The sequence below is a fragment of the Hylobates moloch genome, unplaced genomic scaffold (genome assembly GCF_009828535.3).
Source record: "Hylobates moloch isolate HMO894 unplaced genomic scaffold, HMol_V3 SCAFFOLD_16, whole genome shotgun sequence".
Classification (NCBI taxonomy): domain Eukaryota; kingdom Metazoa; phylum Chordata; class Mammalia; order Primates; family Hylobatidae; genus Hylobates; species Hylobates moloch.
Window position 1 is genome coordinate 58,847,065 of NW_026652291.1, and position 72,089 is coordinate 58,919,153.

A 72,089-nucleotide genomic window follows, 5' to 3' on the forward strand; every position below is an offset into this window, starting at 1 on the left:
TTTCCCAACCACCTGCTGAGTGTCTGACATTGTACTAGGTATGGGAATACAGCAGTGAAAAAAAGCTTAAGTCTCTGTCATCTCAAATAATCTACTAATGATTAAACATGTGCTACTGACATTCCTCTGGTTTTATCCTAAAAACGTTCTTATACGATATTTTAGTGGATCATGGGTTGGGCAAAGATGGCTAAATAAGAAGAGGTAAAATGAATTATTCTCAGAAATGCCATGGTATGAAAAGAACTTGCAAGTCAGACAGTGTGCTGTTAAAAAAAAATAGAGTTATAAAAAAGACCAACTATTCTTTAGATATACAAAGAACTATCAGACAGCTAATAGGTGTCTTAGAAAAAAAAAAAAAAAAAAAGCCAGAAGTGAAGATACAGGATTGACTTTTGAAAGAACAGTCAACAATCCTTTGAGTTTAGGATCTTGCCCACAAGGGGGTGCATCTTTCTAACACGTTCACATTTCCTGCTCACACTCATTTCTTCAGTGTAACCTTAACCTTTCCTACACTAAGAAGACAAGACCCAAGGACGCCAGAGGGTCTAAAAATGAACTCTTCTCCAGGACCAGCGATTGCACTATTCTTAATGTTTGGTAAGTAAAATGGCACTTAAAACTTAGAATCTTTTGTTCTATTATGTTGATGTAATCTGTAACCACAGTTTTCTCTAAGGGGTACAACTCAGATCATGTCTAAGGTAACTTGGTATAATTTACTTATTTTTTTTCAGGGGGAATCAATGGAGATTCAGTGGTCCAGACAGAAGGCCAAGTGCTCCTCTCTGAAGGGGATTCCCTGATTGTGAACTGCTCCTATGAAACCACACAGTATCCTTCCCTTTTCTGGTATGTCCAATACCCTGGAGAAGGTCCACAGCTCCTCCTGAAAGCCATGAAGGACAATGACAAGGGAAGGAACAAAGGTTTTGAAGCCACATACCGTAAAGAAACCACTTCTTTCCACTTGGAGAAAGACTCAGTTCAAGAGTCAGACTCCGCTGTGTACTTCTGTGCTCTGAGTGACACAGTGACAGGGACTGCAGGGGGAGCTGAGCGCAAACTCTGAGCAGCACGAGGGGCCTGGCTGCTGAGTGTAAGCCACTGTGATCCACTCTGGTTAGGGACCAGGAACTACTCTACTATTGTTGCCCACCACTCACCCCAGGCACTCTTAGTGTGAAAGCCATCCAAATAAACTCTAAAACACTATAGAATAACTAAAAGTAAAAATGCCTCACACCAGATGCTTTAACAATGAGAGTGAAAACAGAATGTCACCATAGTTCCTCAACTTTGTTCGAAATTTGTGATTTTAAAAGTATAAAACTTTGAGATAAATGAAATGGTCTAGCCTTTCATCCCTGTATAAAATGTAGCCTCCTGACCTTGTCTCAGGCCATCCAAGGAAATAGTATGCTTACAGACACAACTGTGACAGATGAGGTTGCAAATGCTTAATGTATACCTGAATGGGGTATACATTCAGCTGGGGCAAGATGGGGTGATTTCTTAGGAAAGCTTCTGCCCAAGAAATAACAGGTTCTTAAAGAAAAAAGAAATTATAAATGGAAGAAGTCAAATTTTCCTTGTTTGCAGATGATATGATTTTATACTTGGAAAAACATAAAGACTCCACAAAAAAAAACTTAGAACTAAAAATTCAGTAAAGTGCAAGATACAGAATCAACATACAAAAATCAGTAGCATTTCTATATGTCAACAGTAAACAATCTGAAAAAGAAATAAAAAGTAATCCCATTTATGATAGCCATGAATGAAATTAAATAACTAGGTATTAACTTAACCGAAGAAGTGAAGATCTCTATAATGAAAAGTATAAAACATGATGAAAAAAATTGAAGAGGACACCAAAAAAAAATACTCTGTGTTCATGAACTGTAAGAATTAATATTGATAAAATATCTATACTACCCCAAACAGTCTGCGGATTCAGTACAATCCCTACCAAAATACCAATGACATTCTTCACAGAAATAGAAAAAAAAATCCTAAAATTTATATGGAACCACAAAAGACCCAGAATAGCCAAAGTTATTCTGAACAAAAAGAACAAAACTGGAAGAATAACATTACCTGACTTTAAATTGTACTACAGAGCTATGGTAACCAAAACAGCATGGTACTGGCATAAAATCAGATACATAGACCAATGGAACAGAATAGAGAACCCAGAAACAAATCCACACATCTACAGTGAACTCATTTTTGACAAAGGTGCCAAGAACATAAACTGGGGAAATGACAGTCTCTTCCATAAATGGTGCTGGGAAAACTGGATATCCAAGTGCAGAAAGATGAAACTAGACCCCTGTCTTTCACCATATGCAAAAATAAAATCAAAATGGATTAAAGACTTAAATTTAAGATCGCAAACTCTAGAACTGCTACAAGAAAACACTGGGGGAAATCTCCAGGACATTGGTCTGGGCAAACATTTCTTGAGCAATATCCCACAAGCACAGGCAACCAAAGTAAAAAGGGGCAAATGTGATCACATCAAGTTAAAATACTCTACACAGCAAAAGATACAATCAACAAAGTGAAAAGACAATACACAGAGTGGTGAAAAATATTTGCAAACTACCCATCTGACAAGGGATTAATAACCAGAATATTTGAGGAGCTCAAACAACTCTATAGGAAAAGATGAAATAATCTGATTAAAAAAAAGCAAAAGATTTGCATAGACATTTCTCAAAAGTAGATGTACAAATTGTAAATGGGCATATAAAAAGGTTTTTGACATCATTGACCATTAGAGAAATGCAAATCAAAACTAAAACGAGATAGCATCTCATCCCAGTTAAAATGTCTTATACGCAAAAGACAGTCAATAACAAATGCTGGCAAGGATGTGAGGAAAAGGGAACCCTCATACACTGTTGACTGGAATATAAAATAGTACAATCACTATGGCGAACAGTTTTAGTTTCCTCAAAAAACTAAAAATAGAGCTACTATGTGATCCAGCTGGGTATATACCCAAAGAAAGGAAATTAGTATATCAAGGAGATACCTGTACTCCCATGTTTGTTGCAGCACTGTTCACAACAGCTAAGATTTGGAAGCAACCTAAGTGTTCATCAACAGATTAATGGATAAAGAAAATGTGGTACATATATGCAATAGTACAATTTTAGCCATAAAAAACAACGAGATTCTGTCATTTGCAACTACATGGATGAAACTGGAGATCATTATGCTAAGTGAAATAAGCCAGGCACAGAAAGACAAACATCACATGTTCTTACTTATTTGTGGGATCTAAAAATAAAAACAATTGAAATCAGGAACATAGAGAGTAGGGGGATGGTCTGAGGCTGCAAAGGTAGTGGGGTGGGAGGGGGAGATGGGGATGGTTAATGGGTATCATAAATTAGAAAGAATAAGACCCACCATTTGATAGCAGAACAGGGTGACTATAGTCAATAATAATTGTACATTTAAAAATAACTAAAAGAGTGTAATTGAATTGTTTGTAACACAAAGGATAAATGCTTGAGGAGAAGGACACCCTATTCTCCACGATGTGACTAGTTCACATTGCGTGCCTGTAAAAAAAATCTCAGGTACTCCATGATACATACACCTAGCATGCACCTATAAAGAGTAAAAATAAAAATAAGTAAAAATTTAAAAATTATTAATATTTTAAAAAAGAAATATAAGAAATAATGGAGGAGGAAGAGTAGAACATGTGACCATATACATGGAAAAAGAAGAAGGAACATTTCTTAGTTTCTATTTTGGAAAATTACATGACATGCACAGACTGGTTTTGCCCAAAAGATGAGACTAATCCCTAAAAAATATGACTTATGGCCAGGCATGGTGGCTCACACCTATAATCCCAGCATTTTGGCAGGCCGAGGCAGGTGGATTACCTGAGGTCAGGAGTTTGAGACCAGGCTGATAAACCCCATCTCGACTACAAATACAAAAATTAGCTAGGCATGGTGGTGGTTGTCTTGGGAGGCTGAGGCAAGAGAATCACTTGAACTTGGGAGACAGAGGTTGCAGTGAGCCAAGACTGCCACTGCCCTCCAGCCTGGGCAATACAGTGATACTCTGTCTCAAAAAAAAAAAAAAATGACTCATGCCTAAGAGATACCTTGCTGAGATATTATGACGGTAGAGACTTTTAGTTTCCATAATATCTCAGCAGGATGGCTTTCTGTCACTAAGACATTACTTAAGATAAATAGGTAGTGTTCAGGGTCTGGAAGATGAAAACTATTGAAATGAAACTTTTTCTATGTAGATTGGTGTGAGAAAGGAATTTTATAGCTTCCCCATTGTCTTTCAAGCCATTTCTTCTACAGAAGGGGAGCAACAGATGGAATGGTAGATGGTGGCCAGGGCTATGAGAAGATAAAGAATGGCAAAAAGAAGAATTTTTGGTTTAATTGCAGATATCTTGGCATCTTTGCTAATATTGGGGATTTTCTTTTGCTTGTCTATTGAAGGTGCTTAACACATATCAGTCAGTTTATTAACCCATAAGGAGTGCATTTTTGCTCATTATAAGGGTCCTTAAGCATAAAAAGTGAGAGTAAGAGGATGGTATGCAAGATCCCCTGTTTCACAGGCTGCAAAGGAATGGAACTATTCAGATTACTGATATAATAATTGACACTGAAGATACTTTGACTTTGACTCTTTCATTTTTCATGATCACCCTGCTTTAGTTTCTCTCTTACCTTTTAATTTTATTCCAGAGGCCTCAATTTAGATCTTATTATTTAGCTGAACTAATAACTACTTATACAAAATAAATAATTTATGTACATGGGAAAAATAACTTTAGATGGTTCAAATGACTATGCAAAATATCTCTGACTTTTGGCTACCACATGGCCAGGCTGCAAATTTTCCAAACTTTTATGCTCTGCTTTCCTTTTACATATAAGTTCCAATTTCAGGTCCTTTCTTTGCTCACACGTATAAGCATAGGCTGTTACAAGCAGCCAGGCCACATATTAAACACTTTGCTGCTTAGAAATTTCTTCTGCCAGATACCCTAAATCATCACTCTCAAGTTCAAAGTTCCACATATCCCTAGGGCAGAGACACAATGTGGCCAAGCTCTTTGCTAAAGCATAACAAAAGTGACCTTTGTTCCAGTTCTCAATAAGTTCTTCATTTCCATCTGACATCTCATCAGTCTGGACTTTGCAGTCCATGTCACTATCAGCATTTTGGTCACAACCATTAGACAAGTATCGCAGAAGTTCCAAACTTTCTCCCATCTTCCTGTCTTCTTCTGAGCCCTCCAAACTGTCCCAAACTCCACCTGTTACACAGTTCCAAAGTCGCTTCCACATTTTTGGTTATCTTTTCAGCAGCACCCCACTCCTGGTACCAATTTACTGTATTAGTCTGTTTTCATGCTGCTGATAAAGACATACCCAAGACTGGGAAATTTACAGAAGAAAGAGGTTTAATTGGACTTACAGTTCCATGTGGCTGGAAGAGCCTCACAATCATGGCAGAAGGCAAGGAAGAGCAAGTTATGTCTTACATAGATGGCAGCAGGCAAAGAAATCTTGTGCAGGAAAACTTCCCCTTATAATAACCATCAGATCTTGTGAGACTTACTCTCATGAGAACAGCATGGGAAAGACCTGCCCCCATAATTCAATTACTTTCCACTGGGCCCCTCCCACAACATGTGGAGATTCAAGATGAGATTTGGGTGGGGGCAAAACCAAACCATATCAACTTCTTTACTTACTAATATGCATTTAAGGTTTCTAAGTGTTTTTCATGTCTGATATCTCATTTCTTTTCAGTAGTGAATAATATTCCATTCTCTGGATATACCACATTTTATTTATCCATTTACCTCCTGAAGGGCTTCTTGGTTGCTTCCAAGTTTTGGCAATTGTGAATATAGCTGGTATAAATATCTCTTTGCAAGTTTTGGTGTAGATGTAAGTTTTAACTACTTTGGGTAATTACCAAGGAGCACAACTGTTGGACTGTAAGGCAATAGTATGTTTAGTTTTGTAAGAAGCTGCCAAACTGTCTGTTAAAGTGGCTGTACCATTTTGCATTCTCACCAGGAATAAATGAGATTTCCTGTTGTTCCACATGCTCATCAGCATTTGGTGTTGTCAGAGGTCTGGAACTTGGGCGTTGGAATAGATGTGTCAGGGTATCTCATTGTTTTAATTTATGTTTTCCCAATGGCATATGATAAAAGCATCTTTTCATATGTTCACTTGTCATTTGTGTATCTTCCTTGGTGAAGTGTCTGTCAAGGTCTTTGGCCCATTTTTTAATCAGGTGGTTTGTTTTCTTATTATTGAATTTTAAGTCTTCTTGTATACTTTAGATAACAATCCTTTTTTTTTTTTTGCAAAGATTTTCTCCCACTCTCTTGTTTTTCTTCTCATTTTCTTGGCATTGTTTTTTACAGAGTAGAAATTTAAACTTTTATGAAGCTCAGTTTATTGCTGATTTCTTTCATGGATCATGCATATGGTGTTGCATTTAATGACTCATTCCCATGCTGAAAGTCATCTAGGTTTTCTTCTGTATTATCTTTTGGAGTTTTACAGTTTTGCATTTTACATTTAGGTTTATAATACATTTTGAGTTAATTTTTGAAGAGTGTAATGTCTGTGTCTATATTCATTTTCATATGTATATGTATTTTTTGCCTATGGATATCCAGTTGTTCCTGCATCATTTGTTAAAAAGATTATCTTTGCCCCACTGTATTCCCTTTGTTTCTTTATCAAAAATCAGTTGACTTTGTGTATGCAGGTATATTTATAGGTTCTCTATTCTGTTCCATTGATCTATTTGTCTCTTCTTTCATAAATGACACACTTTCTTAATTAATGTAACTTTATATTAGGTTTTGAAATTAGGTAATGTCAGTCCTTTTATTTGTTCATGTCTTTCAGAATTGTGTTTGTTATTCTGGTTTTTTGCCTTTCCATATAAGCTGTAAAAAGAGTTCATCAGTGTCCCTCCAAATATCTTGCTGGACTTTTGATTGTTATTACACTGAACCTGTAGATCAAGCTGGGAAGGATAAACATTTTGACAATATTGAGTCTTCTTATTTATGAACATGGAATTCTTCATTTCTGTAGTTGTCCTTTGATTTCTTTCATCAGAGTTTTGTAGTTTTCTTTATGTAGATCTTGTACATATTTTGCTAGATTTATACCTACATATTTTACCTTTCGGGTGCCAATATAATTGTTTTATGCTTTTAGCTCAAATTCTACTTGTTTATTTCTGGTATATAAGAAAATGAATATGTATATAATAATAAATAACTACATATATACAATATATCATATTTTGTATGTTAACCTTGCATCCTGCAACCTTGCTACTATTGCTTATTAGTTCCGGAAGTTTTCTTTTTGTCAATTCTTTTGGATTTTTTTATATAGATGATCATGTTATCTGGGAAGAAAGTTTTATTTTTTCCTGCCCAATCTGTATAGCTTTTCTTTTCTTGTCTTGTCTTATTGCAGTAGCTAGGACTCCTAGCACAATGCTGAAAAGCAGTGGAGAGAAGGGACATCCCTGCTTTGTTACTGATCTTAGTGAGAAAACTTCAGTTTTCTCGTTACCAGGTATGATGTTAGCTGTAGGTTTTGGTAGACACTGTTTACTGTATTGAGAAAGTTCTTCTCTATTCTTGTTTTACTGAGTTTTTTTTTGTTATGATTAGGTGTTGAATTTTCCTAAATACTTTTTCTGCATCATTGATAAGATCATGTGATTTTTCCTCTTTAGCCTGTTAATGTGATGAATTACATTAAATGACTTTCAAATCTGAACCAGCCTTGCTATTTGTTGCCCTTGTTCTTTGTTCTTATTTTTGTCTTCCACTCTTTATTTATTTTTTTTAATAATTCCTTCTCTGGTTTCTTTAAGGATTTTTTTTTAAATCTATGATTTTCATTTTTCTTTTATTTTGGTGGTGGTGGAGGTGGGGGCACAGTCTCACATGTGCCCAGGCTGGAGTATAGTGATGTGATCTTGGCTCACTACAGCCTTAAGCTCTTGGGCTCAAGTGATCCTCCTGCCTCAGCCTCCAGAGTAGCTGGGACCACGGGCATGTGCCACCACATCCGGCTAATTTTTGTATTTTTTTTTTTGTATAGATGGGGTTTTGCCATGTTGCCCAGGCTGGTCTCCAAATTCTGAGCTCAAGTGATTCACCCACCCCTGCCTCCTGAAGTGCTGGAATTACAGGCATTAACCACTGTGCCCAGCCTATCTATGATTTTCTAGAATTTAAAAAGGAAATATTTAGGTATTTTGTTTTGTTTTGTTTTGGTATATATCCTGCTGTGTGTTCTCTGAGCTTCCTGGATCTGTGGTTTGGTGTCTGACATTATTTGGGGGGTAATTCTCAGTCATTGTTTAAAAAAAACCTTTTTTGGCTAATTTCTCTCTTTCTTCTCTATCTGATATTTCCCTTATGTATATGTTATACTTTTTGCAGCTAACCCACAGTTTTTAGATTTTTTTCCATTTTTTCTTTTGTCTTTGTTTTCTTTGCTTTTCAGTTTTAGATGTTTCTACCGATCTATCCTTAATCTCAGAAATTCTTTCCTTGGCTCTGTCCAGTCTACTAATAAGCTGATCAATGATATTCTTCATTTCTGTGACAGTATTTTGATCTCTAGAAATTTTTTGTTCTTTCTTAGGATTTCCATCTCTGTTACATTGCCCATCTGTTCTGGCGTGCTGTCTACTTTATTATTAGAGCTCTTAGCATATTTGTTTTAAATTCCTGGTCTAAGAATTCCAGCACCCCGATGTGTTTCTCTGATGCTTGCTCTGTCTCTTCAGATTGTTTTTGCCTTTTAATATGCCCTGTAATTTTTTCTTGATAGCCAGACACGATGTACTGGGTTAAAGGAACTGCTGTAAATATGCTGTTAGTGCTCTGGAGGTAAGGTGTGTGGGGAGGTGAAGTGTTCTATAGGGCTACATTTAGTTCTCAGTCTTTTAGTGAGCCGGTTCCTCTGGGCTGCAAACTTCTCCAGTGTTTCTTAGTCACCCTCACTCTTCATACACCCTTTAGCTGGGAAAGAATGGAAGGGTGGACTGAAGTTGGGTATTTCTCTTCCACCAGGTCAGTTAACCTCTGATAAAACCCCAACAGGTTAGGCTTTGGTTAACTGGTTTCTCCTGAGGGCAGAACTTTGATAAGGACAGAGTGCTGTAGTGTATTTCAGAATTATTCCTTTTCCCCTATCCATGCTGGAAGCACAAGGGAATTTTTCTGTGATATTTACTGTGGAAGCCTGGTCAAGTTGCTAAAGATAAAACTTATAAAAGTGTGGCCCCAGCCTCCCCACCCCATGACTCAGCCTTCCTGGAGTTTTTGACTCTCAGACTTGTCCTTTCTGAACCTAAAACAGTTTTTAAAATACAGTTGAGGTTTTCCTACCTCAGCAATGGCTCCCATAAATGCTCCTGCTTCTGAGTCATTGTTCCAGTAAGCCATGACTCCCTGCATTCACCTAATTGTCCAATCCTGGGGGCAGTGGTATGCCCGACGTCCTCACATTTATTATGGATCCAAGACGAATTGTTGAATTTTCAGTCTGTTCAGCTTTTTACTTATTAGGAGTGAGTGGCAACTTTGAAGATCCTTACTTGCATAACAAGGAGCTAGAAATCATCTGCTATTGTCTTTTGAATATAAATTTTGAAGAACAGTCTCTATATTAAGAAAACTTGTCATATAACCATCATATATATGTATACATATATCTTCTTAAAAAGTGTATTATCATTTTGACTTTACTTATGATCTTGTTTGTCATGCAGAATTTAAAAAATACTATATAGTCAAATTTATCAAAACTTTTTTCATGGACTGTGAGTTATAAGCCCTGCTTAAAAATCTATATACCACTCCAAAATGGTAAAATTTTATATTGTATTTTCTTTAGTTTTTCAGACTTTTTTGTATTTAAATTTTTAATAGGAGTGTGTGTGTAAAAACTGAGGTTGATGTCCAGGGATTTTTATTTTTCTTATTTTTTTGGTTCATTTTGAGGCTGCCACTCATGCTCAACATCCTTTTCTGAATAACTCATTTTTCTTCATTGATTTAAAATGTTATATTTGTCCATTTTCCATGTTTCTTATTTTTCACTACTAAGGTTTTCAACTTAAGCATTTAAAAAAAATCCAAAATGTATTGTTTATTGTTAATGGTGCATAATACCAATAGCTTACTGAATATGAGAGTAATATGCAGCCAGTCATCACTGAGCTCATGCTAGAAATAAGTATGGGAATATGATGTGAATAGAAGGAATGTTACTAGAGAAGGAGAAAGAGATAAACTATGAGAGTGTGTAGTGAAGTGTCATCTAAGGCAATGTAAACTATGTGCCTGTAATCTCAAATTTGTCACTTGTTTTCAGTTGAGAGGACTCAGACAAAGCAGTAGACAATCATGCTTATAAATTGTTCACTGAGTAAGAAGTAGACAACCAGCTTTGGAAAACAATGACAACTTGGTATCTTCTTTGTTCTTCTTGAAGAGGAGAAATTAAATAGTCAACACTTGGTTTTAGAGTTCTAATAAGTTCCAAGTAGTTGAAATGCCTTGAAATTTGCAGCTACTTCAAGTTTGGGATGCTGTCATTGTTCTGGAAGAAGATTTTTGAATTTTTTCTGTTACCACATATGCTCCTTGATGATGTTTAGTTATATCCACTGCAGAAACTATCATAGCTCTCTGAAAATGTTGTTGAAAATTGATTATATTTCAAATATAGTGCCCCCAATTTAAGCAGAATGAGTATGGATAGGTCTTTCTTGCTGAGATTTCTTCTTCCTGCCTCTCCCTCTCCTTCACCCTCTTCTTCCTCTCTCTGTCCTCTGTCCTCTTTTCTTTCTCTTCCTTGACTTTGCTGGACTGATTCCATGATCCTTTCCTGAAGTAAGCATCTCTGGGGGATCAACCCTTACTTTGGATTACAATGCCATTGCCATCAATATTTAAAAGTAATCTCATCATAAGATACCATCTCACACCAGGTAGAATGGTGATTATTAAGAAGTTAGGAAACAACAGATGCCATTGAGGATGTGGACAAATAGGAATGCTTTTACACTGTTGGTGGGAGTGTAAATTAGTTCAATCATTGTGGAAGATGGTGTGGCGATTCCTCAAACATCTAGAACCAGAAATACCATTTGACCCAGTAATCCCATTACTGGATATATACTCAAAGGATTAGAAATCATTCTACTATAAAGACACATGCAAACATATGTTTATTGCAGCACTATTTACAATCACAAAGACTGGGAACCAACCCAAATGCCCACCAATGATAGACTGGATAAAGAAAATGTGGCACATATACACCATGGAATACTATGCAGCTATAAAAAAGAATGAGTTCATGTCCTTTGCAGGGACATGGATGAAGCTGGAAGCTATCATTTTCGGCAAACTAACATAGGAAGAGAAAAATCAAAAACCAGCCGGTAGCAGCGGCTCATGCCTATAATCCCAGCACTTTGGGAGGCCGAGGCGGGTGGATCACCTGAGGTCAGGAGTTCAAGACCAGCCTGGCCAACATGGTGAAACCCCGTCTCTACTAAAAATACAAAAAATTAGCTAGGCATGGTGGCGGGCACCTGTAATCCTGGTTACTTGGGAGGCTGAGGCAGGAGAATCGCTTGAACCTGGGAAGTGGAGGTTGCAGTGAGCTGAGGTCATGCCATTGCACTTCAGCCTGGGCAACAAGAGCAAAACTTTGTTTAAAAAAAAAAGAAAGAAAGAAAAAAAAGAAAAGAAAACTGAACACCGCATTTTCTTATCCACAACTGGGAGGTGAAAAATGAGAACACACGAACACAGAGAGGGAACATCACACACCGGAGCCAGTCGGGGGGTAGAGGGCAAGCAGAGGGAGAGCATTAGGACAAATACCTAATGCATGTGGGGCTTAAAACCTAGATGATGGGTTGATAGGTACAGCAAACCACCACAGCACATGTATACCTATGTAACAAACCTGCACGTTCTGCACATGTATCCCAGAACTTAAAGTTAAAAAAAAAAAAAGTAATCTCATTATAAAGGAAAGCAGCTGTTCACATGAGCATATAAAACAAATGGTGGATCTATATCATTTAGGTTCACGCAGATTTAAGACTGTGATGTCTATATGCAACTCTCTGTATATATCTATCTGTATTGATATAGATATGTATATATCTATATCTGTGTCTATCTATCTATATAGAGAGATTTATTTTAAGGAATTGTTTCATGCAATTTTAGGGGCTGGGAAGTCCACCTTCTGCAGGGCAGGTTGTCAGCCTGGACAACCTGGGAATAATTGATTTTGCAGTTTGAGTTTGAAGACAAGTCTGGAGGCATAATTTCTTCTTCTTTGGAGAACCTAAGTGTTTTTCCCTTAAGAATTTCAACTGATTGAATGAGGTCCATTCACATTATGCAGAAAATCTGCATTACTCAAAGTCTACTGATTCAAATATTAAACTCATCTAAAAATACCTTCACAGTGACATCTAGACTGATGTTGGACCAAATATCTGGGTACTGGGGCCTATCCCAGTGGATGCATAAAATTAGCCATCACACGGTCTTTACCTCCCGCAAATCTTTTCCAAAAGCCTACTTTGCTTATCCAAGTATAATATACCAACTTTCTTTTTATTGTTTCTGGTATATCTATTTCCATTCTTTCAACTTCTCTGTGCTTTAAATCTCAAACTTAAAATAAATCCTCATATATCTACACTCTCAACTGTACATAAGCTTTTTATTTCACTGAGAAAATAGAAACAATCAGAAAAGAATTTTCAAAAGCTTCAACACTTACCGGTCACTTGCATCTATGTTCAAATGCTCTGTCTTTCCTCTCATTAGAATGTCGTCCCATGTGTGCAGAGACTTTGCTTATTCTCAGCACTTATCATCATACCTGAAAATGTAGGCATTTAAAAAATAATTGTTGAATTAAAAATGAGTAATAAAAATACCTCTGTCATTACCAGAACAAAACTATCATTTATTCATTCCCTCAATAAAAATTCATTTTATGCCCATTTATTGACAGGCCATATTCTAGCAACTGACAATGTAGCAGAGAATAGAACAGATAAAAGTCCCTATCCTAAGGGAGCTTATATCTCAGTTGAAGTCTAAGTTCATGTTAGCCACTACAATAGGCCTTTACATGAATCATCTCTTTTCAGTTTTTCAAAAATTGTTAGGTAAGTGTTATCATACTTATTTTCAGATTAGAAAGCTAAGGCTCAACTCTCCTATTTAATATCACATACAGCCAGAATGCAGAGTTTCAAATATATGTCTAAATTACTAATCTATTGTGCTGATATAGACATGAAGGGGTTTATCATCTACATCATGTTGCAAATAGTGAGGAGGAAAAAAGCTTAATCAAAAGTTCTAAGCAATTGTAGCTCTGACCCCAAGAGGGCAGTATTTGCATTCGCCCTGCCTGCAGGTCTGCATGTGTAGTATGTGTAAGACAGCGAAGCTTGGTCTCTGATTGGCTAGGAATACTCTCTGAGGAACCCTTTGGTTAGTGTTAAAAAAAGAGAAGATGTTGACTACAAGAGTCAACTTCTGGGAGCAGATTTCTGCAGAATAATGAAGAAGCACCTGAGGACCTGCTTGGTGATTTTGTGGCTTTATTTTTATAGTAAGTTAGTGGAGAGTTTTAGCAAAGTTAACATAGTAAGTCAAGGGAATATTTTCTTAGGATTTGGAGTGAAGGTGTAGTCCACTCGGATAGGAGGAAGGGAGAAAATGGGACCATTTTCTGTTTCACTTGGGATTCATTGTGAGGGGTAAGGAAGGGATGCAAATTAGACAGTATTAATACTGGATGATGGATCTCTTGAATATCACTTTGCTTTCTGAATAGGGGGGAGTTGCAAAAACCAAGTGGAGCAGAGTCCTCAGTCCCTGATCATCCTGGAGGGAAAGAACTGCACTCTTCAATGCAATTATACAGTGAGCCCCTTCAACAACTTAAGGTGGTATAAGCAAGATGCTGGGAAAGGTCCTGTTTCCCTGACAATCATGACTTTGAGTGAGAACACAAAGTTGAATGGAAGGTACACAGCAACTCTGGATGCAGACACCAAGCAAAGCTCTCTGCACATCACAGCCTCCCAGCTCAGCGATTCAGCCTCCTACATCTGTGTGGTGAGCGCACTGTGCTCCACAGGCACTTGAAGCCAGTATGCAAACCTGCACCTGGAGGTTATCAAGGAGGCACAGGAGTTAGAGTAGACTGTTATTTTTTATGCAGAATATAATTTCACAGTGAGTGAATATTTATCTATCAGACATGATTTGATTTGAGCTTGAGCCTAAAGTTCTACATAGTCTCAAGTAGGATACATGTCCTCAAGTGAGGATAAAGACATTCTAACTCAACACACAAAGTTAACTGCTACATCTGGGTGTTCCTAAGGGCAAGACAGTCTGTCATGCTGTGTTTCTGCTGCTGAAGTAGATGACAGTGTTGGTTGGAAGGGAGAGACTAGCTTGGTTTGTGATCTGGACACCTACCAGCAGAATGTCGACTAGGTGAAAGAGCAACAAGTTTATGTGGCTGATGGAAATATATATATATTTTTCTTGAGATGGAGTCTCGCTCAGTCGCCCAGGCTGGAGTGCAGTGGCATGATCTCGGCTCACTGCAAGCTCTACCTCCCTGGTTCACGCCATTCTCCTGCCTCAGCCTCCTGAGTAGCTGGGACTACAGGTGCCCACCACTAAGCCTGGCTAATTTTTTTTGTATTTTTAGTAGAGACAGGGTTTCACCGTGTTAGCCAGGATGGTCTCGATCTCCTGACCTCATGATCCACCCGTCTCGGCCTCCCAAAGTGCTGGGATTACAGGTGTGAGCCACCGCTCCTGGCCGGAAATATCTTGAGAAGTTTCCTTCCCCCGAAAGACATTCAGTTGTCATTTCATGGCTATTGAAGTTCTCAGAAATCATCCTGTGAGAATAAATCTGCTCTTCCCATTTAGCTATGTTCCAGATCAAGGCATTTGTGCAGGTGCTGCACCAACTCTTTATTACCTTCCATCACTGCTCCTTTAGAGGACACTGGAAGGCCAGGGGATCCTGGCAGGCACAGTCACTCTCAGGCAGCAGAACAACTGTGCCAGGCTTTTCAACCATCAGTGTTTCAGAAAAGAGACTTAGGGACAGAATGCCTACCTGCAATTGTGAACTCTGGTTTGCACAACTTAGCTGTGAAGTTCTTTTGGGGACAATTAGAGAAATGTATATATAACTTGAGAATTAGACAAGAAAAGTACTTATTTAAAAGGCAGATATCAACTGTAAAAAAACGGGAAGAATATATACTAAGATATTAAAATGGTAATCCTTGTATGATGGGAATATAATGTTTATACTTTTTATCTTTCCTTGCCTTCTGTACTTTTAATTTTCTACAGTTCTCGGATTTTTCTTCTGTCAAAATAAAGATTATTAAAAAATAACAAATGTCTTAAAAAATTTAAAGGAATGCATCTCATCTGTCACTGTCAACTCACAGGAATTGATGTTTAAAGATGATCACACATTTCAGGATATTGTTGAATAAGATTGATTTGTTATCTTTATGAGCCCAGCAAGTAAGTTCATTTCCAAGCTTAGTGAATTGATAATTTGTGAATAAATGAAGCCAGGACCTGGACTGTTCTTTGTAACTAGTCTGGAGATAGCTCCAGTGTCAAGACATCAAAATGCCTTGAATTCTGGAGCAAAAATAAACCTAGATATATTCAGTAATCAGATATTTTTTTCCTGTCCTGTATCTCCTTTCAAGTCTATAGAGTGAAGACATTAAAGTTCAGATTGCTGCCACAGCAGACTTGTGTAAGTAATTATAAATTAATTGAGGAAAAAGATAAAATACATGAAAATGGAATTAATAGGTAAAATTCCAAGTATGTGGACAAATAAGTTTTAAAGGTATTCTCAGGAGGAGATTACTGTGGGACAGAAAAGATAGGAGAAAGTATCATGGGGAATAGCAAATTTAGTTAGGTCTTGAAGGAGAGACACACATTGAATTTGTTCATTACACAATTATTTGTTAAACAAATAATAAGGCCAGGTGCAGTGGCTCACGCTTGTAATCCCAGCACTTTGGGAGGCCAAGGCAGGCGAATCACTTGAAGTCAGGCATTCAAGACCAGCCTGGCCAACATGAAGAAACCCTGTCTCTACTAAAAATACAAAAATTAGCCAGGCATGGTGGCATGCACCTGTAATCCCAGCTCCTAGGGAGGCTGAGGCAGGAGAATAGCTTGAACCGGGGAGGCGGAGGTTGCAATGAGCTGTGATTGCGCAACTGCACTCCAGCCTGGGCGATGGAATGAGAGTCCACCTCAAACAAAACAAAACGAAACAAAAAACAAATAATAAGTGACAGGTGTTTTTGTAAGTGGAAGGAGTAGGGTAATAAAATAGATAAATGCAGGCACAAAAGACCTTCCATTACGAGGCTTGAGTCTATGTTTGTCTATAGTGTTCACTTTCTTTTACAGGAATATCTTGGGAAGTTTGCATTGCAATATAGGCATTTCCTTGCTTGCTTTAGTTTAGTTTAGTTTGCAGGTTTCATATGGTGATTAAAAGGCACAAGCATTGAAATACTGTATCACTTACTAAATTGCACTAGTCTGGACAAAATTACATAACCTCAGAGCACCTACACATCATCAATGGTAATTACACATACATCATATGGTCATAAGGATTGAATTAAATTAAGTGAATTTAATTAAATGATTGAATTGCATTGGTAGAAAATAATTTTTCAACTAATGGTAGTTATTCTTGGACATAAATGATACAATAAAAGTAATTTAAAATAAGACAATAAGAAATTTTAAGTATAGATTAAGGTTTACTTTTCCACTCTCCTTCTGTTGATTATATTCTTTTACTATGGTTATGGCCGAGAGTCACCCTTTATTTCACATTGGCCTTATTCCACCCAATTATTTGAACTGAAGTATTGGCTTTCTTGTTTGTTTGTTTGTTTTCATCTCACAGGTTTTCTGCACAGAAAATGAAGCTTTCTTGCTTCTGGTGTAATTTAGTGTCAATTCTATGATGAATCCACATGAGCTTTATGGAGCAGGCCTCCGATATAACACCATTATACTGACCTACAGTGCCAATAACCAGATCCATACCCAGGAGCTCATTTAACAGAGCTCTGCATTGGAAAGGAGAGAAAATAACCTTTCTAGGTTTGGGGGAGGACTCCTTTTTAGTTATTCAATTTATAACTTGTACATACACGGTAGATGCCCAGGAAGTATTATAGAAGAAAAAAGGAAAGAGGAACCTCTAGGGGACAAACGCTAGGTACAGCTGACCGAGAATCAGCACCTGGTCAAGCCAGGGTCCTTTCCTGTGTTACTTCTTCAGAGATCAGGAGGAGCTGTGTGATCTGTGCACGGGGGAGTAAATCTTGTTTCTGGCTGGATGGGGAGACTCTCAGCTTCCTGCAACAAAGAACCATGAATATTCACTCAGAGAAACCAGAGATTTGGCTTGATAGTGTTTGAGGGCTCCCAGACCCCAGCCAGAGTCCTCTGTGAGTCTGAGGGATAAAAACAGAGAAGCCCTTGGGAGTTTCATTCTTGATTTCCTCCTGGCAGCTGTGCTGTGAGTTGCTGGACCCTGGAAATATCATAAAAAAGAGCAGACTGTAGTTTCTTCTTTATAAGTCTGGAAGTTATAGAAGGGTGGTTAGGGTCTCAGTGCTCACCTGTGGGGGCTGTGAAAAGAGAGTATATCTTCCAAATGAATGAATTTCTGTGAATGAATGTCCTCTATCTGTGGTTCTCTGTTTAAACAGGGGTGAATAGACTACATACAGTGGAGCAGAGTCCTTCATTCCTGAATATTCAGGAGGGAATGCATGCCATTCTTAATTGTACTTATCAGGAGAGAACACTCTTCAATTTCCACTGGTTCCGGCAGGATCCGGGGAGAGGACTTGTGTCTTTGACCTTAATTCAATCAAGCCAGAAGGAGCAGAGAGACAAACATTTTAAAGAGCTGCTTGGAAAAGAAAAGTTTTACAGTGTTTGGAATATCCCAGCCTCTCATCCTGGAGATTCAGCCACCTAATTCTGTGCTTTGTAGCAGTGTCTCCCCAGCACCTGAAGCCTGTACCACAACCTGCAGCCAGGACCCTTGACATAGGCCTAGCTTTGCAGGTGGGAGTGAAGGTGGTTTTTTTTTTTTAATGTATAGAAGGAACTTTCTTTATGACCTCTGTCTCCAAAACAGAAGTGAAGGATAATGCATCTTTCTTATGTAATGAATCTGAACTTATATTAAATTAAATTTCCTTTTATTATTGAAATTTCATTCCTTGATGTAGATTGTACAGATTCTGAGCCTGTTTGCCCCCAGATTCCTTCCACTGCTTTACTCTTTAGGAGGGCAGACACCTTTGTGGTGCGGGCTCTGAGTCCATGAAGCAAGTTTTCTCCAGGCTGTACCCTCATCAGGAACATTTTACCCATTTGATCATATCTTCATGATGTTTTTGGAATCTATGTACCATCTATACCATTATTTACTTAATTTAATATTAAATTGATGTTTATGTTAAATAGACTTTAAAAGTAACTATGTAAAATTGTCTTCATTTTACCAGATACCATCTGTGAAACCATGTATATGATATAAATAATATATTTAAAGTGCTGCTTATATTTTTCCCAATATAAATTAAAATAGCATCATATATGTAACAATTGAAAGGTTGTCTGTATACTGCCTAATAGGACCTCTTGTATCAATCACACTTTCAGAAATACTGATCCAGCCCATACCCCTCATTTTATAAATGAAAGAATTAGGATCCACAAGTATGACATCATTTACTAAAGCATGACTTACAGTAAAATGAAAGCTAAAAGTAGAGTCTAGGCTTTATGATCCCTTGTCCCTTGCTTCTTCCACCAACGATGCAAAGCAGGATCTAGAATTTGAAGAAAAGAGTTGTGTGTTTTACATTTAAATTAAATTAAAATTTTTATTTAATTGTGTGTGTTCAACATAGATAAATTAGAAGATATGACTACCTATCAAAATAGAGCATTCTCATAATTTCATCGCCTAGAAATAACAAGTATTTCTATTTTTCAAATTTTATTGTATACATATACAACTACATTTCTCTATGAATGGGGCTCATAATGTCCCCAGTATTTATTAACGTGCTTGCTTCTCTCAACATTATATTATAGATATTTCCATGCCAGGGATCATATATTGAGGATATAATTTTAAATGACTGTCTAGTTTTCATTATATAGATATTTTTTAAAAAGTGAATCACCTTTTGATAATATTTCTAATTATACAGTATTATAGACAACGTTTTTATTAACATCATTAAAGTCGCAGCTTTAACAGAATGGAGTTGGGTGAATAAGGGAAAACACATAACACTGCAAATCTAATTTCCAGGAGGAAATTTTTCACCAAATTGTGATTTCAACAATAGCATATAATGCTTTTTGTTTTCCATCATTTCTTTATGTGTTATGAACATTATTACTTTAAAGAAGTTTCCACTTTGCCAAGTAAAATTTTTAAATGTTTTAACTCTTTTACTCTATGAAGTTATACATTTGTTATTAAAAATAAATGAAACAGGATTAGAAAACATACAGAGTAAGAATATTTCACACAACGTAAGTATCTTTTCATACAATAAGATATGTTAAAGAAGAACTTTGAAAAACACTGTCATGGTCCCATTTACCTTCTAATGTTCTCTTTTCTTTCAAGGCTATCTATTCTCCACGTTGTTCCTACTGTAAGTGTGGACCAGCACTATCTGAACTTGTGCGGAATCTCAGGCTGACTGAATTTGAATCTGCATTTTAACAGAACAACCATGTGATTCTATCCTTAAAAGTTTGAGAAGCACCCATTTGATCGGGTGCCAGAATGATTTTTTACAATGTAAAGTAAAAGCTGTCTCTACTAGCCCAAAAATGCTTCAGGGGCTTTCTATTGCTTCTAGAATAAAATGCAAATTTCAGGCTGTGATACACAAAGATATGTAACATGTGAACCTCCTTTTCAATCTGCCCTTTTAACTCTCTTAGCTCTCTGTGTAGCAATAACACTATTCTCCTTTCAGTATTCTGAACTTGCTATGTTCTTTTCCACATTTAGTCGAACTCGTCCATTTGAAACGCTGTTCCTCCAAATATGGGCAAGCCCAATTCATTTTCACACTTCAGGTCTCAGCTCAAGTACACTACTATATAGATAAAGCCTTCTGACTTCTGTTGATCTTCGTGACTAATGTAGCCATCCATGGCTCTCCCCATAGCTCTATCACAAAACCCTGGTTATTTCCCTTATGGTAATAATCATAGCATCTAGTTATAATGTTGATTTACATGCCAATGTGTTAATTGCCTAAACTTCCAATTAGGATACAACTTCTATGAGATCAGGGATATTGTTTGTTTAATCACACCTTTAACTTTAGTGCCTACCTTTAGTGACTGACCCATAGTAGTCAGTGAAAAAATATCTTCTGCATGTAGCTGGGTGTGGTGGCTCATGTTTGTAATTCCAGTACTTTGGGAGGCTGAGGTGGAAGGATCAGTTGAGGTCAGGAGTTAAGGACCAGCCTGGGCAATGTAGTGAGACCCTCATCTCTACAAAAAACAAAAATAAAATATTAGATGAGTGTGATGGCATGCGCCTGAAGTCCTAGCTACTCAAGAGGTTCAGACAGAAGGATTTCTTAAGCCCAAGAGTTGGAGGCTGCAGTGAGCTATGATGGTGCCACTGCACTTCAGCTCTGGGTGCCAAAGCAAGACCTCATCTCTTAAAAAATAAAACAAAATAAAATAAAAAAGAAATATATACAGAATGAATAAATGAATGTTGCTTGGCTTTTTTCCTTTTCCTTTCTTTTCATTCCCATCCTAGCAAATCTGAATTTCGTGTATGTGCTCCCTGCTCAGATATCTGGTAGAGTTCTTTAATGCTGGCACTTACCCCTTGTCTCAGGACCAGGCCTTCCTATGCTCAGTGAACTCTGTCAAAAAACTAGATCAACTCAGGGTCTCAGCCTGTCCTCACCCAATTGACGTCAGGTGTAATCTGAATGAACCGAGTAAACTCTAAACATAATCCCACAGTAAAATATCTGAAAGAAAAAAAGATATACTTAAAAGATATTGGAAAGTATGAAAACAACTTCCCAAATCAAATAATGATAAACATATGTCAAAGTTTAATCTCAAATTATTGCAAGAGAAAAATTGCATCAGGAAACACATTCAAATAATTGGACTAAGTAGAGACATTTTATAGAAGGCTAGGTTTTTTTTTAAAGTCAGGTTAAAGATAATTATTATGGTCAAATTATTATTGGTTCATAATGACCGTACTCTGTGTAGTGGTTGTTAGGCTCATCGTGAGATTAATAGTCATCTGAGATTATAACACTAATATCTCAGAATGAGTCTTTATTTTATTAAAGAATATCAGAAAATTGATCAAATATTTGATCAGATGTGATAGTTAATTCCCATATGGGGCTATACATTTTATCCTTCAAAAAAGGTTCATTCAAGACCAGTTTTGGGAAACTTATTGTCGTCAAAAGTAATTCAAACCAAGGGTGGTGATGTGTGCCTGCAGTCCCAGGAACTCAGGAAGCTGAGGTGGGAGGATCCCTTGAGCCCGGGAGTTCAAGTCCAGCCTGGGCGATATAGTGAAACCTCTTCTGTCTTAAAAAAAAGAAAAGGTAATTCAAGTTTTAGTCTTTACTATGATGGAGAGGAGGGATTTGTCAGGCTTTGGATGTTTTCCCTTCCTACAAGTTACTAATCTTGTTTGATTGAGGCTACAGTAAATACATGAAACTACTTAGAGACAAAAGATTTTGTTACTCATGACACAGCAAACAGCATAAACATTGTTGTATTCACTTCAGTTGTTCTTTCCCTTAAATCTAAAAAAGATGATACGTATGCTGATGAATGCTTTGTTTGAAGTGGTACTGGGTCATAACTGAGGAACTTCGAGCTCGGAGAATTCACTGCTTTTATAGTAAGGAGTAAACCAACTTGCTCTTTGTCTCAGAGGGAAACGGTACCTCACCCCTCAAGGTTTCTTGCTGCAAGCATAACTCTGGAAATTGGTCAGGTAGAGTGGTCATGGTCTTAAACCACTGGCATACCTAGCAAGACATTGATGAGTATAAGAGATTAAGGATGGTCTGGTTTTCAACAATATCCACTCCATATTCTTACACCGTGTTATTTTCTAGAAATTTTTCTCATGAGTATGCCACTCCAGAAGCCATTCTGATCAATCTGACGGACAGAGATTCTGAGACTAAATACGTTGAATTTGCCTCAAACAATGTTTAAATAAGGCTACTATCAGCAGACCAGTCTGCAACACTAACTTCACCCATTTAGTCAGCTGTGACAAAGTCCCAAAGTATAGATAACTAGGATGTAATTTCTTATCCATTATACATGGAAGTTTAGATTGACATGCTAATCTTTGTTTTAATTGTCAAAAAGAGTCCAAAAATCAGCCACCATTCCTAATGGAAAGATGTTCTGTCCCACCTATTCCTAGACATAAGCATAACCCAACAGGTTAATCCAGTTTGGAATTTATTGTTAAACTTGATTTGGATCAGCATTACATCACTTTTGTCATAGCATCCTTGGGGTGTTGCTTTTCTGACCAGAAACCTCTGTGGTTGGTGGTGCCTTGACTCAAGTTTTGCATGGGCCCACTGGGCTCATTCCACTTACTTGGCCTGGAAGACTACGCTCAGCTCATGCTACCGGCCTGGATCTTATGCCTGCCAAGGGTGAGTAAGGCATGGAGCAGTGAGGGATGTGTGAGGAAGTGTGGGGTCTTGCCACCGCACAGTCAGACATGCTGGCTGCTGCAGTGAGGTGCTGCAGTGTTGGCATGGGTGCCAGCTCTCCACAACGCTGAGGTTGGACCAGTTGCACTGCAAGCAGCATTGACTGCTGGCACTGGGGAACAAGGTGGCACCCAAAAGCTTGGAGATGCCAGGAACCATAGGGTCCCAAAGAGGGGGGTCATAGCCCTGACTTGGGGAGCTCTCAGGTCTGGGCTTCCCAAAGGGCCATAGCACTTCTCTTCTTTTTACCCACAATGTCATGAACAAGGGACATGTTTCAGCCCTGTTTGTGGAACAGCTCTTTTAGCCCCACCATTTGATGGGTTCCAAGTTTTGTCCTGCAACCAGGAAAAATGAGGTACACAGACAAGTGGAGGGTTAGCAAGATGAAGTGGAGCTTTATTAAGTGATAGAACAGCTCAGAGGAGACCCGCGTTGGGTAGCTTCTTTCCACAGCTAGGGTGTTCCAATGAGTGTTCAGCTCGTAGCAGAGGGAAACTCTTCTCTGCAGGCAGGCTGTCCTGTTGTCTTTGTAGCTCTCAGCAGAGAGGCGGCCCTGGAGTGGGTAGCTCCTCTCTGCAGCTGGTTGTCCCAGTGTGTGCAGCTCTCAATAGAGAGGAAGCCTTGTAGTGGTTAGCTCCTCTCTGCTGCTGGTCATCCTGATGTCTGCTCAGCTCTGGCTGAGCCTGGGGCTTTTACGGGCCCCAGAAGGGAGGAAGTACATGCCCAGTTGATCCATGGGCAGCCATAGGCAGGCCCAGAAAAGGCACCACAAGTTCCCATACCAGTCTGTGGGACTGGCAGCCTGACACCCAGCCTTCAGGCCCTCCTTGGCCTGAAGGTGTGGCCTCACTGGGGACCCACCCCTTCCACCCAGACACCTGTCTGCCTCCTACTGTTGTTCATGGTGCCCAGACAGTAGGTGCCAAGGAGTGCCTTCAGCCAGTGCCCCCTTGGCTTCCCTCTCATGCTCGTCAGTGCCCAAAATCTGGAGGGGGTCAAGGTGGCAGAGGGCTGGTGTGTGAACACTTCCCCTAGTGTGTGCACACTCTGCTGTGCTGCAACAGTGCCTGGGCTTGGCCCCCACTTTGCTCTGAGATCAGAGTGGGTGCTGACAACAGGGAGAAGCCAGGCAGCAGGAGTGGGTACTTCTGAGCCTGTGAAGGCAGGGAGGGCTTCCCAGGCCCTCAAGAGTACAGAGATGCCTCGGTCCACAGCTGCAGTTTGGGAGGCTGTAGCTGCCCACAGAGGGAGGTTGAGGGGGCAATGCTCCTGCCTGCCCCATGGAACAGAAGGCCCAGGTCTGCAGCCTTGACTTGTGTTGCTGCAGCTTCACTGAGAAGGGTGGGGCTCCTGCCTGCTCCTGGTTTCCCCAAGAGCATAGGGAGACCTAGGTCTGCAGCCATGACTTGGGAAGCTACAGCTGTGCCTGGAAAGGCAGGGTTCCCACCTGCTCCTGGGCAGAGAGGACAGTGATGCCCCGAAGCTGTGGCTTGGGCAGCTGCAGTGGCACCTGGGGAGCTCCTGCTCCAACTCAGAAGGGGCGGGGCTCCTGCTTGTCCCTGGTTCCATGAGTGTGCAGCCCCAGCCATGCCTCCTGGCTGTGATGGTAGTGGCCACTCCAGATGGCCCGCTGCTGCCATTGCTTTTGTTAAGCTATATCAGCAGTGCCATCGCAACCTCTGTAGCCATTAATGGCATAACCGAAGACTTTTCAGACATCCAGAGAAGCATACACATTTGTATGAGTCAGACTGAGACAAAGTTGTACTGATTCCTGTGTTTGTACACAGACAAGGATGGAGAATCTATGGTGGGAAGATTCTGCTATTGATGTATGCATTGCAGAAATGTTCAGGAGAGGCCATATTCACAGGAGTTTTACTATTTCAAGGAATGTGGAAAAGGATGACAAACTAACAGCAGATTGGATAGCCAACTGCAGCTGCCACTTGGCTCCAGCAGACCATATAATTGTCTTGCTAGGCTGTGGTGCTTGACCTAGAATACAAAGAGTGAATTAATTCTCCACTCCTCCACCTCCTGGTCTAAGATTTTCCCTTCCTAGGTGCCAATGTTGTTGCTCTTTCTCTACCATCATAAAATCGGTTCATCTCATTCTAGTAGCTATAACTTTGCCTTTTTTTGTAGTCAGTTCCTAGTCACACCAAAATCATTTGCCTAGAATAAATAGAAAGAGGAACAGGCATTTGTATGACATTCACATAGATTCATCATAATTACCACCTTGGCCTTCCTGGAAAACTGAATGGGAACTTGTAAAGCTGTGCACTCAAATAAATGCTGGTTATCCTCATGATGTAAAATCATGTTTAACCAAGAAAAGAACATAGGTGGCTGAACTGGAATTCAATATTAATATCATTCTGACCATGTTGCTGCCTGGAGAGTGTACCAACCAGGCTGTTCTAAGGTCGCTGTTAGGAGAAAGAGAGAAGCATCATGCCTTTCACTTCTAGAATGTTAGAGGAGGTGTACTTTTTTCTATTACTGTTAAATACAGCTAAAAATTCTGGACATTATAGATGGTCCTTGAATTGAAATGAGATTACTTCCCAGTAAACTGATTGTAGCTTAAAATACCATAGGTATAAAATGCATTTAATACATCTTATATACTGAACATAGTAAGATTGCCTATCCTATGTTAATCATGCTCAGAACACTTATATTAGCCTATGGTTGGGCAAAATCATCTAACACAAAGCCTATTTTATAACAAAGTGTCAAGTATCTCATCTAATTTATTCAATAAAGTACCCAAAGAGAATAATAGAAAGGTTGCATTGGTACACAAATTACGGTTTGTACTGATTGGGTATTGCTTTTGCACCATGAAAAAAATCGTGTCAAGTCATTGTTAAGTCAGGGACCATTTGTATATAAAATCAAAAGATAAAAAGTTTCTAAAAGATAGAGAGAAAAAGCCAGATTGTCTAAGAAATTTAGGACCTGGACAATGCTAGAACAGTGAGTTTCATGAGTTTCCTTTTGCCTCATACAACACATTGGCATCCAGGAGTAGCCAGTAACCTGGTAATGCCAGTGTGTACAGAAAGGAAATCCCGAAGAAATGCCTGTTTTCTGTAGCCAAAGGACCAGGAAAAGGATTGACTATGAAGGCAGAAACTATAAGACCATAACCCTTCTACTCTAGCCAAAGACCACAGAAAGTTTTATAGTAACCAAGCACACATTTAATCAACAAAAAGGTAACTGCAATGTAGCAGGAGAGATTTGTGACAGTGTAATTTTCCTTTGCTCCATCTTTCCATCACTGGCTTGAAAATAGTCTTTAAATGGCATTCTGCATTCCCAGTGTGGGTTTCTGGGGCTGGAGGAAGCAGAGTAGACCCGTTATCAAAGAATAGTGCCTGACTATGTTGACCTGTCAGGTGGTTTTCTGAAGGCCTAATTCAAAGGGCTTTCCTGTATTCATATAACTCAAAATCCTCTCAGAGTGGAGAAGAAGTGGCTATGCAGAGGAAATTTTCCAAAAAAATTGATAAAGGTACTCAATAGCAGGAAGGAGAAAGAATCGGCAAATGTGAAGATAGGCCAATTGAAATTATTCAATCTAAGAAGCAGACGGAAAAAAATTGAAAAGAGCTTAAGAGACCTGTGGGACATTATAAAAAGTACAGCCATAAGGATAACAGGATTCCAAGAGTGAGAGGAAAGGAAAAAGCAGGGAGAATATTTGTAAAAATCATGACTCCAAACTTCCCAAGTTTTTTGGAAGACATGAAGTTCAACAAGGACCAAGTAGAAAAAAGTCAAAAAAAAAAATCTCATTGGGACATATTATAATCAAACTGTTTAAAGAAAAACACAAATGGAGAATCTTGAAAGCTGCAAGAGGTAAGTGATTAATCACATGGAAGAGATCTTCCAAAGATTAGCGGTCTATTGTTTATCAGAAACCATGGAAGCCAGAAGGCAGTGGGATGGCATATTTAAAGTGTTTAAAGAAAAAAAAACGTCAACCAACAATTTTGTATCAGGCAAAACTATTGTTCTAAAACAAAGGAGAAATTAAGACAGTTCCAGATAAACAAAAACTCAGAGTATTCATCACTTGTAGATCTCCCCTACAAGAAAATCTAAAGGGAATCTTTCAGGCAGAAAAGAAATAGCACTAGACAGCAACTTGGAGCCAGGCAAAAATAATGAACAATGGTAAAGGTAGTTACATAGATAAGAATAAAGCCAATATTTTTGTAGTTTTTGTTTGTAACTCCCATTTTTTCCCTAAATTATTTAACAAACTAATGCATAAACAATAATTATAATTATATTGTGGATAATTATACAGAATAATCTCATTGTATATAATGAGAACACAATGAGTAAAAATGTATTTTTCCATGTGTATAAAAATTTCCGTTGTTGATGTTATTGTTTTAACAGTACAGCTTAAGTATTTCAAATAGACACAAAATTAGTAGCATTTACAGTAATATCTTAAGATAAGTTGCCTTTGAATAAGATCTTGCTTTCAATACTTTGAGGTCCACAAGGCTTATCTAGAAAATTTCATGCTATGGAAGATGAAGACTGCTTAATCCAACAGGGAAGGGGACTATGATTTCTCTTTGACTAATTGCCATAACACTGTCCTTAAGGCATATGAAGGACTTTTATATGTTATTTAGACATTAGTAGGCACAGAAGCTTTTGTGGTACAACTTTGATGTATAAATTCTGCCATTTTGCTAGCATTGATAACGCTCTTGGGTCCACCACAACATTATATCTATTTGCCCATGCTATTTTTGTTACAAATATTAAAAACGTGATTTCTTCCTGAAAGGACTGTGCTTCAGGTCCCCATTCAATTTTAGATGTTATATTTGTTTTTTTATAAATTTTCCAAGAATGTAGTAGCTGCATTCTTGGGTTGCTGTCACTCTTTCTTTGGTTTTTACACTTACTGAGAAGTGGCTGTTGTAATTTCTGTCATGTGCAACGTATTTCTGGAAAAAGGGATTTCAATATTAGTATGTTATTCTTCATTCTATTTCCTATGCAGTTGTTGGTGGGAATGGGCAGGGCCTGCCCAGGCCATCATTGATGAATACTGATTACAAGGCTCTTGAGTAGAAAAGAGCCTGCTTCATTGCTGGCCTACAGCCACCAGCTTCTTCAAGGACACAAAGCAGATTATGGACTAGAGGAGGAACAGTGGTTGTTGTGCTTGTTACTGTACAGACCCAGTTAAGTTTCTTGCATAGTTAACCCTCCATAGATCTGGTTTGCTTTTTAGGTTAGGATGAAAAGGCAAACAGAAAGACCAAATTCATAAATTTTGGAGATTCATTCCTAGATATAAACTTAAAACAAGAAAAGAAATAAGAGGAATTAGACAAATGAACAGACATATAAAAGTCTAGATAGTGAAGGTAGGTCCATCTCTTTTGCAACAGCCCAAACAAACACTGTTTTAACATGACATGCACATGTCATTCGTGTTAAGACAGAATGACGAATTCCAAGCTCTAGTCACTGGCTTTGTTAAAAAATGTTGCCCAGGCTGTGAGCTGGAACCATATTTGTTCAGCTAGATTTTAGGTCATTCTATTTTGAAATAATTCTTTTGAATTACAGGAAATTTCTTTAAAAATTGGAGATAACAGAATGGTATGGGGATGTATGTCCTGACATGGAGAAGAGCTACGTAATGTGAAATGCTCCTTAAATTGCAAGAATCTCGCTCAAAGTTTTGGAATAAAATGCTTCATGGTTGCTTGTTGAGTGTAGGAAAGTGGCTATTAGAAATAATTCCTCTTACTCATACAAGAGTTGCCATTTGATGTCAAACACATGCATGCATAAACATCCCCCACAGACATTGACTCGGAGCATTTGCTTCTCAAATTTTTAATTTAACTAATATGTCAGATTTTTACATTCACCTGTTCACATAATACAGATCTACATCTTGAGTACGTCTTTGATTACTATCATGATTCCACAAGATGGCAGTGTGTTCTTAGGGACCCTGAGGAAAGCTCTCAAGTGCTCGTGTGTGTGTGTGTGTGTGTGTGTGTGTGTGTGTGTGTGTGTGTGTGTCAGAGAGAGAGAGAGAGAGAAGGAGAGAAAGAGAGAGAACAGGAAGGGTGATAAGAGGAGGGGTTAGTGATATACCAGGGGTTTTGAAAATAACCCCTTTTTTCTAATTGGTAGGACAGATTCTTTTTATGATTCCTAAAGTGGAAGAAATAAAATATCTGTGCTATGTTCATTTTTTTTTGGATTGAAAATTTAAATCCTCAGTGAACCAGGGCAGAAAAGAATGATGATATCCTTGAGAGTTTTACTGGTGATCCTGTGGCTTCAGTTAAGCTGTGAGTTGGGCATCTGTATAGGAACATAATGTACAATATTTTGAGATATTGTCTATCCTAGGCTGGGGGCTAGAAGCCTGAATTTTTTTCTCTAACTAAGAGAGAGTAGAAGGCCTGTAAAAACATGATTTGAATTCTGGGGAGTAAGCATTTACCTCCCAATTTGTCTTCTCTGTCTGACCACTGTCTTTTTCACAGGGGTTTGGAGCCAACAGAAGGAGGTGGAGCAGGATCCCGGACCCTTCAATGTTCCAGAGGGAGCCACTGTCGCTTTCAACTGCACGTACAGCAACAGTGTTTCTCAGTCTTTCTTCTGGTACAGACAGGATTGCAGGAAAGAACCTAAGTTGCTGATGTCCGTCTACTCCAGCGGTAACGAAGATGGAAGGTTTACAGCACAGCTCAATAGAGCCAGCCAGTATATTTCCCTGCTCATCAGAGACTCCCAGCTCAGTGATTCAGCCACCTACCTCTGTGCGGTGAACACACAGTGCTCCCCAGACACCTGCAGTCTGTACCCAAACCTGCTGGGCCCCAGGAATGCCTGATGTAGAGCTTAGACTGCAGGGCAGTAAAGTTCTCTTTGCTCTCTAGACTCAAGTGGAAATTAACAGTACTAGTATGGAGGACTGATTGATTAGGGAAGTATTATTATAATTCTGAAAATAATTGAGACCCTGAAGAAAAATGAAAGATACAGTCTTGGTCTGGTTAAAATATTTTCCAGTATTCTCTTTCTACTTTAGTTTTAAAGTATTTTTTATGTTTCTTCTGGAGAGATTAAAAAAATAAAATTTTTTGAGATCATTGACAAACCAGAAGGATTACATATTCATTTCATACATACATCACAATCTATGCCATAAGCATATCCATCATCTCTAAAAGTTTACTTCCTCCCTCCTTTTTTTTAAAATTTAGGTATGATAGACATACAGCAAGTTGCCTATATTACACAATGTATACATTTTAATGCCCACTCTAGTTTTATGCCACATCTTTGCTGTATGAGATCAGTTTTATGATTCCTTTTATTTATATCAAGAAAATATTTTCATACAAAAACAGATATTCTGTCTCTATCCATAGGACACCTTATTCTTTTCCCATTTAGTTACCCAAGAAGTTTGACAGGCATTGCTTTAGGAATGCAACAGAAAAACACAAATGCAAAATAAAAAAGATCAGCAAACTACTGTGAAAATCCTGTAAGTTATAAATTCTTTTAGTTATAGAACCCTCACCCCATCTCCAGCCTTAGCTGCAGCTCCACTCCTGAGTTATATAAGGGCACATTGGATGAGTAGCTGGCAGAACTAGAGGGAGGGGGTGAGAACTGGTTAAAGAAAAGCCTAGATATTTGCAGAGATTGAAGATTAGAGAGGGTCTATATTGCCATTTTGAGGTAAAGTCTGAATTGAACTCAAAACTTTGTGGAAGAGTATATTGATTCCTATGTAACTGAGTGTGGCTTGGAGATGGTAGGGAGTCTTAGCCCTAATCACAGCATGTCATATACACACAGCCCCTGCTGGAATGACTTAAAATTTACTGAGAAGGATCTCTAAGTATCTAAAAGAAGTCTAGACACCAAGAGGCTTTGTTATGATGAAAAAAGACCTGTTTAAATCAGTGACCAGAGACCATATGGTATTGAGCATATTTCAGCAAATGTTGGAGGAGAGTTGGAAACACTGAAGAGCATATAAATGCCTCCCTCCTCTGACTACCTAGCAATACATATTTGCCCTGCAATATATACTATGTTCGGGCAAAATATTTGTGCCTGATGAAAAGAAGGCTTTTTAGTAGATATTAAGTTGAATTATAGGAAAAAACTTTGAGCATCACTTTATTATAAAAGTGAAGTTGTAGTCTGTTGGACATGCTATCATTTATGTAGTCCTCAAAGTGGGGAAGTTTAGAAATGGAGAGTTAAGATTTCTCTCCAGTTAAGAGTTCTGTTCCCATAGTCAGTGATGAAAAGGATGCAACTCAATCCAAATTTGCTTCAAATTCTTAATCTGAAGAATGAAAGACTGAACAAATCTTTCCAAGCCTTGGAAGAAAGATTTGAAAGTCAGTAAGGAAGAGCAGAAGTTTGTGCCAGAATCAAGATACTTAAATTGTACTTCCACATTTATTGTATACCTTTTGCCTTCCTGGCATTCTGGAAAGAACCTGGGTTGTGTTTTTTGTTTGAATATTTCTGTTACTAATGGTCCATTTATTAGGCTATATATTATATCTATTTCAGGATTTGTTTCAGTATTAAATGAGATAACATACTGCCTTGAAATGAGTTCCTTAAAAGTAGAGACTGCACTTGGAATTCTTTCTCCATAATTGATTGAGGAAACCAGGTTGAGACAGGGGGAAAGGCTAAGCATGGACTTGGTCCAGAGGGAGTCTTGATCCTGCCTGACCTCATAGGGAGCTCTGGAGAGTGAAGTGCATCACAGGGGTGATCCCTCCCACTCTGAGGCAAGGGAGCCAGACTGCTGTGACCTATTGATGGTAAGAATAAAGTCATAATTGGCTGTGGTGTTTCTTGGGGTAGAGGTATATGCTACTGGACAATGGTGGCTCTCATTGGCAGAGGTCAACTTTCTAGGGAAAGGGGCAACTGTGAGCCAAGAGTAGCCAACACTCACAGTAGCGGGGGATGGCTACACTGTCCTAGGAAAGAGATCTAGGCTGGGGACCAGCAGTGTTCGTTATTACCATAGAACTTGCCTGGTATGTGGGCAGCGTTCAAGAAATAATAAACTTTAATTATATTCTGAATTTAATTTCTCTCTCTTTTTGAAGGTGTTTATACAGCTGGCCTTACCAATTTTGAAGAGTTGAAATAATGTAAGTTAAAGCACTTGTTAACAGAAACCATCTAGATAAATATAAAAAACAGATAAAAGGAAAAATTTTTCAAAGCTAAAATTCAGGAATTTTTAAGAGTAGTGACCAGAGAACCACTCTACTATCTCAGTTGCTTTTGGGAATGATGAGATGACATTCTATCCATCACTTTCTATCCAGGCAGCAGTGATTCTGATGATTTACAGTTCATGACTCTGGGCTTCCATGTGTAGACAGAACAACAGAGATACCATCTATATTTATACACGATTAATGCTATTTTGTTATTCATTTGTATTTAAGAATGAAGGACTGGGTAGCAGGACGGACTCCTTACGTCTTGTGTCCACGTTCCCCACAAGGTTTCTTTTTGAATGGGGTGCCTGGCCAGTAGTGTGGGTATGTGGGTCTGTCATGTGAATTGACAGGCTTCTTTCTAGGATGAATGAGGAGGGAACTGGTAATTAAGTTGCTTCTCTTTGTTCCCTGAACCTAACATCACTGGAAACAGCCTAATTCTATTAATTACTCATAATAAAAACTGAAACCATCCCAGATGGCTCATGTAAACTCTCATGAAGATTACGTGCCCCAAGTTGGCTTCATATGCTTCTCACACACAAATACAGAAGCAGGTTGGTGAGAACACAGAGAGGCTAGTGCAGCCATTCCACTTGTGGACCTTCACTACGTTCTCTTGTGTTCTGTTCCTCTCACCCTTCATCACCTACTCTCTTTCTCAACCCAGAACTTCTTCAGGGTCCCACCCAGTAGGTTCCCTTCACTCACATTTCCACTGCAATCTTCTCATAGTTCATTCTGTCCTGGACTTTCTCCCTCTCTGTTTTATCCATCAGTGTGCTCGCATCCACTTTTCATCTACCTCATGGGAATTGTGATATCGTTCATCTTTTTATTACTTTTATTGTTAATGGATTGAGGTCATTCTGTTTATAGTTTTACATTTCATTTCAGTGGGAATTTTAGAGAGTTAAGAGGACAGCACATATGTTTATTTTGAAGTTTTGTATCAGAAGCCCACCCTAGTAACATTTAAATTTTTAAACTGACTATATAATTTTGTCTTACATGTGATAAAAAATTTATAGGCAGAATCAAGAAATAGATCAGAAGCCCAAGGGAAAACTGATTTCAGGCTGCTACAAATCAATGGAGTATTCAGAAAGCAGTTTTTGTTCTGACCTTGTAAAATCCCATTTTACCTGAGATTTTTCTCCTTATTGAGTTATTTCATTTTTAGGAGCCAATGAGCTCTATGCTACAATAGATTGGGTGGGGGAAGGCTTTTTGCTCAAAAGCTTCATTTTATTATTGGGGCACAGAGCAGTCGGTTCTTGTTCGCTATGCCTTTTCTCCCACCCACACGGCACTGCTGTTTGCTTAGCTCTGTTGAGCGTCACCGTCAATATCTCTCACCATTTCTACACCTCTCGCAGGTTCCTCTCATTTCTGGTCTGCTGCTTGCACTCCTTCCACCTGTATTGAGTTCATGTAGGTTTACTTGTTAAAAATCTCTTTAACTATTTTGATAATCACTTATTTACATGTTATATTTTCTTCCACTTATTCTGTTCAAGTTTCTTTATAGATGGAGGAACTTAATTGTGGAGATAGAAAAACTGCATTAATTTTTTTTAGTGTCAGATTCTCATAATTTGGCATAATATATCAGTCTATTCTGAACACTGACAGTTGGAATAGGACTCTCACTTTCTTTTTTTAAATATAAGTTATCTAAATTATTTTCTCCTAGGTTCACGAATATTAAACTTGACCTGAAATTAGGAAACCTTTTCCACACTTTCCACTTGACAAGGAAAATTCTTGCCTTTAATCATTTGCTTTGATTAATTAATTAATGCTGTGTGATCCAGGCTGACTTTAAGTATGAGTCTCTGACTTTATTTATTTATTTATTTTTGAGACGGAGTCTCGCTCTGTCGCCCAGGCTGGAGTGCAGTGGCGCAATCTCGGCTCACTGCAAGCTCCGCCTCCCGGGTTCATGCCATTCTCCTGCCTCAGCCTCTCCGCGTAGCTGGGACTACAGGCGCCCGCCACCACGCCCCGCTAATTCTTTTGTATTTTTAGTAGAGACGGGGTTTCACCGTGGTCTCGATCTCCTGACCTCGTGATCCACCTGCCTCGGCCTCCCAAAGTGCTGGCATTACAAGAGTGAGCCATCGCGCCTGGCCCCTAATTTATTTTTTAAAGAGTTGAATAAAGAAATAATCTTTTTCACCCATTGTAATGCTCACATCCAGCTGCACAGGGCCATATGAAGCTCAGCCCAGACTGAGACAACTGATCACCACCCTTCTCCTTGATGAATGGCTTTACTAATACAGAGTGTCTCAATGGTTTTCCAAAGTCTACAACATTATCTTCTGTGACTAATTTCTCAGGGAAGTAAATTACTCTTCTATTTTTACATAATTCTCGTTTCTCATGTATTTAAAATTAAAACCGTATACTCTACGGAAGGTGACGTCATCACAGATTCGGGAAGAAAGAAACACTTTCTGTTGGTTTTGATATCACATTTCTCAAATGAGAAGGAAACAGTTCACTTCCTTGGATCTGTGGTTTCACCTGCGGCCTTCAGGGGACGACGTTGCACTAAGGAGGCATCTGTGTTCATTGCAGACCATCGTCATCCACTGAGCCTCCTCCCTGCAGCTGGCTGATGGAGCTCACTGATGTCTGTGTAGATAGGGAGCTGTGATGAGAACAAGAGGCCAGAACACATCCAGACTCCTTAAGGGAAGGCCTATTTCTGTTTTGGAAACTTTTCAAAGCCAGGGACTTGTCCAACCCAACCTCCCCACTGCTCCTAGCTCCTGAGGCTCAGCGCCCTTGGCTTCTGTCCGCCCCGCTCAGGGTCCCACGGCGTTGCCTCTGCTCAGCCATGCTCCTGCTGCTCGTCCCAGCGTTCCAGGTGATTTTTACCCTGGGTGAGTAACATTCCATTCCTTTTCCTCCTTTTGTAAATGTGACTGTGTTGTAATTGCCTCTAAATAGACTTCTTAGCCAAGTCCGCGCTGCTTTTACTTACACAGCATTGGTGTTGCAGGAGGAACCAGAGCCCAGTCGGTGACCCAGCTTGGCAGCCACGTCTCTGTCTCTGAAGGAACCCCGGTGCTGCTGAGGTGCAACTACTCATCGTCTTATTCACCATCTCTCTTCTGGTACGTGCAATACCCCAACCAAGGACTCCAGCTTCTCCTGAAATACACATCAGGGACCACCCTGGTTAAAGGCATCAACGGTTTTGAGGCTGAATTTAAGAAGAGTGAAACCTCCTTCCACCTGACGAAATCCTCAGCCCATGTGAGCGACGCGGCTGAGTACTTCTGTGCTGTGAGTGACACAGTGCTTGAGACTGCAGGAGAGCTGAACACAAACCTCCTGAGATGCTGAGACTTTCTGTGACTCAAGAACTCAACCTTGAAGTCTGTCTTGTAATATTAAACAGCCATTCCAAGTTTCTGATGCTTATTGATGTATGCTGTATCTTTTTCATCTATTTATTTTTAAACTATCTATACTTTAAAGTGTGTTTCCTTTAGGTAGGTTTATATATAGGGTCTTTCTATTCACTATGTCAATCTCTGGTTTTGCATTGGCAAGTTTAGATAATTATAATTTAATGTATATTGATGAAATTGGATTTTAGTATACTATGTTATTATTGTGTTTCTGTTCCACCCTTATTTATCTTTTGTTGTTCTTTTTTTTTTACTGACACTTTTTGGATTATTTGAATATTTTTAACACTATTTTTATCTATGGATATATTTTGAGTGGTTGCTCTGGAGATTATAATACGTATGACTAACCCTCCAGGGTCTTCTGTGATGTTGTACCTCTTTATGTAAAATGTAGAAATTTTTGTATAATGTGTCTCTTTATTATACAATAATAATTGTCTGTTCAACAAACACTGAAGTTTGTTGTAGTAGTTCATGTATATTAAAGCTACATATATTGGAAACCTCACCATATAATGGTACAATTTTCGTTTTAAATAATTGTATGGGCTGTATAAAACTCACTAGGAATAATAATAAATATTTCGTGTTTAACAGCTGTTTACTAACTCTGGTATGCTTCCTTTGTTTCTAACGTTAAGTTTTCCTCTGCTACAGGGAGATGTGTTTGAAATGACGTTATTCCCTTCAAACTTAAAAAATTCCCTTTAACATTTTTTCTAGAGTAGGTTTGCTGGTAATTGTATTTTTTAGTCATTTGTTATCTGAAGATGTCTTTATTCTTAATTTGCCCTTCATTTGTGGAAGTTATTTTTACTGGGTTTGTAATTCCGTGCCAACCATTTTCCCCCCTCACTTTAAAGATACTGTTTCATTGTCAGTTGGTCTCCATGTTTTCTGGTTAGAAATCTATGGTCATTCAAGTAATTGTTTCCCAATGATATTAATATGCTGTTTTTCTCTAGCTGCTTCATATATATGCTATTTGTACACACACATAAACGCAAGTAAAATCATATGGTCTTTTGTTGTCCTCAGTTTGATTATGGTGTTTACATGCGGTTCCCTTTCATTTGTTCCTGTTTGGGGCTTAAATTCATGTTTGTCTTTCTCTGAATTTGGTAAGTTTTTGGCCATTCTTCTTTCAAATATGTTTTCCGGCGCAATCTCTTTCTCTTCTCCTTCTAGGACTCCAATTAGTTACAACTTAGACTTTAGGACACTTTCCCACTAGCTCTCCATAGCTCTATTTTTTTTCTTTCAATTTTTTTCTTGATTTTAAGGTCGGCCTCTACTCACTAGATGCCTGTAGCATTACATACCCCACGTTGTGACAACCAAATTTCTATCTAGATTTGTCAAAGTCAAAATTAGTTAGGTTAGATAACCTATACTGATCTACTTTCAAGTTTGTTATTCTTTGCTCTATCATCTTCATTTTGCTATTTAGCCCTTGCTGTGAGATTTTCATTTTGGATATTGTATTTCTCAGTTCTAAAATTTCCTTTTTTTTTTTTTGAGATGGAGTCTCGCCCTGTCACCCAGGCTGGAGTGCAATGGCATGATCTTGGCTTAGTGCAACCTCCGCTTCCTGGGTTCAAGCCATTTTCCTACCTCAGCCTCTTGAGCAGCTGGGATTACAGTCACGTGCCACCACCCCTGGGTATTTTTTTTGGTATCTTTAGTAGAGATGGGGTTTCAACGTGTTGGCCAGGCTGGTCTTGAACTCCTGGCCTCGTGATGCGCCTGCCTCAGCCTCCCAGAGTTCTAGGATTACCCATGAGCCATCAAGCCTGGGCTAAAATTTCCCCTTTTTAACTTTGTGGTACATAATCAAAGAGCTACTTTAACGTCCTTTTCTATTACTTCTAGCATTTTAGTCATCTTGACCTTTCATCTGTTGATCTTTTACTTAAATATTAGTCCACTTTTCTGATCCTTTGTATGTCCAATAATTTTGAAATGCATCTTAAACATTTTAAATATTAAGTGTGTAGACTCTGTTTTCTTCTTCTCCTTCTCATCCTTATTCTTCTTTACAAAGCATTCCTCTGCAGAATTTTGATGCTTTTGCTTTAGCAGGAAATCAACCTAGTTTAGTTTATATTGTAAGTTTTATCTCCCCTTTTGTGGAATTTGGTAGCTCAAAATCTCAGTTCAGTTCTGTAATAATTTGCAATGTTGGTTCGGATTTATCCAAGTCACGTGTAGCTTAGGGATTAGTGTGAAACCTGTTTGGGTGGCTCAAATCTCAGGTCAGCCCTGAGCTCTCTGCTACACTGGTTTTTTTGTCTGCATCGGTGCCACTCAGGAGGTAGTCTGAGACTGAAATAGTGGTTCAGATATCAGTTAAATAACCCAAGCTTTGTTGATCTGGTTTGAGTCAGTCCCAGGTACATGGAGCTTTGGGATTAGCCTGAGACTTGAGCTGTTTTCCGTCTCTTCCCTGGGGTCTCTCTTTTCTAGTCTGGTCCACAGAGGCAGAAAGATTGTGCCTCTTTCAGAGTTTTGGTCTCCTATACCATTGTTATTGCCACCCTGCCATACACCAGGGGCCTTTCTAAGGGCAAAGACAAGAGCGAAAAACAGGAAAAATATGAAATAAAAGGCTTGCACAAGTTGCTTCTCCAACGTTTGACTTTTGCCTGCTTTGAGTAATTTCAGATGCCACAGATAGTTATTTTTTTGTGTGTTTTGTTCAGTTTTCACTTGTAACCTATAGGAGAGACGGGCTGTAGGCATCTTAAAGCTATCTCCTATTTTACTATGTTCCTGCATTAACTTATGGTCTAATATAATGTTCATCAAGAATTGCTATTTGATATTTTCTTTTCCCACTTTTATTTTTTATTACTTCTTTCAGTTAATCTTATTCATTTTTTGTACATGTACTTTTTTTGTCATTAAGGTTATAAGAATCATCTAATTACAGTCTTGATTCTTTGGATCTTTTTTCTCCAGACTCATGAAAGTCTTTCTCTGATGCTAGAAAATGAGCCTGTGCACCTGTTTTTAATACGAGCTTAAAGAACTATTTTCCCCAAAATATAAAATCTTCTGGATTCTGAACAATATCTGAATCTAAGAGCATAATAAGGTGTGGTACATCCAAAGACTATGCTTTTCCAGTACCTAAAGCAGAGCTATTTTATTTTCAATTTTCTGCTCTCTCTGTGTTTTTCATTTCTGAATTTTTACTTATTTTAAATGGACCATGCATTTTGTGATTTATTTATTTATTTATTTTTTGAGACGAAGTCTTGCTCTGTTGCCCAGGCTGGAGTGTAGTGGCGCGATCTCGGCTCACTGCAACCTCTGCGCCCCGGGTTCAAGCAATTCTCTTGCCTCAGTCTCCCTATAGTAGCTGGGATTACAGACATGCACTACCATGCCCAGCTAATTTTTGTATTTTTAGTAGAGATGGGGTTAGTCAGGCTGGTCTGGAACTCCTGACCTTGGGTGATGCACCTGCCTCGGCCTCCTAAAGTGCTGGGATTACAGGTGTGAGCTACTGCGTCCAACCTGGACCATGCATTTTGGTATTTTGGGCTTGTTTGGAGACTATTTAATCTCCCTGACAATCGATGTATTTCTTAAAATGGTGTCAACATCCTCCGATGAGAGAATTCTATTTCTGATCCTATTCCTCTTCAACTATGAGATGTTGCCTCTAAATCAATAGAGAATTGAGAAGTTCCTTTGCATTCTTTTAGCGCGGAGCAAAAGGCTGTATTCCAGGGCATCATGCAATCCTGTCCCTTTCACTGTGAACACACTGGGATTTGCAAACACCCAGCAAATCACCCACTGGGATTTGCAAACACCCAGCAAATGTCTCTTTGAGAGACATTAAAATCATCACCAGCCTGAAAGTCAGCAGAAATTGCTCCTCATAGTTTATTTTGACCATGTTTTTTCTGCCCTGCCTTTAAACTTCACTGTGATCCCATCTACTTTTGTCTTATGGAAACATGGATAAATCTGTTCTTTCCAGATGATCTTTGTTTTTACTCTTTTGGATTTTGGTTTGTTCTCATTTCTATTTCTATTTTTTTAGTTAGGAAGAAATTTGGGAGATATGGGTTGTGAGTATATAGCATTAGGAATCTAAAGTACACACTCAAAGTCTATGTATTTACAAAATGTCAGCCATACTCTATCTACACGAAAAACAATCTGTACAGGCAGTAACAAATGAATCAAGAACCCAAGGAGAGAACTGGCCACATGCTGCTGGAATCAAAGAAAATAAGCATTCTGACTCCGTAAAAGATTCCCATTGGCCACAGAGAACGTGTTGAATTTCTCCTTTCTCTTGTTTTCAGAGATTGCTTGTTTGGTGTCGGCGTATTTCCTTCAGCCCCAGAGGTTTCTGTAGTTGTGTTTCCCTTAGCTCTAGGGGCAAAGCCTTTCCATCCTGAGTTACACTTTGTCATTAGTCATATAGAGGCACTAGTCCCATTTTATGGGTACTGTCTTTTATTCTACGGCTGCCAAGCATCGTCTAAGGGAAATATCTCTATCATCCTCCACCACCACCAAGGCAACTCTGAACCATCAAAAACTCATCCCGAGGCAGCTAGTCTGCGTCCAAGGATTCTCAGAAACACAGCTTAATTCTGATACATTTTTAAAACCTGATTTCTCAATGAGGTAACGTATTGCTCTATTTTTACATGACATCTTATTGCTAATGGACTCTAGGCCTAAAACACCGTCATAGACTTGGGCAGGAAGAAATACATGGTGTGGATGTTTTGATACATCTCAGAAATTAGGAGAAACGCTCTAATGAGCTCTCTCTGCTAAACTGGTTCTGCACTTGGCCTCCAGAGGGCGATGCTGCACAAACTGGAGCTTTTGTTTATGTTGAAGATCAATCCACTGCTCAGTTTCTTCTTCCTGCAGCTGGTTGAGTTCTTTCCAGACAGAGACAAGTGACAAGAATTAGAGGTTTAAAAAGCAACCAGATTCATCTCAGCAGCTTTTTTAGTTTTAAATAAGCAAGGAGTTTCTCCAGCGAAACTTCCTCACACCTCTTGGTCTTGGTCTCTTCAGCCACTTTCTTCCTGTTCTCTGGAGAGCTTGCAGAAAAGAGCCTGCAGTGTTTCCCTTGCTCAGCCATGCTCCTGGTGCTCATCCCACTACTGGGAATACATTCTGTCCTGAGTGAGTAAAATTTCCTTATGGTCTCTAGTTCCACAGGTTCTGACTAGAAATGCTTGCTTTTTATACTGAGTCTGCACTGCTTTCACTGATAGTACATTGCTTTTCCAGGAACTGCCAGAGCCCAGTCAGTGACCCAGCCTGACATCCACATCACTGTCTCTGAAGGAGCCTCACTGGAGTTGAGATGTAACTATTCCTATGGGGCAACACCTTCTCTCTTCTGGTATGTCCAGTCCCCCGGCCGAGGCCTCCAGCTGCTCCTGAAGTACTTTTCAGGAGACACTCTGGTTCAAGGCATTAAAGGCTTTGAGGCTGAATTTCAGAGGAGTCAATCTTCCTTCAACCTGAGGAAGCCCTCTGTGCATTGGAGTGATGCTGCTGAGTACTTCTGTGCTGCGGGTGCCACAGTGCCTGGGTCTGCAGGGGGAGCTGAACACAAACTGCCTATGCTAGAGAAGTTTTCAGAGACTCAATATATCTTCCTGTGGCATTTTCAAAGATCTCCTTTTTTATGATGGCGAATGAGGCAAAGACGGCTGAGCTGACCCAGGCATTTCTATTTAATTCTGCAATTCCTGTTATGCTCCATGTCCTGATAAATTTTGTTTCAGAAGCTTTTTGCTCATTGTAGAAACTACATAATAGGCAATAGTATTCTTGAATGATGGGAGAGATAGTATTCTTATAACAATCAAGTCCTCCATGACTTACCTTGATGTTGTCTGCATTAGGGGGCTGACTATGTGAGCTGTGACATGACCTCGGAGAAACTTGGTTTTCATTTATCATTTCATCCGTCATCTAATCTGGAAAACAGAAGATGATTTTCTCATGTTCTTACTTTGCAAATTTGTTTTCTTTTCAAGTTGGTCATTCATAGGTGATTTTTTTTAGAGTTTCTTTTTTTTTTGCCTGTAACTGTGGTATTCATGTGTCTAAATATTTTGTCTGAGTTTAAATAACTCTGTTTAGGAAGAACTGTGAGAAATTATTAGTCAACAATAAAAGAGTGATTAGAATCATGAAAGACTTATAAAAAGTCAGGTGATGTTAGTTCCAGCAATTATTTAAGAATAGTGCAGAAGAAAAATGAAGATTAAAAATTCATCAGTGTTTCTCCAAATACTTTTTCACGGTTAGAAAAGTAGTTTCCTATTCTTTTAGTGTCAGAAATCTGCAAATCTGTATCAGAAATTTGTGGCTATAATACCTTTCATTTTTCTTCTAGCTACTGGCATTTCTATTCATTGCTTTCACCTGGTTGTGATATGATTTCAGCTATTGGAATATTAAAGATGGATTCTTATAACATTTTGATAATCAATCATGTGATAAGTTTAGCAATGCCAAACTGTGCTGGAAACACTGATAAGAATTGCAATGCATAGTAGAGGGTCACTGGATCCAGTATAAATTTATGGCTTTCTTTTGTCTAGGATGGAAAGAACTGTTTAAGAAGTTTTTATATTTCTTGTTTGCTTGAAGCCTTGGAGGATAGCAAGTAGTCTGGAGAAAAAGGAGAAGGAGGATGAATCTTTCCAGCTGCTACTTGGCTCACACTATAATGTATTAGAGGGTAGGTATGTAGGAACCCTCAAATACAGAAAGAAGAAGTAAATTGTGGCCAATGGTACATCTTAGCCACATGGCGAACCAGCAGATCAGCAGTAGTTTTTAGGACCTAGTGAGATGATTATATGTGATAGATGTATTTCAATGATTGCTGGATGGGTATAAGGAAGGTAAATGGAACATCAGAGATGTAAAATTATGAATAAGATATGTACTCGTGTAATGTCCCCTGCTTCAGTCCCTCCATTCTTTTCTATTTTTAAAGCACATTGTCTTCTACCTTTGGTAAGACGGCTAACTTCAGGCAACTCACTGTTATCAGCTCAGCCACATTGCCCAAAGGGACTGTGACGGACACTTTATGCGGAATCTTAAAGGAGGTAGGAATATAGAATTGTTTTGTTGTTGTATGTGTTTCAAATGTGTGTAGAAAGTTGCATATAGAAGTTGAATAGTCCAAGGGGTGGATTGATTTATTGACTCTCAGCTCCTTGCTTCTTCTGTGAATGTGGATCTGTACCCTTCAGTTATGTTCCTTGCCAATTGGCATAATGTTATGCTCTGTCAGTAGAGGATCAGGGAGAAAAGATTTTGATTTTTGCTTTCTGTGTGCACACGCCACAGGTTCCTGCAGCATGAGAGGCTTCTCCAGGGTCCAGTTCATGCAGTGCACCCACACCAGGTTCCTGCACTGTACAGTGGCCAGCAGTGTCCTCCAGCACTTCCATTTTTGGGTGGTACCGTAGAACAGAGCCTGCAGTGAGACACCTTCCTGTATCCAGCTTTCCCCATATTCATCCCTGGATTCATGAATCGGCACCCTGGATTATGGTTTTCTGGTAAGTATGAGAGGGTGAATTTCTCTGTAGAAAATTCACAGCACGACAGTGACTTCTGTGTCATCTAGCGAGACACAGTTGTGCCTTTCCCAATAAGATCTGTGTCTCACCCCTGGGGAGTGGGGCTAGGGGTCCCTTCTTGGGGTGTCGTACCCTGCCCTAGGAGTAGGGACTGCACCTTATATCTGCTATTCCTACAGGAATAGGAATAGCAGAGTTTTCTTTTCTTTGTATTACCTATTTCCTTGTTACTCTAAATCCTGTTATAATTAATAATTTTTTATATTAATATTAAATTTTCCTATAATTATAAAAAGCATTTTCTGTTCAAATTATTATATGGTCTATCTTTCCTGATTGGACCAGACTTATACATGCACCAAGGATCTCAAGCCACTGAAGACCATCTCCCCACCCACCGTCACCTAACAAATCTAGTTGCTTGCTTGTTTTATTTATTGCTCATTTGTTTTATTTATTTATGGTTTATTATTTTACTTATTTATTGTTTCACTTATATGATTACAAGAAACTTTATGCAATAAAGAATAACACTAAGAAGAATTTGGAAATATTATGTTTTATATTAATGAAATTAATTTTGATTTTTCACATTTTGTGCATATTTGATGCAAAATTGTATTATACCATTGAGGCAAATTATAATCCCTTTTAAATGTATTTTAGCTTGCAACACAAATTGTCTTTCATTCACTAATTAGACTGTGTCTGAAGATTTTAAATTCCAAGTCATTTTTCATTCATCTAACTCTCTTAATTATCCTTATTTTTGATTTCTTTAAAATGGAGGGAAAAGACCATGATAATTTTAAAACAATCTGAAGACAGAATATTTCTAACACCCAGAAAGTTTTTGTGTGTGCCTTTCCAATCAACTCACCTTCTGGAGCAACAGATGTTCGTATGTCTAGTATTATAGATACTTTAACCATTTTAGAACTTCGAATCAATGGGATTATTCAGTAGGTACTCTCTTCTGCCTGGTTTCTTTCACTCTTCATGTTCTGGAGGTTAATCCGTGTTCATTACTGTAATTGTTGAGAAGTTTCCTATTATATGAATAAAGCACAATTTATTTATTCATTTGGCTGTGCACACCATTGGCTGATTACAGAATCTTTTAGGGATTAAATCTTTGGTAGCATTCTTTTTTTTTTTTAATTAGATTCAGGGGTTACATGAGCAAGTTTGTTACATGGGTTCATTGCGTGATGTTGAGGTTTGGGCTTCTAATGATCTTGTAGTGAACATAGTACCCTATAGATAGTTTTGCAACACTTCTCCCTTCCCCTCTCTCCTCCCTTTTGGAATCCCCAGTGCTTATTGTTCTCATCTTTGTGTCCTTGTGTACTCAATGTTTAACTTCCACTTACAAGTGAGAACATTCTGTATTTGGTTTTCTGTTTCTATGTTAATTCCCTTAGGATAATGGCCTCCAGCTTCATCCATGTTGCTGCTGCAAAGGACATGATCTCATTCTTTTTATGGCTGCGTAGTATTTCGTGGTGTACATATACCACATTTTCTTCATCCAGTCCACCACTGGTTGGAATTTGGTAGCATTCTTAAGGGTACAAGGTATAGGCTGTCCTAGATTTTTATATGCTGTTCAGGCAATGGTAGGGTGTGTCTCTAAAGTTCTATACTTGAAATCCATATCTTAAATACTTTTATTTAAAAACCAATTTCTAAAATTCATTGTGCTATTTAACATGCCACTAATTTTTCTAATAAAAACCCAATATCTGATATTTCCTGTGCTACTTATAAAAGCTTCAGGTATCATTCAAGCTATGGGTAGCTGAACTGTAGTTTCCTCTGTTGTGGCCTTACTTGTTAATAACAACAGTAGCTGACCGCCTTGGAGTTTGCTTTCTTGACTAAGTCAATTGACTCTCCTTAGAGTTGAGACTTAAGTTAACTAGCTCATGCTTGATATTCTGTGGTTTCTGTTGAAAAGATTTAATGTAAATTATATGTCCTAGCACTTTAGTATATTTATTCTTACTTGGTAACATGTATATAAATATTATGAACAACATTTTGATAAGTGTCCCTGCAAATCCTGAGGATCTATCAGTCATGTAATTATAATCCTTGCTCAACAGTCATTCCAGAGAACTCATTTAATATGTAGAGGCATTTTGCTATATACAGTACATATGAAAATATTTTAAAGCTTGTCAGGTAACTTATAAAGAAAATTTCACTGTTATTTAATATCAAATATGCAGCACATCCGATACAAATTTCCAATCGTTTAAGCACAGTAATAAAGTTATCAAGATAATTAGACCTCTGTACAGAATTCTTATGGGGATATCTAATACAAGGGAGCACTTTTATTCAGGAAACAAGTGCACCAAAACATGAGTATAAAAGGTAGAATGTTAGATGCTGAAGATACTTTATACGTATATTTATGACTTCAAGTTGCTGTGTGTGATATATTTCATATAACTGGATATTAAAAATTTACCTTCATATTAATTTTCTAGAGCTGCCATGACAAATACCACAGACGGGGTTGCATAAACAACAGAATCTGTTTTTCTCTCAATTCTGGAGATAGAAATCCAAGATGAAGGTGTTGGCAGGGCAGGTTGTTTTTGAGGCTTGCAGATGGTTGCCTTCTCCCCGTGCCTTCAGGTGGTCTCTCCTCTCATGGTGCACATGTCTGTGTCCGGATTTCCTTTCTTACAAGAACGCCAATTATGTTGAATTAGAGCCCAGCTATATAACCTCATTTTACCTTAATGACCTCTTTAAAGATCCTGTTTTCAAATACAGTTTCATTCTGATGTACTGGGGGTAAGGGCTTCAACATGTACATTTTGGATGACACTCGGTTTATTCTGTGGCAACCCTCCAGGGAAATAAATATTAAATTCATAAAGAAGACAATTAAGGCCTCTCTTGACACAACACCTTGCTAATTGCTGGTGCACACAATGATCATATATAATTTTGATGATGAATTTTCTCTGCTTTCTTTTGTGATTCTAGAGCAATTAGAAATGTGCAACAACAGATGCAGATACTTCCTAAATATTTCAAATTGTAAAGGAAGTAGAGAGTACAATGGTATAAACGTAAAAGCTATTAGTTAGACTTGCCTTCTTTCTCTCTGCTACATTAGGATATGGAATTTTCTCAGGTTAGTTTTGTCCTTTTCTGCAGCTAAATCTTAATTTCTTTTTGGTTTTTCACCTCAGGTAGTTTTCCTTTTTTTCTCTACTCTTTTCTGTATGAATGTTGAATTTTCTAACTTGTCTTTTTTTTCCTCTCTCTTGTCTCTGATCTCAACTTTGCCAGAGCTATTTTAGCTGACTAACTTGCTATTCCTATCTTGCACTACTCTTTTACTACCTAATCAGCAGAACTGACATTTAAAAAAAAGCAAAAAGAATTGAAATTCTTTTGGAAGTTGTTTATGGCAGGTGCAGTGGGTCAAGTAGATGAGGGAGGGGTGCTTAGTCCTTGAACACAGGGGCAGCAGGAAGAATCCCATCCTATATGTTCAGCTTTCTTGGGGGTTGTCTGTTTTTTCAAGCAGTATGTAACAAGATTTTTAATTTTGATTGAATCATAGTCTTTAAAAAATATGTTTTGATTACTGATATGTTTGGATTCATTTTTAACGTTTTGGCTTTGCTCAGCATGCTCTTGATTTGTTCTTTCCTGTTTTAGTCTGCCTTCTGTTGCATTGATAGTTTTCTTTTTTCTTTCTATTGTTTTAGAAAGTGTAAATTGTATTTTTTGTTCCTAAAAGTATCCTTAAATTATATATGTATACATATATATAATTTTTAAATGCCTAAAGTTATTAATATTTTTTCCTGAAGTTATTCTATAACATTTTTTCCTTGTATGTCCCCCTCCTTCTCCTTGGGTATATATTTTTCTCCTTTTGACTTACTCTCTTTAGAATTACTTCTGTAGCTAATTGGAAGAAACTATACACATACTATATATATGAAGACAGTAATTTTAGTTTATCAAATTAGCCGATAAACTAGAGCTCCAATGCACACTAACAAAAGTAATAAAAAAGAAAACCATTCAACACAATAATTGGAACATGAATTCATTCCCTTCTTCCTCAGAGCCTTTGCCTGATCTTCCCTCTGCCCAGAGTGCTTTTCACTACTAGCCACATTGATGGTTCTTTCACTAGCTCCTCGTCTCTGCTCCTGAAGAAACATGAGCACATGTGAATAAAAAGGGGAATTATTTAAAAGCTTTATTGCCATTTTATATTTTATGGTTAAAAAACAACATTTTAAGTGTTGATCAATAGGAGAAAGGCTGTATAAACTGAAGTTTATCCCTAATATGATGCAGTATAGCAGAAGGCCCCATATGAGTTAATACAATAAGACCTAAAGATTTATTATTGAGTTTATCAAGTGAGTTACAAAAAGGTATTCACAAGATGTATCATTTTTATTACATTTTAAACCTATAAATGAAATACCATATATTTCAGCTGTTTCATATATTTTGTATATGCATGTAAATAGCATCAACTCCAAATTGATTAGATGAAACAATAAGGGTAATAAGGGATGAAAGGACTAGAACTGGGAGTAGTGGTCAAAGGGATTTTATTCTCTCTGGAATGCTGTATTACTTTAAATAATTTCATATATTTGTGAATTCTTCCTAGTATTAAACCAAAAAAGTCATAAAAGCCATCACAAAGGTTTATCCACATTCTTTTCTATTATACTCATAGAAAAAGGGAGAGAGGAGAAAATGATCATCTTCTTCATTAGGCTTTGTTCAGCCTTCCTAAGTGTAAGTGTTTTTTCTGCCTCTGGGATCATACAGCTTCTAGTTTACACTCATCTTAGGGTCCTACTATATGATTTATATTATAGATATGTATTTTTGTCCACTCCAGTAGACTATAAAATTAGTGTTTTGTCCGCTTTTAAGTATTCTTAAAACCTAATAAATTATTCACTTATAGTAATACTTCAATACATGTTTTTGGACTTATTTTGAACTAAATTAAAGGAATTAAGTGAAGAGTACAAAATGAGAATTGCCAAATTAAGATATTAATTTCCACGAAATGACATTTTAAAGTGGTAATTGATTCATTCTTAATCCCCATTCAATCTAGGCAGTTGTATTGTTTTCTGACCACCTCCATTTCCTTCATAGGAAACATGAAGTGAATGGGGCTGGGTTGTGTGACTACTGAGTCATTAGTTGGTCCGTAGTGGTTTTTGTTGATGGTTTCAGTCCACTAGGGGGCACTCTAGGATTTCCAGAAATGAAGACTTTTTCTGATGGTCCCAAAGGGTGGAACAATTAAAAGAGGAGACAAGGGGGCGTGTGAGTCAGTCAAATCACAGATAACAAGGAATTGCAGTGGAATGCGAGGCAGTGTGGGTGTAAAGTTCATCCTGGGTTTTCAGCTCTGACATTCTATATAGAACCTCAGAAAGCTGGAGTTCATAGGTCTACGAATCCATTGTGAGAGATGATTCTGTAAGCAGAGGTAAGGGAATTGGAGTTTTACTGGGAATTGGGAGGACGGACACTCAATAGAAAACATCTCTATTACATATTTTCAGTTTTTAAATTGTTATGACTAAAATTCCTGAAATTCACTGGCATGGAAATTATTCCAAAATACCCCTGATATCTGATTTCTTCATATATCTTCTCTGAGACTAAAAGGAACAAGAATAAGCAGAAAAGAAGAAAACAGGAAGGAAATAAGGACCAAAACCAGAAAGAGAATAGAGAGGAGAATATTTAATTTGACCAGCAATATGTGGCCTGATCATAACAGCTGTGTGGGCCTGCAGGGTGTGTAGGGAAAGGTTTGGACAGAGTGGGAGAGGTAGAAATTAAATCAGGGTGGATATCATACACACATCCTATTTTTCTTTTAACCAAACAAACTCTAGTTGGAAACATTTTCTATGCAGACAATCTCCTGATTTCAAGAAATTGTATTTATTTCTAAATCCACTATACATGCTATCAGAAAATTTTCCTTATTAAAATTTTCATATAATTGAATTCTGCAATTTTCTGTCAAACTATGTAATTTGGGCTTCCCATGATTCTTTAAGGCTCTACTTTCCCCAGCTGAGACACGGATTCTTCTCAGATGTATCACCGTCTTTCTTCACATACTATTCTACAATTTCTCTTATATAAAGTCCTTTAAGGAAAAAAAACCCTGTAACTTCATACGCTGGAAATATTGGCTCTTCCCCCCTTGCCCTATTCACACCCAGAGTTTTGGAGAGATTACTGTGCAGTCTCAAAGGCCACTGCTGGTGGAGTTTCCTATTCAGATGAATGACACAGCTCAGGTGTGATTGGTACTCAGGGAGTCTGGTGCAAACTATTGACTGTAAGAATAAGTTTGTCTGGACCCAAGACTTGACCCCTTCCAGAGCAGGGGCAAAGGCACCCCAGCAACCAGGCAAGGAGCCATGGAGAGGAGACTGGGAGCTCTCTTGGGGCTTTTGTGGGTCCAGGTTTGCTGTGAGTTGGGCCATCCTAGATGGGGGCTGACAAGGGAAGGGAGGGAAGGGAAAGCTGAGACAAATCTCCTGGACTGTCCTACAGCCTCATGAGTGTTTCTATGGATATTTTACAGGTTTGGAAACTGCATCAGTGATTCCTTAGTGACATAATACAGATTTGCTTTTCTCTTTCCAAGCAGGGGTAAGACGAGTGAAGGTGGAGCAGAGTCCTTGGGTTCCGAGTCTCCAGGAGACAACCAGCTCCACTCTGAGGTGCAGTTTTTCTACCTCTGTGAACAACGTGCAGTGGTTCCTACAGAATCTTGGGTTGGCCTCATCAATCTATTTTTCATGGCTTCATGGATGAAGCACAATGGAAAGTTATGGTCAAAAAGAAACTCTGAGCAGCTCTGTGGTACCCTACACATCACAGCCGCCCAACTGAAAGACTCAGGCACGTACTTCTGTGCAGTGGAGGCACAGTTCTCCCAGGAAATCTGCAGCCTGGATCCGAACTGCAGCTGGGCCTGCAGCCCCAACCCCTTCCATGAGAGAGGCATGTTGCCCCCACAGTATCACTTGCACAGCTTTGGGTTTTCTGACTGATGTTGCACTTTTATCTCTGCTAAAATTAGACATTTCAGGATTGCCATTTAACTTTTTTGTTCTAACCTTTTACTCTCAGAAATCTCTTTGCAGGAAAAAGCTTTGATATGGAACCACTGGAGCAACTTATAAAGATATCAGGACCCAATGGACTGTTAAAACAGATCCTCTAGCAGAGAGCATATAAATTATATATAAATTACTGTGATAAAAAAGGTTTGAAAAAATATATGCTGGTCAACAAATAGTAAAGAGATGACTCAGTGCTTCATCTAAATGCAGGTTGTTCACTTTTCTAGTAAAAGGGAAGAGAGCATGTGTGATGCATATTATATATATATATTTTACTCCTGGAACCCATAAAAGATAAAATTTTAAAGCACGTAACGTGTCAGACATTCTCTAAATTTATATATCTTATCTAGGTGCTGACAATACCTCTTTACTCTACACATGAATAAACTGAGGATTATAGGGCACACATGTCTTGCCTGAACTCAGATGGTTATGAAACTAGCAATGAAGCGGGGCTGGGATTCTCCTTCTAGATGTATGAAAGCAGAGTGTGTACTCTAAGCTACACACTATAGAAGACTCTTTCTTTTATTATACTTTAGGTTTTAGGGTACATGTGCACAACGTGCAGGTTAGTTACATATGTATACATGTGCCATGTTGGTGTGCTGCACCCATTAACTCGTCATTTAACATTAGGTATATCTCCTAATGCTATCCCTCCCCTCTCCCCCCACCCCACAACAGGCCCCAGTGTGTGATGTTCCCCTTCCTGTGTCCATGTGTTCTCATTGTTCAATTCCCACCTATGAGTGAGAACATGCGGTGTTTGGTTTTTTGTCCTTGTGATAGTTTGCTGAGAATGGTGGTTTCCAGCTTCATCCATGTCCCTACAAAGGACATGAACTCATCATTTTTTATGGCTGCATAGTATTCCATGGTGTATATGTGAACAGGCAACTTACAGAATGGGAGAAAATTTTTGCAATCTGCTTATCTGACAAAGGGCTAATATCCAGGATCTACAATGAACTCAAACAAATCTACAAGAAAAGAACAAACAGCCCCATCAAAAAGTGGGTGAAGGATATGAACAGACACTTCTCAAAAGAAGACATTTACACAGTCAAAAGACACACGAAAAAATGCTCATCATCACTGGCCATCAGAGAAATGCAAATCAAAACCACAATGAGATACCATCTCACACCAGTTAGAATGGTGATCATTAAAAAGTCAGGAAACAACAGGTGCTGGAGAGGCTGTGGAGAAATAGGGACACTTTTACACTGTTGGTGGAACTGTAAACTAGTTCAACCATTGTGGAAGTCAGTGTGGTGATTCCTTAGGGATCTTGAACTAGAAATACTATTTGACCCAGCAATTCCATTACTGGATATATACCCAGAGGATTATAAATCATGCTGCTATAAAGACACATGCACACGTATGTTTATTGCGGCACTATTCACAATAGCAAAGACTTGGAACCAACCCAAATGTCCAAAAGTGATAGAATAGATTATAGAAGACTCTTTAGAATCACAAAATACCAATTATTTCCATTGATAAATTTGTGCAATGTGCTCACATACATCACTGGCAAACATATCCATCTGGATAATTTCTAAATTGCATCTAGTAAGAAAGAGTTCATTAAACTTTTCGTTTTGTTACATTAAAATCCATTTGTCTTCCTTGCATTACTCATGATTTTGTAACATCATTCAAGGTCTGGAAAAGAGAGTAGAAACTTCTAGGGTTGCCCCCCAAAAACTTACCTGCTGTAGCCACAGTCCAAGACTTCTGAGAAGCAAACCTAAAGTTTAAACCTAAATGTCAATCAGTTACAACACATGTAGAATTTCAACCTTACAAGGTCTGTTATGTGAATGTAAGAGAATGCACTAGGAAGGACTGGGGCCCTGGGAACCAAGATGAAGATAAGCTGGCAGTCTCCAGTGAAGCTGGGAGCAGGACCAGCTTCCTGGGTATGTGACCTGTTGCAGCCCACAGCACCCTGGTTAATGCTCTGCTATCACTGCCTTGACATTTTTAATAGTTTTGTTTTTAAACTTGTGTGAGTAAGTGAAGTTCAATGAGAGGACAGAGCATGTAGGTGAGCAGAGGAGATACACAGGACAGCAGGACACAGGACAGAATCACATGCAGGCTCAGGTTCATGGGCACAGTGGGCAGCGTGTGAGCTGAGCAGTTGGATGGGCTACTTTGAGTGCATGAGCACACAGGGTTCTCTGGTGTTTTGCGGCTATCCAAAGTGAGTGGCAGTAAACTTCTCAGTAAATTATTACACAATAAAAGCATATACATGGACAAGGCGATAAGGTATATTGGAGAGTTATTAGAATCCTTCAAAAAATTTAGAGACTGGTTTTGAAAGTTGATATTACAATTTGGATATCTGCAGGTTTAGAAATAGAAATTAGATGGAAGGATAGCAGCTTAATGGAAAAGAGCATCATTTTCTCACTTTTTAATGATTTCTTCTTTTGTTTTTTTCCTTAACATCTTTGTTTTTCAACTTTTATTTTAGAATTGGGGGTTCATTTGCAGTTTTGTTACAATAGTATATTATGTGATGCTAGAGTTTGGAGTTATAATGAATCCATTACCCAGGTAGTGAGCATAATACCGAAAAGGTGATTTTTTTCAATCCTTAACCCCCTCCCTTTGTCCCCTCTCTGGTATTCTCCAGGGTCTACTGTTCTCATTTCTATGACCTTGTGTACCTAATGTTTAGCCCCTACTTATAAGTGAGGACATGTCATATTTGGCTTTATATTTCAGTGCTAGTTCACTTAGGCTAATGGTTTCTAGCTGCATCCATGGCTACATAGTAGTCCATGTTGTATATGTACCGTGTTTTCCTTATCAAATCCACTGCTGATGGGCACCTGGGTTGATTCCATGTCTTTGCTATTGTGAATAGTGCTGTGATGAACATATGGGTACACATGTCTTTTGGTAGGATGGTTTATTTTCCTTTGGGTATGTAGCCAGTAGTGGGATTGCTGGGTGGAATGGTAGTTGAACTCTCAGTTCTTTGAGAAATCTCCAAACTGCTCTCTACAGTTGCTGAACCGATTTACATTCCCACCAACAGTGTATAAGTGCTCCCTTTTCTCCACAGCTTTATCAACATCTGCTATTTTTTTGGTTTTTTAACAAAAGCCAAACATTGTGGTTTTGGTTTGCATTTCTCTGATGATTAGTGATGAGCATTTTTTTCATGTTTGTATGATTTTTTTTTGAGAAGTATCTGAAGAGCATTATTTTCACGTGAAGTTTTGAACAGCCACGTTTTAACATAGAGGATAATATTGAAATTAGTTTTTTTTTGAGATGGAGTCTCACTCTGTCACCCAGGCTGGAGTGCAGTGGTGCGATCTCAGCTGACTGCAACCTCCGCCTCCTGGGTTCAAGTGATTCTCCTGCCTCAGCCTCCTGAGTAGCTGGGATTACAGGCCCCTGCCACCATGCCCGGCTAATTTTTGTATTTTTAGTAGAGATGGGGTTTCATCAAGTTGGCCAGGCTGGTCTCGAACTCTTGACCTTGTGATCCACCTGCCTCAGCCTCCCAAAGTGCTGGGATTACAGGCGTGACCCACCATGCCTGGCCTGAAATTAATTTTTTAATAATTGAAGATACAGTGATAAAATGGATAAACAAGGATTGTGAATTATATCTATATCATTAAGCCATTTCTAGTTTCTTATACAGCTTCCACAAGTTACCAAAAATTTCAGAGGAAACATTAAAACAGCACTGTATAAATTTACATTGAAAACTGAGTTCAGACGTACATAAAACTGATTTGTGGTAAGAAATAAATTGTTTTAGAAAAATCGTTTCACAGAGACCATCAACCATTGAGTTACTAAAATTTATATTTCAATTAATCATCAGATAATTATGCTAATGTTGTCACAGTGTATAAAATACTTTTAAGAGCTCCAGTATCAGTTGCATCAGCAGAAATATCCTTCTCACAGAGAAATGAAAAATTCTAGTTAAGATTTTGCCTTTAATAAGAGCACTTGACATTGCTTTCATTTATATGCTTGAAAATGAAGTTGCTCCAGGCATGAATTTTGCTAACCTCATAAATTAATTTGCAGAAAAGTGATCTGTAAAATTTTATTAATCAAGATATCATATTAAAGTATTATTATATTAATTTATGACACCAAATTTTAAAACCAATTTTATGTTTTCCCTTATGTATCATTATAAACCCTATTATGTTTTATAAATAATAAAATATTTTAAGAAAAAACCTTTGCATTTTATTACCTAATGGTCATTTTTCCTTCCTTTTGAATAAGAAATCCTAAATTTTCATTTTGCACTGAGTCCCACAAATTGTACAGCCAGCCCAGCTGGGAATCTTGAATCCCCAAGCTAAATTTTGAAGGAGGGATTTTGAAGTCTGAAGGCAATCAAGATGTTTGAGAAAGTGCCTTTTTCTGTACGTATTAGTAAACTCCTATACTTCTTCTATGTTCTCCAAGTTGCTGAGGTGTGTGTGTGTGTGTTTCCTTTAAGACAGACATGATACGTTATAAAGATAAGAAATAGATCTCCAGAAGGGAGAATCCTGCCTCCCTATAGCCCAGCCATGGTGTCCACCCTCATATCACTGCCCGTGATGGCCTTTACACTTAGCGAGTAAAGTCTCATTTTATTTCATTTTACTATGGATTTAGGCTCCCCTTGATCTATCATCTAACGCCAATGTTGTAGGAGGAATGAAAACTCACATATGGGAACTCATCTGGAGGACCTTGTCTGCTTCTGAAGGGGCCCAAAGATTGGTTAGGGTAACCTCAGACCCACTAGATTGCATATCGATGTGAAAATGGTTTTGGGGTTCCATGATGCAAGACAATTTCTCCTTGCATTCCCATACTTTACACTGTGCACAGCTAGTCCTTAATAAATATTTGCTCTGTTAAATAGGACAAAATAATTTTACAGCTAGAAAAGCACTTAGAAATCTTTTAGTCTGATTTCACTTTAGAAAGAGAGAAACCATATCCAAGATGCCAGTATGAAACCATTAGATGAGCTGGGAGTAGAAAGAAACTGGATTTCCTCCCTTCATCCTTAGTATTGTTTCCTCTGCCTCGTTCCTGCAGGACCACATTGCTGAGCAAAGAGAAACTGATGAAAATCCAGCCACTTTGACCTCTGCGGTTTGGGTCTGGGAAAGACTTGGTCCAATCAGTTTGACCATGAGAATGGAGAGTTCCAACTTGTGTAAGTAAACATTTGCCACTTTGGACCACAAAGATACTCAGGCTGAGCCACTGTTATTCCACCAGCAAATCAGTCCATAACTCACTGGCTTCTGTAGGAGTGAGCCAAAAGTGATGGTGCCATCCTCAACCCCTGGATGTATTTCTGAGAATTTTCCTAAAAATAGCAAGGTGTGTACCTTATGGTGGGTGGAGATTCCTTGAAAGAAGGATGTGAACATAAGGAGCATCACTCTACATTGTTTAAAAATGATCACTGAAATTGGGAAGCTAAGGAGAACATTGCCCTTATGTAGCTGACCGCTCATGAAAGCGCTAGAAAAGCTTTTCCTGGCCAACACTTTGATAATGAGTCTGGCAAAAAACGAAATAATCACCAGGCTGGGAATTTTGTCCAGGGCACGGTTATATTCAAGGTACAGTTAATATACGGAACGCTGTGCTCCATACGAGTGGTCATATTCAGACCATTTCATTCAGTTCTGGATGCCATAACTCAAAAGGACAAATATTAACCTATGTATCTGTCTCCAAGAAGAAAGTAATTTGCTCAATGAAGGATTTGATAATTGTATGGTATGAGGAATGGGTGAGATAACTGAAGATCCTTAGAATGGAGAAATTTCATACATGTAAAAGCACACATTATATACATATACATATATTTATGTATTGAGTTGAGATTCTTAATCATAGCTGTCAGTAAATATTTAAAGGTGTGAGATGTGAATAAATAATTAGATTTAGTCTCTATAACTCCAGGACACTAGTGAGTACAAATCACAGGAAAGGGGCTTTCTTCCTGGAAATGAGACAGTCTTGGTTTCCCAGGTACCATTTCTCATTATCAGTATTTTACTGTCAGTTTTCTATTTGTACTATTCTGCTAACGGACACAGGAAATATTTAGCCTTCCATTAATTTATTCTTACAGAAGTAATTTTAAAATTTCAAAAATTAAAGTAGATTAAAAAGGTTTTTTTTTTTTTTTTTTTTTTTAAAAAACAGATAAACCTGGAACATACAGGACTGAAGGACTTTCTCAATATCTTGGAGAAAAACATTATGGTGGAGTTTGGGAGAAAAATGATAGATATGGAATCTGTGCCAGCAATGGCTGAGACAACAGCAGTTCATGACAGAAGAGTTGGCTCATACTTTAGAGGAAATTCCACTAAAGATATGAGTCAGTCACTGTATTTAAGGACATATCATATTTGATATCATCCACTTTGATATCAAAAAATAAAATTATCTCAATAATAAAGTTAGATATGGTTACATTTTTTGAATCTGCAGCCTGCTGTTTTCTGAGAATTTCTTCTTGTTTTTTTCAACACTTTCCAGAAAGCAAGACACATAGCAATAGGAAAAGACTTCTTAAAACATGCCAGATTTCTCCTTGCAAACAAGCCCAGTCTATGGGTCAAACTATTCCTGTTGTTGGAGTATTAATAACTCATGGAACTTGTCCCCCTCCTCTTTTATCATTGTACTTTAATTTTTTACTTTTTATTAAAGCCATCTTTACTGAAGAAATATTCAACATTTTGATTGTTGGTACCGTCAGTTCTCTGGGAATAGCAAGGTCATGGACCAGGCTTGGAAAAGCAGAACCTGAGATAATATACACTTGAAATATTGAGTGGTCCTCTCTCTCTTGCTCTGATCTTTGGCTTACATATTGCTTAAAGGAAGAGTTTTTCTCTATAACAAACAAGTCATGATGGTAGACTTAACCTAAAAGGAAGGCATTATTTTTTCTTTGTTTTTGAGAGTGAATTATGGTATTTTCTTCATTTCAAACATATAAACTCAGCCCATCATTGGATAAACATCAACAGCATTTATTTCTTTATAATTTATGAATAATGACTCAGTAGTGTGCATAATTATAGACTTAGATCTCTACACTCTTACTGTGCATTTAATCTCTGATTGAACACCCAGTTTGTTTGACTCATTGCTGCTTTTGTGCACCTGGGTGCCTCATAGGTTAGAGAAAAACATTCAACCAGCAAGTTCAGTAGTTAGGGATGTGACCACAAGATGGTAGTGCTCCTCTGCTGAGGCAGAATAGAGGGTTCATTTTAGTGTGTCCTGAATGAATAGGTTTATGGTAGCAGCAGAGCCTTTTTCTTATTGGTTGGGTACACAGTGTGAGAAACCCCTATGGCTGTCAGAGGAGAGAAGAGACAACTTGATGATAGAAGTAACTCTTATAACTGGAGGTTGCAGGTCAATGACTGATCTTAATTGGGAAGAACAATGATGACATCCATTCGAGCTATATTTATATTCTTGTGGCTGCAGCTGGACTGTGAGTAGAGAGTATTTGAGTAACAGAGTATATTAGTGAATATTCTTCAGAAGTTCAAAGAGGAGACTTGCTTTATTCAGGTTTCCTCTCGTTACTATGAAAAATAATTCTAGAGAGTAATGACCTAACAATCCCTCTTCTTTCTCTGATTTTTTCTTTCTGCATAGCGGTGAATGGAGAGAATGTGGAGCAGCATCCTTCAACTCTGAGTGTCCAGGAGGGAGAGAGCTCTGTTATCAAGTGTACTTATTCAGACAGTGCCTCAAACTACTTCCCTTGGTATAAGCAAGAACTTGGAAAAGGACCTAAGCTTATTATAGACATTCGTTCAAATGTGGGAGAAAAGAAAGACCAAAGAATTACTGTTACATTGAACAAGACAGCCAAACATTTCTTCCTGCACATCACAGAGATCCAACCTGGAGACTCAGCTGTCTACTTCTGTGCAGCAAGTACACATTGTTTTCCAGGCACCTGCTACCCGTACACAAACCTGAGACTGGAGCTGAAGCTGCACCCCCTTTCCTTTGTCATAGACCATCAATTATAGCATTTGTCATATTGTTTGTTTGCAAGTTGAAACTAACATATTGACATTCAAAGCATATAATAAAAAGGTTAGGTTCAATGTTTTTGTATTTTTAGTAGAGACTGGGTTTCATATGCTCAGCTAATTTTTTGTATTTTTAGTAGAGATGGGGTTTCACCATGTTGGCTAGGATGGTCTTGATCTCCTGACCTCGTGATCCGCCCGCGTTGGCCCCCTAAAGTGCTGGGATTACAGGCCTGAGCCACTGCGCCCAACCTAATTTTTGTATTTTTAGTAGAGACGGGGTTTCACTATGTTAGCCAGGCTGGTCTCAAACTCCTGACCTCAAGTGATCTGCCCGCCTCGGCCTCCCAAAGTGCTGGGATTACAGCGCGAGCCACTGTGACCAGCCCTATCTTACACATTCTTACTAGTGGATTACAACAGGACTTTGGACCAATGGTTAATTTACAGACAGCTTGCTACAAATCTCCCTACCTCATGTTCATGTTTTGACTGAATTAAACATTACTACCACAATTTCTTTTAAAAGAGTTATATCTTTTAGTGTTGTAGATAAATCAGAAATAAAGAAGATGCATAAATAATTAATTCCCTATTTCTCCCACCTGTGGTCAAGAGTAGGCTAATTTCAAGATCTCTTGTATTCTTCCTAAGGATGTATCTAATCAGCAGTTGGCATGTGGAGAATAATTCCTCCTGGCTGAGTTATGGCTGTTATGGCTTGTTCTTATAGGGAAAGTAATTAGATTAAATTAGGGTTAAAACAGCTGGGCAAGAAAGGTCAGCTGTTCCTTATCTCTTCCGGCTCTGAGGGCTGCCTGCATTTCTTGGCTTGTAGCTCCATCACTCTGATCTCTGCCTCTATGGTTGCACTGCTTCTGTCATCTCCCTCTGCCTCCCTACTATAAGTACACACGTGATTATATTTAAGGCCCATATAACATAGGATAACTACTCATCCCAGGATCCTTAACTAAATCATATCTGCAGTGTCTTTTTTCCCTTGGCTATATAAGATAAGTTTCATGGATTCCAGGGACTGGGGCCTAACTTTTTTGGAGCCCTTATTTTGCCTACCACAGTTGGCATGCCTGCTGCTGTCTTTTTCAGAAGTTGAGAAAGAAAATCAGAGTTCCAGATAGAAAAATAGAAACCACATCAATTGCTTTATTTTATTTTCTCAGTTTTAAAATTACCACTTAAAAAGGAACACATTTTGATATGCAATTCAATGTGTGAAATTTGAATTTTGATATATTGCATAGTTTGATGTAACCATTACATAATTATGATACGAAACAGATTGCTCACCCCAAGAACTCCCTTGTGCTATCTGTGTGAAATCACACCTTCACCATCTCAAACTCCTTGCAAACCTTGGTCTGTTCTTTTATATTTTTTATCTTTTTCTGGATGTCACATGGATGGAATTACACAATATATAATCTTTTGAAAAGTCTGAATCTTGGTTAGATAAAGCACACACCACTGGGCACATACATGATCATCATCTCTGCTACCACTCTGTTTTTTCTATACCTGAATGTTTTAAACTTTTGTCATGTTATAGGAATAACTCAACATTTCAAATGTTTGAATTTCTTTGGAGGTTTGATTTACAGTTTAAAGAAACACTGTGGCAGGTATAGTGTTTAAGGAAACAGTATGGCAATTGATAATAGAGAGGTTCAGTTGAGGACTGAACCAACTCCTATAATCAGAGTTAAACACATCAAGTATAGTTGTACCAACACTACCCTACATTTTCATCAATAGATATTTTTCTAACATTTTAAGGCTAAGTGTATTGATCGAAATTTATTTTAGTCATATTAATTGGGTATGGTTAATACTTGAATTTTCCCAGGAGTTGGTATAGAATGACATATCTCACAATTATTTAAATGTTTTGCACTAGCTGTGGCTTTGTAGAGGTGAAAAGTGTTAGGATGGTTATTACCTCAAGTAAAGCCTGTACCTAAGCAAATTGTTTTATTAACAAAAGAACAAAGTAGAAAAAAAGTTACAAATATATGCAACGTTGTACCATTAAGTTGAAAAATACCACCAAAAGGATGAAAAACAAAAGAATGCAAAGATGGTATAACAACCACTGGTTCCAGTCATCTAGATAACACTGTTCGATTATACTTGGATGGAGCTGTCTACTTTATCCACTTATACATGTGTTTCAAGGACCTCGAGTCTGCACTCATTTTCTGAAAAGCCCCTAAAGAGTCTCTGAAGAAATTCAGTTTAATATCTGTAATATGAATAACTTCTCGATTCTTGCCATTTAAGGATGGATAATGTCAAACTAATTGGTACAAAGTAACCACAGATCAATTCCTCGTACTTTATCTGTTGAACTGGTAATAAACAGTACCTAATAAGGTCATTTTCACAAGGTTGAAAGGCAGTCTTTCTCTGGATTTTTTTTCTAAATACCAACTCATCCGGGCTTAGGTCATGTAAAAGCTGATTAAATGAAAGGCCAGGAAAGAAAACTGTACCTGATGGTATAAGGACTGAGTATAATGGGTTTATTTATCTAGATAAGTTTGTGAAAGAATGAACTATATAGGATTCCAGATAGACATCAAATAATCTTTGTATTTGGTATCCATTTTTATAGCGACACATGAGATGTATGAAAACGTTAAAAAGGTTAAGAAATCTCATCATCTCCATAGTATTTGAGAGTTGCGAACTATGTTAAAACATATAGGTGTGGGGAAAAGAGAGATCAGCCTGTTACTGTGTCTATATAGAAGGAAGTAGACATAAGAGACTCCATTTAGTTCTGTATTTGAGATGCTGTTAATCTGTGACCCTACCCCCAACCTTGTCCTTGCAAGAGACATGTGCTGTGGTGACTTAAGGTTAAAAGGACTTTGGGCGGTGCAGATGTGCTTTGTTAAACAAGTGCCTAAAGGCTGCTTATTGGTTAAAGGTCATCACCATTCTCTTAAATCTAGAAAAAAAGAAGAACATTCATCTCCTGCCCGTCCCTGGGCGATGGATGGAGCCATACTGCCAGAAGGTTTAGGGAGATGTTCGCATATGCATCTCAAAGGCACAGCATTTTCTTTTGAACTTATTGATGTTGCAAGGCCTATTGCCCAGACACTCCCTTATCTTTTTGATGGTAAAGATAATTATCAATAAATACTAAGGGAACTCAGAGGCCGGTGCCGGTGTAGGTCCTCTGTAAGCACAGCACCGGTCCCCTGGGCCCCGCTTTTCTTTCTCTACACTTCGTCTCTGTGTCTTATTCCTTTTCTCAAGTCTTTCGTCCCACCTAACGAGAAGCACCCACAGGTGTGGAGGGGCAGGCCACCCCTTCATATAGGCCATCACTGTATATATTTTTCATAATTGGACATAGCAAAGAGATAGCCACAAATTCAGTTACTTTAATTTATTTTGCTTCTTCTAAGGAATTAGATTTTATAATGGAGTCTGGAGCAGTAAATGCATTATAAGCCTTGTGTTATTTCTTTTCAATTTTGAAGATAAGACATTAAAAACAAAATTAATTCAGAATTAGGTGTGAGACTGTCCAAAATATTTGTTCTGGGATGGACAATTCTTGAGTGACAGAAATACAATCATAAGATTCATTGACTGTGAAGTGTAATGGAGTTAAACACTATGAGGAGAAATTAATAATATTGTATATTAGTCCACCAACTGGTAAAAAAATGGATGTTTTTACAGAGTAGATCATTTGTGCTGTATGTGGCATCATAAGATTTAATGGTGATTTCAGTGAAAGATCTGGAGATGCTTCAACAAATTTAGACAAAGCTGAAATCATTTTAAGACAAGGAGGATAGGTTATAATCATTATATTAAGAAATAGGCTATAATAGGCAATGGGTCTTTGTTGTTTTTAATGTAATTGAGTAATATCTGTAGGACATGGCCTTACTGCTAATGTTCACACAAAGGAAAGGCTTATCACAATCAATTTTCCTATAATAGTTTTTCCTGGGGAGACATATGGAGACACCTAGGATTCATACCTTTCAGAAGTGGATGTACAGAATGTAGTGGCTTGCTGTGGCTCATTTGGGGTTCCAGATGACATAATAAAAATACACAAATTCAAAGGTTTGATAAGTTAATGATCAGAGTCTGGTGTCTAATATGGTCTATATAAACAGAGCTAGGCTGTCTAAACTAACTTGAAAAAAGAAGAAAACATTTAAGATAGGACCCAATGTCTGAGTGATTCATTCTAAACTCTTAGAAAAAAGACATTAGTTTTTTTCTGCATAGAAAAGAGAAAGAGATATTAGTTTTTTTCTGCCATTTTTTCCCAAGATAAGCAACTGGACAGACTTTGGGAGTAGGAGAAATATTGCTATATTAACAGGTAGGTCCGATGATCTGCAGCGATTAGTGCAAACAGCTTTTCCTTCCTAGCATAACGTGATTAATTTCTACCTTAGAAGAAACAACAACATACACAGATGTGAGGATACATAATTATTACATCTTCTGTTGCCTTCATAATTTGTTACATGTAGTATTTTAAAATAAGTGCCAACCTCTCAACCTCATTGCTCAGTTCCATCACAGATGCAATGACTGAACATAGTAATTGGTCCAATTATCAATTTCCCTTCCAACCTGACCATGTTTATTTTCATATTTAAGTTATTTATTATCAAATTCAGGGTGGGTAAGTGCCAAAGGAAGTTTGCATTGGGTGAGGTTCTTAGCCAGTACATAGAGAGGTGTTAGATAACACATCCTAGCTTGCTACACCGGAAAACCTCTGTTTCCTATTCCAGGGCAGCAGCAGCAGCAGCAGCACATAGTCCAGTAATTCTTCTCTTACTTCATCAGACTCACCTCACAATGCAGAACCCTGAATTTTAAGAAGAACAAAATATATTCTATCTAGAGAAAGAACCAAACATGTTGCTCTCCAGCTGCCTGAGTGTGGTCACAGCTTCAATGTGGCTAGGTAGGGATGCCACTGGTGGGAATGGTCTTCCTCTAAGACCTAAGGACTGGGAAATGTCTCATCGAAACTTTGGGACAGAAGAAGTAACAGGGTGTAAAAATAGAATTTCTTTGTTCCACATCACTCATCCCTAAACCTTTTGGTTCTTTGTTTTCTCCTTCAGAATCTGGTTTTGCTGAGAAGTAACTCAAATTAAACCATTAGTATTGGTGCATGAGAAGGAGGCTGTGACTCTGGACTGCAATTATGACACCAGTGCTGGAAGTTATAATCTGTTCTGGTACAAGTAGCCCAGGAGTGGGGAGATGATTTTCCTTATTCATCAGGACTCACGATCAGCAATATGCAATAGGTCACTACTCACTGAATTTGCAGAAGGCAAGCAAATCCATCAACTTGTCGTCTCCACTTCACAACTGGAGAACTCAGTGATGTGTTTCTGTGCACTGAAAGAGGCTACAGTGAGAGAACTGTTGGAGGGAGGTACACAAAATCCCCACGGGTCTGCTTGAAACATCCACCTGCTGGAGAGACCAAAGAAAAGATCCACCATCACAGACAGGAAGTGGCTATGGTTGTGACAGCACAGGTGTAGGATCGGCGGAAAACACTCTAAGAAAATACCTCTCTAGGCTCATAGACCATTTCCAGAATTATCATTCTTCAAAAACATCCTAATCCCTGAGTCTTTGGTTTGAAGTTAGACACACCAAAATTTTGACCAACAATTGAAGAGAAAGAACTGCCACAATAAGCAATTTGCCATCTGGCCACTAGATTGAGCTGGAAGAATTGGCTAAGGTAATTCAGAAACATATGACTGAAAGATGAATAAAAATAAATTCAACACTCTTTGTGAATTGTTGGATTTTCAGATCAGTTTATTCAATAAATGCTAGGTGTCTTCAAAAAGTTTACAGAAAAAGGAAATTGTGTATTATGAAAAACTGTGCATGGATTTCAAATTTTTTGGCACCAAAATAAACTTATACTAAGTTGTTATAACATATCTGAACAGGATTTAGTTTGAGGCCTAAGAAGGATAAGACATCAGTTTGAAAGGAGCCCCTATCAGAGCAACATGAATTCTGTTAAACTTGAGGCAAGAACAAACATCAAATTTATGGTGAAACTTGGGTGGAAGAATGGTGAAATCATTGATGCTTTATGAAAAATTTATAGGCTCAACACCCCAATAAAATCAGCCATCCTCTTGTCTGTCCATTCTTAAACAAATGGATAATTTGTTTAAGAATGGACAAGAGGATGTCGATGAAGCCCACAGTGGCAGACATTCCATAACAATTTGTGAAGAAAAAATGAACCATATGTGCCCTAATCGAAAAGGACCGATGATTAACAGTGGAAACAGTGGCCAACACTATAAATGTCTCAATTGGTTTAGCTAACACAATTCTGACTGAAAAATTCAAGTTGAACAAACTTTGTACTTGATGGGTGCCAAAACCACTATGCTCAGATCAGCTCCAGATAAGAGCAGAGCTTTCAATGAAATTTTGAGTAAGTGGGATAATGATCCTGAACCATTTCTTCAAATAATTGGAACAAGAGATGAAACATGGCTTTATCCTTGTGATTCTGAAGATAAAGCAGAATCAAAGCAACGATTACCAAGAGGTGGAGGTCCAGTCAAAGCAAAAGTGGCCCAGTCAAGAGCAAAAGTCATGGCAACAGATTTTTGCGATGCTCAAGGCATTTTGTTTATTGAATTTCTGGAGGGCCAAAGAATGATAGCATTTGCTTATTATAAGAATGTTTTGAGAAAGTTAGCCAGAGCTTCAGCAAAAAAATGCCTGGGAAATCTTCACCAGAGAATCCCTTTCCACCACGACAATGCTCCAACTTATTCCTCTCAGCAAGCGAGGACAATTTTATACAAGTTTCTGTGGGAAATCATTAGGCATCCACCTCACAGTGCTGATTTGGCTCCTGACTTCTTTTTGTTTCTTAATCTTATGAACATCTTTAAAGGGCACCACTTTTCTTCAGTTAATAATGTAAAAAAGACTGCATTGACTTGGTTAAATTGGTGGCTAATCATCTAGTAAGTAAGCAAGAAGAATACATATTCACCGAGAATAAATATGTATCCCCTATGTCTACAATATACCGTATTAGGACCTTTGACTATACTGATAGCAGTATAAAATGTTACTCTTAAGCAGAATGAACTTACCAGAAAAATCTTACAAATTAATTGAGGAATAAGATGAAATGCATGAAAACTTAACCAATAGATAAAATTCCAAGTATGTGGGCAATTAAGTTTTAGGGGGTAGGAAAATAGTGTGGCACAGGAAAGACACAAGAAAGCATCATGGAGAGGAAGAAAACTTAGTTAGGCATTAAACGACAGACACACATTGAATTCATTCATTATACACTTACTTATTAAACACACAATAAGCAACAACTGTTTTTGTAGGTATGAAGAGTAGAATAATGAACAAAACAGACACATGCAGATACCAAAGACCTTCCCTCATGAGGTTTAGATCTACAATTGTCTATAGTGTTCACCTTCTTTTACAGGAATATCCAATATAGGCATTTCCAATATATCTGTTCCAATATAGGCATTTATCTTGCCTATTCTAGCGACTGGCAGGTTCCATGTGATGATTACGAGGCATAGTCATTGAAGCACTATTAATATATCTGTCATTTACTAAATTATTTGACCATTGACAAAATTACTTAAACTCAGGCCACTTACACATCATCAGTTGTAATAACAATAACAATCACCTCTCCACATGGTTGTAAGGATGGAATTAAATTTCATGAATTTAATTAAATGATTGAATTGTAGTAGTAGGATACAATTTTTCGCCAATGGTAGCTATACTTGGATATAAATGAGATACTGCAACAAAGATAATTTGAAATAAAATCACAAGAAAATTTAAGGATAGATAAGGCTTAACCCTCTACTCTCCTGCTATTGGCTATATTATTATATTTTAATATATTTAGGACTGGGAGTCACTCTTTATTTCACACTGGCCTGATTCCATCCAATTATTTGAACTATTTCTTTATCTCATAGGTCTTATGGGTAGAAAATGAAGCTTCCTTGCTTCCGGTATAACTTAGTCTAAATTCTATGATGGATCCACATAAGCGTTATGGAGCAGGACTCAGATATAACACCATTTTATACTGAGCTTCAGTGCCAATAACTAGATCCATAACTGGGAGCTTATTTAACAGAGCTCTGCATTAGAAAGGGGAGAAAATAACTTTTCTAGGTCACCCTTGGGGGAGGAATCCTTTTTAGTTATTCAATTTACAACTTGTACATACATGGTAGATGCCCAGGAAGTATTACAGAAGAAAAAAGGAAAGAGAAAAATCTAAGGGACAAATGCTAGATGCAACTGACTGAGAATCAGCACCTGGTTCTGCCAGGGTCCTTTCCCGTGTTACCTCTTCAGAGATCAGAGAGAGCTGTGTGATCTGTGCACAGGGGAGTAAATCTTGTTTCTGGCTGGATGGGGAGACTCTCAGCTTCCTGCAACAAAGAACTATGAATATTCACTCAGAGAAACAAGAGATTTGGCTTGATAGTGTTTGAGCGCTCCCAGACCCCAGCCAGAGTCCTCTGTGAGTCTGAGGGATAAAAATGAAGAAGGCTTTGGAAGTTTCATTCTTGATTTTCTCTTGGGAGCTGTGCTGTGAATTGCTGGGCTCTGGAAATATGAAAAAGAGCAGAGTGTAGTATCTTATTTAAAAGTCTGGAAGTTATAGAAGAGTGGTTGGGAACTAAGTGCTCACCTGTGGGGGCTGTGAAAAGAGAGCATATCTTCCAAAAGCAGTCAGCCAAGAATGAATGTCATCTGTCTGTGCTTCTCTGTTTAAACAGGGGTGAACAGACTACATACGCTGGAGCAGAGTCCTTCATTCCTGAGTATCCCGGAGGGAATGCACGCCATTCTTTTTTTTTTTTTTTTTCTTTTTTTCCTGCAATTCTTTTTTTTTTTTTTTTTTTATACTTTAGGTTTTAGGGTACGTGTGCACAATGTGCAGGTTTGTTACATATGTATCCATGTGCCATGTTGATTTCCTGCACCCATTAACTCGTCATTTGGCATTAGGTATATCTCCTAATGCTGTCCCTCCCCCCTCCCCCCACCCCACAACAGTCCCCGGAGTGTGATGTTCCCCTTCCTGTGTCCATGAGTTCTCATTGTTCAATTCCCACCTATGAGTGAGAACATGCGGTGTTTGGTTTTTTGTCCTTGCGATAGTTTACTGAGAATGATGTTTTCCAGTTTCATCCATGTCCCTACAAAGGACATGAACTCATCGTTTTTTATGGCTGCATAGTATTCCATGGTGTACATGTGCCACATTTTCTTAATCCAGTCTATCGTTGTTGGACGTTTGGGTTGGTTCCAACTCTTTGCTATTGTGAATAGTGCCGCAATAAACATACGTGTACATGTGTCTTTATAGCAGCATGATTTATAGTCCTTTGGGTATATACGCAGTAATGGGATGGCTGGGTCAAATGGTATTTCTAGTTCTAGATCCCTGAGGAATCGCCACACTGACTTCCATAATGGTTGAACTAGTTTACAGTCCCACCAACAGTGTAAAAGTGTTCCTATTTCTCCACATCCTCTCCAGCCATTCTTGATTGTACTTACAGGAGAGAATGCTCGTCAACTTCCACTGGTTCCAGCAGGATCCTGGGAAAGGACCTGTGTCTTTGACCTTAATTCAATGAAGCCAGAAAGAGCAGAGAGACAAACATTTTATAGAATTTCTTGGAAAAGAGAAGTGTTATAGTGTTTGGAATATCCCTACCTCTCATCCTGGAGATTCAGCCACCTACTTCTGTGCTTTGCAGCACAGTGTCTCCCCAGCACCTGCAACCTGTACCACAACCTGCAGCCGGGACCCTTGACACAGGCCTAGCCTTGCAGGTGGGAGTGAAGGTGTTTTGTTTTTTTGTTTTTTATGTGTAGGGGGAACTTTCTTTACAACCTCTGTCTCCAAACAGAAGTGAAGAATAATGCACCATCTCTCTTATGTGAAGAAGCTGAATTTATATGGAATTACGTTTCCTTTTGTCATTACTGAAATTTCATTCCTCAATGTAGACCATACAGATCCTTGGCCTGCTTGCCCAGAGTCCTTCCACTCCTTTATTGTTTGCTCTGAGAGGTCACAGTCTCTGAGTCCACGGAGCAAATTTTCCCCTGGTTGTACACTTGGCAGCATTTAACTTATTTTTTCATAATCTCCAAATGATGTTTGCTGTATCTGTGTACCATCTACTCCATAATTTACTTAATTTAACATTAAATTGACTTCTGTATTAAATAGACACCAAAAATATGTAAAATATTGTCCTTACTTTAGTAGATACTATCAGTGGAACCACATATATGTTATAAAATGTGCAAGATATTTTTTCCCAATACAAATTAAAATAATGTTACATATATAATAATCAGAAAGACCGTCTGTGTTCTGCCTAATATGACCTCCTGTATCAATCACACTTTAGAAAATACATTTCCAACTCATGCCTCTCATTTGATAGATGAAAAAAAGCCGGCTCCACAGGCATGGCATCACTTTACTCAAAGCATGTGCTGCAGTGAAATGGAAGCCTGGTGTAGAAGCCAGGCATTCTGGCCCCTTGTCAGTTGCTTTTTCCATGAAAGATGTAAAGCGGGATTCGGTGTTTGAAAAAAGGAATTGTGTGTTGTAATTTTAAACTAAATTACATTTTTATTACTTACATGTATATATAAAGATGATATAAAATGATATATAAAGACATAAAACACCCAGAAAAATAGAACACACCTATAATTTCATAACCAAGAAATTATAACTATTATCCTGTAAAAAAATTTTGGTATACATATGCAGCTATTTTTTCTATAATAGTGGTTTGCAATATATCCAGTATTTATTATCATGCTTGTTTTTGTCAACATTATGTTTAGGTGTTTTCATCCCAGGAAGCATATATTGAGGGCATAGTTTTATTTTATTTTATTTTATTTTCAACCTTTATTTTAGATTCAGGGGGTAGTACATGCGCAGATTTGCTACCTGAGCATATTGCATGATGCTGAGGTTTGGGGTATAAATGATCCCATCACCCAGGTACTGAGCATAATACCAACAGTTATTTTCTCAGCCCTTGCCCCTTTTCTCCTTCCCCCTCTAGTAATGCTCAGTATCTACATATAGTCTTTATGTCCATGTGTACTCAATGTTTAGCTCCCACATATCAATGAGAACATATGGTATTTGGCTTTCTGTTTCTGCATTGATTTGCTCAGGAAAATGATCTCTAGCTGCATCCATGTCGCTGCAAAGGATATGATTTCATTCTTTTTATGGCTGCATAGTATTCCATGGTGTTTATGTATCACATTTTCTTTATCCAATCCACTTTTGATGTGCAGCCAGAGGGCATAATTTTAAGTGATTGCCTAGTTTCCATTATATAGATATATTTTTAAAAATTTATCACTTTTGGTATTATTTCCTCTTATACAGTGTTATAGATAATGCTTCTTAAAAACATAATTAAATTTGTAATTTTAATGGAAATAGAGTTGCTTGAATAAGGGAGAACATATAACACTAAATGCCTAATATTCCTGAAGATATATTTCACCAAAGTGTAATTTCAACAGCAGCACATGCTGATGCTGATTTTTCAATACTTTATCAATTATGACCATTATTATCTTAAAGTAGCTTCCATTTTATTAAGTAAACACTTTTGCAGTGTTTTAATTTTCTTTTCTTTTAATGTGCTTATATATTTTATTACTAAAAATGTGATTTAAAAACAGAGTCCATCACGTAGAATAAATATGCTTTCATACAGTAAGACTTTTTTAAAGGTTTGAAGAATACTGTTCTGGCCCACATTACCTTCTATTAGGCTGGTGCAGTTAGGCTGGTGCAAATGTAATTGTGGCTTTGCCATTACTTTCAATGGCAAAAACCGCGATTATTTTTGCACCAACCTACTAACTGTTCTCTTTTTTCTCAAGGCAATCTATTCTCCATGCTTTTGCTACTCAGAGTTGGGGCCAGCACTGTCTGGACTTGTGCAGATTCTCAGCCTCCACCCAAGGCTGACTGAATTTGAATCTGCATTTTGTTAACATTCCCAGGTGATTCTATCACTTCAAAGTTTGAGAAGTACCTATCTGATGGGTTGCCAGAATGATTTTTTAAAGTATAAATTAAGAGATGTCTCTAATTGGCAAGCATGCTTCAATGGCTTTCTATTGCTCCTAGAATAAAATGCAAATTTAGGCTGTGGCATACAAAGATCTGTATCATTCAAACCTCCCCTGTCCCTTCAGCTCTAAACTCTCTTTTCCTGGCTTTCTATGCAGCAAAAACACTGACCTCCTTTCAGTTTTCTGAACTTGCCATATCCTTTCCACATTTAGTCTAACTCTCTCAATCATCTGCAATGCTCTTCCCGCAAATCTTGGTGAGCCTGACTCATTTCCATTCCTCAGGTCTCAGCTCAAATACCACTACTATAGAGAAAACCTGCTGACTTCTGCTGATCATCCTGACTAATGTAGCCATCATGGCCTTTCCCCTAACTCTGTTACAACACCCTTGTTATATTTCATTACGGTAATAATCATAATGTGCAGTTATATTGTTGGTCTATGTGTTTATTGTCAATGTGTTTATTGTCTATATCTCCACCCAGGATACAGGCTTTATGAGGTCAGGGGTATTGCTTGTTTAGTTGACAGCTTTATTTTTAGTGCTTAGAATAATGACTAGCCTATAATAGTCAGTCAAAAAAATATTCACTAAATGATAAATGGATAGATGTTATTTGGTCCTCCTCTTTCCTTTTTTCCTTCCTCTCAGTCTCACCCTAGCAACTTTGACCTTTTTGTGTGTTCTCTGCTTCATTATGTGGGGCAGCTCAGTTCTTTCTCACCCTTGCTCCCAGACTCAAAACCCAGCCTTTCTGTGCTCAGTGAACTCTGGCCAAATAGTTAGATCCATTCAGGGTCTCAGCCTTTCCTCATTAAAGTGACCTCACTTTATCAGATGTGATCTGAAGCACTTAGTCAACTCTAAAGGCTAGTAACACATGATGAAAAATCTGAATGAAAAAAAAATCTACTTAAAACATGTTAGAAAGTATAAAAGTAACTTCTCAAGTCCAACAATTATGAGCTGAAGTCAAAGTTATAATTCAAATTCCTGTAAGAGTAAAAGCCCCTCAGGAAACAAATTCAAACAAATAGCCTTGGTAGACATGTTGTAGATCAGATTTTTAAAAGATCTGGTTTAAAGATATTTATGTTCAAAGGACTGATTCATAATAACCCTGTTTTTGACCATCTGTGTAGTGGCTATTAGGCTTCTCACAAGATTGATAGTCATTTGAGTTGGTAACACTAATTTCCCAGAAGGAGTCTTTATTTCATTAAA

The 72,089-nt window shown here is 38.2% G+C and overlaps 4 gene segments (V, D, J or C); all 4 read left to right on the forward strand.

Moving 5' to 3' along the window:
• Positions 1–1,078, forward strand: part of LOC131381449 (T cell receptor alpha variable 9-1-like) — a 2,251-nt gene extending 1,173 nt beyond the window's left edge. The window contains 1 exon segment of the V gene segment in view: positions 744–1,078. Within this exon segment, the coding sequence occupies positions 744–1,078 (335 nt within the window).
• Positions 1,079–29,344: 28,266 nt separating this feature from the next.
• On the forward strand, positions 29,345–29,944 carry LOC131381450 (T cell receptor alpha variable 12-1-like). The segment is given in 2 exon segments: positions 29,345–29,396; positions 29,595–29,944. Coding segments are annotated over 2 exon segments (402 nt in total).
• A 3,672-nt stretch (positions 29,945–33,616) lies between these two features.
• On the forward strand, positions 33,617–35,690 carry LOC131381451 (T cell receptor alpha variable 8-2-like). The segment is given in 3 exon segments: positions 33,617–33,764; positions 35,069–35,224; positions 35,344–35,690. Coding segments are annotated over 3 exon segments (651 nt in total).
• Positions 35,691–58,022: 22,332 nt separating this feature from the next.
• LOC116484553 (T cell receptor alpha variable 13-1-like) lies at positions 58,023–63,745 on the forward strand. The segment is given in 3 exon segments: positions 58,023–58,080; positions 58,248–58,530; positions 63,673–63,745. Coding segments are annotated over 3 exon segments (408 nt in total).
• Positions 63,746–72,089: the final 8,344 nt, after the last annotated feature.